Source organism: Aythya ferina (assembly GCF_964211825.1).
Source record: "Aythya ferina genome assembly, chromosome: 1".
In the NCBI taxonomy this organism is placed as follows: Eukaryota; Metazoa; Chordata; class Aves; order Anseriformes; family Anatidae; genus Aythya; species Aythya ferina.
The window spans coordinates 127,969,423-128,041,511 of NC_140296.1; the positions used below are offsets into that span (position 1 = coordinate 127,969,423).

Consider the following 72,089-nt stretch of genomic DNA (forward strand, 5'->3'; position numbering starts at 1 on the left):
CCACATGGAGCAGATCTCCATGCTGCAGCCCGTGGAGGAGCCCGCGGTGGAGCAGGTGGATGTGGCCTGGAGGAGGCTGCGGCCCATGGAGAGGCCCAGCATGAGCAGGTCCCCGTCCGGAGCTGCAGCCTGTGGAGAGGATCCCACGCAGGAGCTGCTGCCCACCCATGGGGGACCTGTGTTGGAGCACTTTGCTCCAGGGGGATGGATGGACCCCGTGGTACGGAGCCATGTGGGAGCAGTGCTTGAAGACCTGCTGCCTGTGGGCAGCGCCCGAAGGCTCAGTTCGGGAACGACGGCATCCCGTGGGAGGGACCCAACATGAAGCAGGGGCAGAGAGGGACCGTGAGGTAGCAGCAGAGACAAAGCGCTAGGGCCTGACCACAGCCCACATTCCCCTGTGCCGCTCGAGGGGAGGATGTAGAAGAGGGTGGTTGGGGGGAAGGTGTTTTGAGTTTGCTTTTAATTTCTCACTCCTTTAGTCTGTTAGTAATAGGCTATAAATTATATTACTCTCCCTATGATGAGCCTGTTTTGCCCACGACAATAATTGATGAGTGATCTCTCTGGCCTTACCTCAACCCTTGAGCCCTTTTCCATCATATTTTCTCCGCCTGTTGCAAAGAGAAGGGGGAGTGAGAGCACTTAGCTGTCCATCAGGGTGAAGCCACCGCTGTTGCATGTTGTAAATATAAGAGCATTGGAAACTACATAGCTTTTTGATATGCAATTACAACCGTAATCTTACAGGAAAAGTTCATTCAAATGTGCACGTGTGAATGCATGTATGTGTGCATGCATGTGTATTCATTGTGCTATGGCTGATGTAATATCCATATAACATATCCACTGAGTTTTCTGTTTTTATTTATTTATTTATTTATTTATTTATTTATTCATTATTTTTTCTTCATATGTGTAACTGCTGGGGGAAGGAGGGAACTTAAAAGGACAAATTAAAGGCGACAGCACCTCAGGGATCAGGGATAGATGCACTATCACAGAGTAGTTGAGGTTGCTTGCATTGTGGGAAAAACTGAAGTCTGATCACTGTCCATTGTGGCAGTTGTAGAAACAGCAACATGACTGATACATGATGAGGGTATTGTTAAACACCTGGACTCTCTGTTCACCTTGTTGCTTTCAGATACTTTGAGACCTGCAGATGTATGAACTGAGAATTCCTCATAATTTCTTCCAGTTCACAGTGTAATGTGGATACAAAAGCCAATGTTTCATTTCTTGTAGTCAGTGAAGTTGCTCATCTTTTGTAAGTGTACTTAGTGTTCTATCAGATGAAAAGAGTATCATTTTGGACTGATGCAGTTCTTCCCCCATCCTTGTTTATGTCCACAGAGCCAAACACTTGATAAACAATCCACCTCAAATATAAAGGTAAACAGTTGAACTCCTTGCTGGGGTAGTCTCTGGCCCACATTAACTTTCTTAACTGCTCTCAGGAAATTATGGATGGTTTTAGTAGTTCCAGGCTAATACCATGCTAGGGAACAGGCTAAACAACATTGCTGGCCATGAAATTTGCTGTTATGAACACCATTTTAAGGTCTGCATTATAGTGTTTCTAGAAGTAGGTTGTTATTCTTCTGGTCACTCAGTTCTTCTAGTGAGTCAGGCAGTCAGCCACCATCTATAGTGCTTACTGGGCAGGGTTCAGTTCCAGCAGGATTTTTGCAAAATGGATATGAAAATTATAAAATAAGTGAAAATATATAAATAAGTGAAGAAACTGGTAGGGTCAGAGGGAAGAGATACTTCATAACCAGGAAAAGTACATGAATGTGGGAAAAGATGACATTCAGGGAAGTCAGGGAGTCAGGGAAGCAGAAGATAGGGGTAGCACAGAAGCCATGGAAGAGAAAACCAGAAGGTTCAGGAGAAGGAATGACTGGGAAACACAGAAAGAAAAGAAATGGAGAAGTTCTGCATATGCGAGACACAAATCTAGATACCCATTTAGGATATCTCAGTTTTGGAGAACTTACCTTGAGGAGCTCTGAATTTGTCTTTGCTGAGAAAATGCTATGTACCCATAATTCTGTGGCAGCTACAGTGCTGAGGACTTCAAATCCACTGAAAGGGATCCAAAGGGATTTCAGAGGGTTACCCAAAATGCTGAACCATGTTCAGGGGTGTGTAAGACATCCAAGCAAACAATTTACTTGTTGAAGCTGTACTGCTGTGCCACAGAGCCAGTCTCCAGGCAGCAATGCCCTTCCAGCTTCTCGACTGTGATGAGGGCTCAGAATCAGGTGTCTTGCTATGCTAGAACCAGCAGCAATTTTTATTTTTCTCATGGATTTATGGAGATCTTTTTGTGCACTTTGGGATCACTGATTGATACATCCCGGGGGGGTTGCAATCATCCTTAACTCTTGAACTGTAGCAACCTATCATAGCTGAGCTAGGAGGGGTGAACATGGCCACCACCTCAGAGACATGTTTAGTGGCACCTTTAGCTGGCACTGATCTTGAGGTTTTGGCCCCAGACCTAGCAGCCAAATCATCCTTTGGAGTGTGTTATGGTATTGCTGTGTCGCATTCTGGAGTACTGTTGTGGGGTTTGCATCATGTCCTCCTCCTTGACATCGCTAGATCTCTCTTGCTGTACTTCTTCAGCAAATTGTATACCACTGCAAGATGCTGGCCCAGCAAGATCCCTCACAGAGGCTGAACAGTGGCAGCCGGCATAGGATCTTAATATAGAAGTGAGGGGTGTGGCTGCACAGGCTGTGTGGTGCTGATCAGTTCAGGAACAGGCTGTGTGCTAAAAAGAGTTTAGTTGCATGTTGCAAAGGCTTATGGGGCTGATACTGAGTCTGAGGGGCAGCCTAAGTTCTCAGAAGGAAGGGAATAGAGGGACTTCCTAAGGGCTTCCAGGAGCGAGTGCAGACAGGCTGGGTGCCTGCTCTAAGATGGACTGTGGTAGCAGCTGAGTAGACATGGCTGGACGGGACTGCAGCTCATGTGGAGGCACCTGAGCTATCTGCAACACCACTAGCTCAAGGTAGTGTGAAGACCAGAGCTGTGGCAGCATGAGATGTCTGCCTGGGCTGGCAAATTGTCCTGCAAACCATTGCAGAGCTCCACACTCTCTCTCCCGTGCTGCTTGAAGCTCTCTGGTTTAAACCTAGTATGTGGTGAGCTGAATCACAGCAGTGATTGCAATCTAGGCATGCCTTGTATCCTCTTATAAACCTCAGGATTTTTTTCCATCCCTCCCAAAAGCTGTTTAAAAAAACAATAGCTAACCACGTGAATGAATAAATCATAATAATTATTCAAATAATCCTATGAATGAATTATTCATTGTAATAATTGAAAAGGAATCCCAGCAAGAAGCATTTTACTATTATAAAGGTAAATATTGATTCATTTTTTTTAGAAAGTATATTCTCCATCAAAGTATTTTTCATCTGCTTGCTATACCCTAATTGTGTATAATATGAAAGAAAAATATGCTTCCTTGTGTGTCAGCCATTTTCATATAAATGAAAAAATATGCTTCCTTTTGCAACAGCCATCTTCAATGCTATTCAGAGGGAAAGGAAAAAGGATTAAGCAATGTTTAGATTATATTCACCTCCTTCTTGAGGACAGAGCCAAACAAGACACCTTCAGCTGGTCAAAATGTCCAAAGCCTGAAGTAACTGAATATTACCAGCTAGTTATAGAGGATTTGGGAGGAGGGGTAAAAAGGGAAATATTTTGCTTCTAGTTCTGTGCTGCTAAGATAGTGTAGGCTAAGCATATGGCTTGCAGCCAGCAAAGGCATCAGATACTATGATGAGAAAAGCCTCATTAATAATATTTAGCACTGACAAAAGGCTTTCAAGGGAAAGACAGACTTTTGTTCTGGGAATGATGGATGCAGCCTTACCTGTTAGCCCTATTTTCAGAAGGACAAAGAGGACTGTCATAAGTTTCTTTATGCTTTCAGATCCCACACATGACATGGATGGAGCAACAGGTTTCTGAAGGCAAAAGGACTGGAAGTCTAATTGCCTACAAAATGTAGTGTTGTCTCCCAGGGAGATTGGGTAATGTGTGGTGGTAAACAAACAAAGAGCAAGCTCAACTGTTTGATACCTGGAGAAGGGACAAATCCTACGCACTCCAAATCAGAAAGTGTATTTACCTGTGTTTTTCCCCAGCTGCAGTTCAGTGTGTGACAGGTTGCCTCCATCTGTGAGCAGCCAGATGCCATTGCCGTGCTTGCATCCTGGCAGTGGCATTTATAAACGGAAGTCTACGAGCCACAGGCACGGAGCGCCTCGCTCAAGGTCAGCTGGAGAGCCCGCAGCGGGAGCAGGCACAGCACCGAGGGCTCCTGGCTCCAGCATCGGGGCACTGGTCGGAGCTAGCGGTGTCCAGCCCTCGTCGGGGGTCTGCCTGCAGGGGCAGGGGCAGGTTTTGACGGTGGACGGGTGGGGAGGAAGAAGAGCCGGGGGGTGCCACCGCTTAGGCGAGCTGCTGCAAAGCGCCCGGCCGGGGAGCAGCCCCCTGCAGCTGGTTACACGCGGGGGGACCCCAGGGCCGCCCCCCTTCCCTCCCCCCCGGGCTGGGGCTGCAGCATGTCTCCGTACCTAGGCGTGTGGGTGCCGGCGTACGTGTCCCTGGGTGCCTCTGTCTGTCCCCGCGTGTCCGTCTGTCCCTCCATCGCCGTGTAACCGGCGGGGTCTGTGTGTGTATGTGCGCGCCTGCGTGTGCGCGCAGCGGGGAGGGCAGAGCCGGGCGTGCCGTGCAGCAGAGCACGCCGTGCCCGTGGCCGTGACCGGGGCCGTGACCGGGACCGTGACCGTGGCCGGGACCGTGGCCGGGACCGGAGAAGGAGCTGCGGCGCTCCGGCAGACCCGCGGAGCCGCCGTGCGAGCGCGCCGAGGCGCAACAGGCGGGGCGGCTCCTCCCGGGCGGTGAAGGGGAGGCGGTGGGGAGCGGGCACGGGCACGAGCACGAGCACGGGCACGGGCACGGGCACGGGCACGGGCACGGGCACGGGCACGGGCACGGGCAGGGGCAGGGAGCGGGCGGCATGCGGGCGGAGGAGCCGCTGGCGCTGGCGGCCCCGCGGGCGGGCGGCGGCGAGGCGGAGGCGGCGGGCGAGGAGCGGAGCGGCGGCGGCTGCTGCAGCAGCGAGCGGCTGGTGATCAACATCTCCGGGCTGCGCTTCGAGACCCAGCTGCGGACCCTCTCCATCTTCCCCGACACGCTGCTGGGGGACCCCAGCCGCAGGGTGCGCTACTTCGACCCGCTCCGCAACGAGTACTTCTTCGACCGCAACCGGCCCAGCTTCGATGCTATCCTCTACTACTACCAGTCCGGGGGAAGGCTCCGGAGGCCGGTCCACGTACCCCTCGACATCTTCCTGGAGGAGATCCGCTTTTACCAGCTGGGCCAGGAGGCCATCGAGACCTTCCGGGAGGACGAGGGCTTCATTCAGGAGGAGGAGAAGCCCCTGCCCCAGCACCACTTCCAGCGCCAGGTCTGGCTGCTCTTTGAGTACCCTGAGAGCTCTGGGCCAGCCCGGGCCATCGCCATCGTCTCTGTGCTGGTGATCCTCATTTCCATCGTCATCTTCTGCCTGGAGACCCTGCCTGAGTTCCGCCAGGAGCCCAAGGGCTCCCAGCCTGGCTTCGGGGAGGCAGCAGTGCCTGGGGACGACACGCTGCTGCTGCCACCACCGCCGCCACCGAGTGGGACCCCACAACCCCTGCGACCTGCCACCGGTGCGGGCCCTTTCTTCACTGACCCCTTCTTCCTCATCGAGACCCTGTGCATCATCTGGTTTTCCTTTGAGCTCCTCGTGCGCTTCTTTGCCTGCCCCAGCAAGCCCGAGTTCTCCCGTAACATCATGAACATCATAGACATCGTGGCCATCATCCCCTACTTCATCACTCTGGGCACGGAGCTGGCCCAGCAGCAGCAGCAGAAGCAGCAGCCTGGGAGTAGCAGCAACAACGGGGGCCAGCAGCAAGCCATGTCCTTGGCCATCCTCAGAGTCATCCGCCTGGTCAGAGTCTTTAGGATCTTCAAGCTCTCCAGGCACTCCAAGGGGCTGCAGATCCTGGGGAAGACTCTCCAGGCCAGCATGAGGGAGCTGGGCCTCCTCATCTTCTTCCTCTTCATTGGGGTGATCCTCTTCTCCAGTGCTGTCTACTTTGCAGAGACCGATGACCCCGATTCCCTGTTCACCAGCATTCCTGATGCTTTTTGGTGGGCAGTGGTGTCCATGACCACTGTGGGCTATGGGGACATGTATCCTATGACAATTGGTGGCAAGATTGTGGGCTCCTTGTGTGCCATTGCTGGTGTGCTCACCATTGCCCTGCCTGTCCCTGTCATCGTGTCCAACTTCAACTACTTCTACCACCGAGAGACTGATCATGAAGAGCAGTGCCAGTATACCCATGTCACCTGTGGCCAGCAGCAGTCACCCTTCTCTGAGCCCAAGAAGGGGGACAGTAATCAGTCTCTCAGCAAATCTGAATTCCTGGAAGCAGAAGACCTGGAGTCCATGAAATATTCCAACTTCATTCCCCCCAACAACCAGGGTTTTAAAGAGAAGAAAATGCTGACAGAGGTGTGATCGGTTTTGTTGTCATGGGTCCAGACAGAGCTGCAAGCTGCTGCACAGCCGTCTTCCCACTAGCAGCTGGATCTATTCAGCATTTACATACCAGACTGTGAATTGTGATACCGTAAACAGAGTGATTGTGATAATGGGCTCTTCTCTGCTGATTTGCTGTTTCTCATTACTGTGTGCAGTCAGAAATGTTCTTGCTTTATTCTGTGGAGTGCTAGCTGTCATCCCCACTCCCTCATGAATGTCTTTTCCTTTTTTTTTTTGGAGACCGCTGTAATCCAATATTAGCTCTGAAGCCTAACCTTTCTACTCTGCTAGCAAAGAAACCCTTGCCACAACTTCAGCTGAAGGATTCAACAGGGAGTAAATAGTTAAAGGGGCTACAAACATCTGGCTCAAGCTGTGCCCTTCGTTCCTGTGCCAGTGCAGTGCCCTTGGCTGTGGGATCAGTCACGCCTGCCATGCCATTGCCTTTGAATAATGGAAATGCTGTAGCCAGCATCACAGTGAGTTCTGTAGCTGTAAGGAAAAAGTCAACAAACAGATGCCTTTCTTCTTTGCAACACTTGGCATGCTGAAGACCCTCTTGGTTTATGTTTCGAAAAAGGTGCATAGATCTAAAAGCTCTTTGCCACTCCTGACCATATACCAATTATCAAAAATGGGCATAAAGAAATCAACAGGCTTGTTGAAGTATCTCTGTGTTGTGAGCTTATTTCAGCCTTATTTGTTCCAGTGCCCTGATGTTAATTGGCTTTTATAGTACCAAGTTAATCTTCATAGTGCTAAGTGTCTTTCGATGCTAGGCACATTTGAGAAAATTCATTTGTTATCTCCGCAGTTTATCTCCACACAATAGTGTTTAATGAGATGTACTTTATGCTTCAGATATCCAGTTCTGTATTCAGGCATGTGAAAGCAATTGACATCGCTGCATTTTTATTGAAGTGTTTCTATAGCTGAGGGAAGTTTGTATGTTGGTATTTTGTTGGCATTGCTGAAAAACCCCAACCACCTGTGCTATCTGAAGATTGCACTGATATAGTGGGTCACAGTCATAAATTACTGCAGGGTAAGTGTGTCAACATTAGAGATTTAGACTGGCACTGATGCAAGCTTGCCCAAGCCATCTGCACAAGCTCAGTACCCCAGATCTTTCAAATGAGAGGAAAAAGAGCTAACCTTGAAGAAATATTTTTGCTTTTTTTTTTTACTGATTCAGCCAGTTCTATATATTTTTTAAACAAAAGACAGAGAAATGTCTTTTGCATGCACTAGGTTTTATGAGAGCAACTTATAGTAAGTAGCATTGCAAAATGCATACCTTGGCCCGCAGTGCTGGGCTTGTCAAGGGACCAGAGATTTGCATCTTAAGATGCATGTTTTGCTTCCCAAGTAATTTCTTTTTCTTTTTTTCTCTCTCTCTTTCTTTCTTTCTTTCTTTCTTTCTTTCTTTCTTTCTTTCTTTCTTTCTTTCTTTCTTTCTTTCTTTCTTTCTCTCTTTCTCTCTTTCTCTCTTTCTCTCTTTCTCTCTTTCTCTCTTTCTCTCTTTCTCTCTTTCTCTCTTTCTCTCTTTCTCTCTTTCTCTCTTTCTCTCTTTCTCTCTTTCTCTCTTTCTCTCTTTCTCTCTTTCTCTCTTTCTCTCTTTCTCTCTTTCTCTCTTTCTCTCTTTCTCTCTTTCTCCCTTCCTTCCTTCCTTCCTTCCTTCCTTCCTTCCTTTCCTTCCTTCCTTCCTTCCTTCCTTCCTTCCTTCCTTCCTTCCTTCCTTCCGTCCGTCCGTCTTTCGGTCTTTTGGTCTTTCTTTCTTTCTCTTTCTGTCTTTCTTTTTATTTAATCAGCTGTGTCTTATACCCAACTTTAAAATGTTTCAAATGCTGCCAGTGCGTGAGAAGGGGAAATGGATGCTTTTAGATTCTATGGATGATTTTTTATGTGAGAAAATGTTTTTGTTTGTTTTTAAATGTAAATGTATATTCTGCATTCACATGTGTGCATGTGTATGAAAGCAAAGGCAGCCATTAATGCCTTGCATCATACCGTATGATTTACATATTAGAATGTACTACATATTGCATGTGACACGTGTAATACGTAAAACACGTAATATCAAGATGCAAAATCTATAGAGTACATTTTATGCAAATGTATATATTATGCTTTTCAATCATAAGGCTGAGAATGCTAAAGACATATCCTTTAATATAGTCAGAACTGTCAGGGTTGTGAGATGGTATCTATTTGCATCTTTGTTACTCTGCTTGTTTTTCATTGTCTTGAGATCTGGCTCCATGCTTAGAGAGCTTTTATTGTGGCCTCTCCTCATCTGGGTCCTGATCATATGGTAGCGGTTGTTTGTGTGAGACCTAACTGCTGCATTTCTCCAGAGTCCCATTGTCTTCTCAAAGGGTTTTAATGTACAGGGATCTCCCCTGGGGTCAGAGCACAGCCATTATATTGAAAACTATTCTCTCTCTTGCTGAAGTCAGTAGCAAAATGCTACTTGTCTCGGTTACTGCAGGTCAGTCTTGGAGATGCAAGTGTTGTGTGGTGAGGGCTCTGTAGCTCAGAGGAGCTTGCCTGAAAAAAAGAGCAGAATGTGTCTTTCAGGGCAGTCTCCACAAAGGTACGTAAGTGCCTAATTACTCTTTGGTTCTTTGGGACTGAGGCAAATGTCTGTGAAGGTCTGGGTCTTGGAAGTCATTCTGCATCCCCTGAAGCATGTAAGAGGTGGGTAAGTAATAAGTAGGACTGAGGAAGGGTCTGCAAGGTAGGATTTTGTGTAAAAAGTTGTCTTGGTCTCTGAGTTAATTCCATGAAATGGTGTTGTTCTTACCTGTATGTCAGGTTCACTATAATGAAATATTTTTCAGAGTAAAAGGGAGTAACTTCAAATTTTATGTTGCTGTAGCAGATGCACTAAACTAGCAGAGTAACCTGCTATTTAAGAGGGATGTGTCAAGGCTGTTGCAGTCTCCTAGTAGTCCATGTTTGGTGCTATTTTATGCCTGAGTGTATCAGCTGATATAAGTTTTCCCAAAGTAAGATATAAAAAACTCAGGTTAAGCACAAGCCACATTGAGCCTACGTCAGAAAATTCCTGTGCTCATTCTTTCCCTTGGGCCTGACCCCACTGGCCCTGCCAGGCAGGAGCCATCCCTCCTAAGAACAGGTTGTTCTCCTGGCCAGTGTGACAAATGGCTGGACATGGAGGCTCCAACAAAAAAAGATGTGAGGCAAATTACCAGTAACATAATCCCAGCATGTCTTGCAGAGAGCTCATGTTGAGAGGTGAAGAGAGTTTCTGCTTTGAGGTGAAATTCAGAAGTGAGTTTCTAGCTGGAGTGCTGTGGCTTTGGGCAGTCTCCACTGGTGCAAATTAAATTTGCTGCAAACACACAACTTTTTGTACAGCTTTTGCGTTACATATTTTCCAGTTCTGGAAAGCATGTGCAAATGAAAATTTGTGAAATAGGACTGGTGGTTGCTCCCTGGATGTTCTGTGTTAAAGCTAAGAGAAATGCAAAAGGAAACAGAAGCTTGGAAATGTAACCTAGGTGGTTTCATTCAGGCATGTAAATACTTTTCTAAGCATCTCCTAAAAGACAGTATAGTGTAGTCCCACAGTCATCAACAATACTATATATTATACTACTTCTGGCATTCATCATTTTTATTAAGCAGCTTTCAGAATTTCTTCAAGTGAGTTAAGTGACATAGTGGTGACATAATGGCACCCATGCCACTGACTTTATAGATGGCTCATGCTGTCAAATCACAGATGCTTTCAGAAATCTTACCTCAAGTCCTCAGCTGTTAACACTCACTCCTGGATGTTTGAAATGCAGTTCTGTCTGTCTGTCTAGATATTTTGTTCTTAAGGCAGAGCACATCCTTGCAAAGTAAAGTAGGCATCTCCAGGGACTTGTTTCCATAACAACCTCCCAGACTGTTTCTCTACCCTGTGCCTTTGGCTACAAGCAAAAGCACTCATTGAATACTTTCAGTTCTCAGATATTAGTGCACCATCTTTACAGCATTTTTCCTTGCTTACTGAAGATCCCGTCACTTTATATCATGTACAACTGCCCTGTCCAACTCCAAACTGGCAGACCATTATCAGCATTTGAAAACTGACAGTGCAAACCAGGAGATGGGAAAGGACTTTGTATATCCTTGCACACAGAGAGGAGATGAGTGTGTGAAGGACAATCTGAACAATCACGGACAAGGAGCATTGCATTAAAAACCACAGAAACATTTTTTTTTCAACAATCTCACTATGAAATAAAGATTTTGCTGTGGATGAGACTTGCTTTCTCCTGAACCCCTGGCTATTCTGTGACAATCAGTTCAACAGAGAATTTCAACAATTAAGAACAGGGCAGAAATCATCTTCTTGTTGGAAGTGAGGAAGGAAGGAAAGGAATAATTTTGTTTAGGTCACCATTTTTATCCCAAACTTATCCTTATGTGAAGGACTGTAAGAGTGAAACGTATGAAGAGTTGGAAGAGTTGTTTTGCAGAATTTCAGAGTCTACATTACTGAAGGATTCCTGCACTTTCCTCTAAGATGAAATTTTTATTCTGTTCCTGTTTGGAAAATGTCATATTTTGAGATTTCTGAGCAATTTTCTGTTTTGGCCCTGTTCCTTCTGACCCAGAGTACATGGATAAAAGTCACTGCTACAGCAGCTGTGGAGGTGAAGGTGCCTGGACTTGGTGTTCTCTGTTAGGCCCACTCATTCAGTGTACAGAGATCCCTATGGAGATACAGAAGAATGAATATAAAGGATATTCAGGACAATCAAAGGCAGGGTAAGGACTGAAGAGTCTTCCATACTGTGATGGAAAGAACAGCATCATCCCTAAAAGCAATGGAACAAACAGCTCCAGCTTCTGCTTTACCTGCAGAAGTAGGTAAGGTTTCTTTTTTATCTGTGAAATTAACAACTATGAGTTTCTTGCAACTAATGAGAAAGGGTTTCCTAATTAAGATTTGCAGCCTAAAGGGAGAATCTGGTTCTGGATGAAAAAAGAGAGAAAGATAATTATATACTACAAAATGTAGTATGAGCCAGATCCTTGCCATCTGCTGATACAAGTTGGCAAAATTCCATTTAGTACAACTACTTTTGTTTATATCTGTCTCCAACACTTCAATCATCTGCATAAAGTCAAAGCATGTGTAATATATGTTAAAATGCTTATCTTACTTTTTTTTTTTTTTTCCTTTTTTTTCTTTTTTTCTTCTCTTGAGGTCCTGTTTACACTGGGGAAAGATCTACAGATTACAGCAGGAGTTAACCACAGTTTACCTGAAAACTCTCATCTAACTTGAGTCCAAGTAAGTCTAGTGAACTCTGAAAAGTTAGGCTTCTCTTTAAATTTATAGTGGCAAAAATAAGAGGAGTGGCATTATTATTATTATTATTATTATTATTATTATTAATGCAGTAGTAGAAATATGCAGGCCAATTCACAGATAGGTTTGAGACTAAATGAGATTCTACCCTCAGCTGTGGCCATGTATGCATAAGATAGCTCTATTTACATTGTGGTAACTGAGATCACAGTCTGAGTTCTTCATTTTTGATTTTTGGAGCTTGCATTCTAGACAAATCCCATTCTGACAACATTTGTAGCCATATTACCAACATGCTCATAGTAGAATACCTGATTTGCTGCCATCTGCTTTACACATAATATTAAGGAGTGGAGCAAGTGTCTGTATGATCAGAAGATTTAATCTTCTGATGAAATGAACAATTGCCAGTGAATGCTGAGTGTCCTTAGCTGCCACAAGAGACAGTTGGTAGTGAAATTCAGTGATGTGCAGATCAGATCCTAAATAAGGCAAGATGCTGGCCAGGGACATAAACCCAGGAAAATGTTTGTTGGGGAAGCAGGCAGGGACAGCAGGCAGTAACATTGATTTCCAGTGTAGCATATGTTATTAGTACACATCAATTCTATATGTCTTGGCTAACTGTCTGAGTTTTAGCTTGCTCCAGGGCAGCCTGTTCAGGGCTTGCTGGGTGGCACAAGAGCTTGAATATTACAGCATGATTTTACACTTTGGAAACAAGTAACTGTGAGCAGTGTAGGTTTTACTTTCCTAAAGCACAAACATTGCTAAAAAATCTCTGTAGGAAATATCCATGATGTCTGTAGTGCAAATTTGCAGGTTAATCTTTCCAGTGTCGGATTTTTTCTTAGCATAAGAAAGGAAAAGATTTGCATGAGGGAAATTTTACAGAAAATGTTCATCAACTTCTATGGTCACCCTAAAATACTGAAGCTGTGTTGCCTCTTCATTAGACAAGACTTAAAGGAAACCTTGTCTTCATACAAAATATAATCAAAAGTTCAGTAAGTCCTTCGTTGGATTCACTAGCACTAAGTGGATATAAAAATGTTTACTCAGTGGTATAAAGGTGTGGAAGAAAATTTATCAAAAAGTGCAGTAAATCCCAAAGTATTTCACTGGGATTGTAGCCATTTTTGGTTTGAAGAAAACTGGGGTCTTGATTCAGCTCTCTAGCTGAGGTTGGGCAGATGTATCCTTAAGGTTATGAATGCTGTTCCTTCTAATTTAAGTGACTGCGAGAGAAGAATCAAGCCCAAAAAAGAGGGCTGTAAATGCAGCCATCTGCAGCCATGTCTTTAGGTGTTGTAGATACATCTAGGTTCATTCACCTAAAAGGTTGTAAAGAATTTTATACCAACAGAAGATTTAGCTTTTAGAGCACATATTGGTTTATTCTCATACATTCTCAGGAGAGTAATGAAATGTTATTTGACAAGAAAAGTGGAACATTACTGTCTCCTCTTGCTTTTCATTGATGCATCTGTTGTTTTCAATTAGCTTGATGGTATCCATTTTCAGGAAGCAGATGCTGCCCTCTTTTACACCGGTGCAATTCTGGAATAACTCCACTGACGTCAGTGAAGTGAAATTTATCCCAGTTGAAAGCAGAATTGGACCACAGTCTGATCATCTGCTTATATGCTATGGTGCTCTCAGGAAGGTGCACCATTACCATACCATAAGGTGAGTGCCTATCTGCTGTTCCCTACTCGGTTCTTTTATGCCCTTGACGGTCACATGTCTGGCAGAAGTTAGGCTGGTGTGGGGCTTGTGGGATCACCAGATTCCCCACATCAAATGGAGCAGATTTCCTTCCTAGATTCTTGTCCACTTCCCTATTTAATTTCCATCAGCTTCCTCTTGCTTAGATGTGATTTCCAAGGAGACAGAGTTTTTTATGGTAAGGAAATATAATTGCAAGTCTTAAATAATATAATAACAGAAGGGTAGCAGAGATAGACATGGAGACAAACTCTACCCTCCTACAGATTTTTGCTGTTATGGCCATCTGTTAAAATTGCTGCAGTCCTGGCAGGTTGGCTATAGATCTGATGGCTCTAGGGTCTCCATCTTCAGGATATACCAGGTTTAAACAAATTGGGTCACTTCTTTCTTGCTCCAGCTCTGCTGATCTTAATGATGCCTTCCCTGAAACTAGACAAAAAGCTTCATATAAAACCCATTAGCATGCTGTGTGGAAAAATACCACTTAAGATGGGACAGATGAGGGTCACTAGAGAAAATACAGAGTCAGTAAAAAAGAGATCAGTATGAGAAAGAAGGGAGGTTCATAAAAGAGATCTTCAGGGGTTAGTCCCTGGATTGCTTAAAATATTAGCTGTAGGGCTGAATTTATAAGACTTAGCAATGATGCAACCTAAACAATGCCATTAGACCTGTGGATTAGGACACAGGACTAGATGATTGAATTATGGACTTAAAGAAATGAAAAGATAGTAAATAGTATAAAAACTAAAGTTGTGATATGGATTTTGGTAGCAAGTTTATCACTTGGGGAAGATTGAAATGTATGATTGGGAGTGCTAAGATGAGTCAAAGCATCAATTTCACTTACTAAGCCACCAGAGTAATGAAGCTGCAAAATCGCTTCTTGAAAGTCTTAGAAAGAGAAATTTTTATACCACTTGGGAAATATTAATTCTATAAGGCCTCATCTGGAATTCCATGGGTCTTTTTGGTGATCTGAGTTTGGTTAAGTTTACCTTAGAGTGGGAAGAATGCATGGAAAAGCAGCAAGAATGATCAGGTAAATGGAAACTCATTTACAAGATGAATCTAGAAGAGCCTGCCTCTTCTAGCCCAGCAAAAGATTGGCAAGACCTATAGTTACAAAAATACTGGGAGCAGAGTAGCTAACAAGACATAAGAGCTATTTAAGTTGAAAGGCTGTGTTGGTATTTGAACAATAAGGCAGAAATTGTCAATGAATAAATTTATACTGGAAAGCAGAAGGTGATTTCTGCTATAACAGCTGAAAGAGGAATGAAAGTCTGCTCTAGATTGAATAGGAGAAATCAAGGCAAAAAGCAAATTCATTTTTTTTGGATGGACTTCGTTAAATTTTTGAAAGGCTTTACATGAAAGTAGTTACATGCAATAGAAGGAGCCTGGTTTCAGTGACTTCATCTACTAGAAATCAGTCTATCCTGAACCTTGGATATATTTTGGATGTCGAATATAAAAGCAATCGTATCTTTATTGCCTATGTTCTCTGAAAAATGCAGCCACACTATACCTGCTTAGCTAACAGACACCAAATCCCGTTGATTATATTATTTAATACTTGGGCTTTTGGTGTGTGTGTAGGAAAGAGAAGTGTGGGAAGAACTACATGTCTTTGGAGATGGTGTTTCTCCATGGGACTGGGTAAAGAGAAAAAAGTCCTTGGAGTGGGGTAGAATGGGGTGGGTGTACCAGATCAGTCTAGGAGGTAGTCTGGAGACAGATGGAGGGTGGGCCGTGCCTTAATATTTTCTTACCTTTTGCACTTTAAAGACTCAACAATCTCTGTCCACTGCTTTTCCTCTCAACCTGGAACCTCTGCTGACTGTGTCTGGTCCTTTCTTCCTGTCCAAAGCTTTCCAGCTGTCCACTGATCTTTCTACTTCCTGGGGCCTCTAGTAATTCCTCACTCCCATTAACTTGCCAGAGTCACTTCAGTAGTGCATTGTACCTAATTTTGAGGATAGCCTTGAGGTGGATCTGCTGCAGCTCAGCCCGGGTTTCTGGTTTGGATGCAGAAATCAACAATAACAGAAATGAAGTTGCCTGCAACAACTTTCATTGAACTGAAGGTCAGATAAGTTGATAACAATGGTCACTCTTGCCTGAAGAGGTTACCTGAATAATTTCCTATTGCAGGCATTGTTCTGACAAAGACAAAATAAAGCCATGGCTTCGTGTTTCCTCTTTCACCTCTTTGAGTTTTACCCTATGAGAAAGAGACCAAGTATGTCTGAACAGACATTGACCAAGGTGGGATCTTCATCCATCCATCCATCCATCCATCCATCCATCCATCCATCCATCCATCCATCCATCCATCCATCCATCCATCCATTCATCCCTGTGTCACAAAAGCATGTAGGAAAATCTAGACATACTTTGTTCTCAAGCCTTCTAGCTTGTTGCTGCTCTGTCCTCACTTATGTGATGAAGCCATTAACCTGTGATTTATATCTATATTAGCAAGTTCATTTTTTAAACTTTGGAATAGCTCTTTTTTCTTCTGTAAGTAGAAAAAAAAGAAAAAGCAAAGCAAAATTTTACCAATGACTATAACCATTATGAATGCATGTGAACATGAACATCATCTGAGCTTTAACACTGATGTTAGCAGAATGGTGCACACAAATGCCGTTGTACATAAGTTGTCCTAAGGGCTTGTCATCTTTTCTAGAGCTAAGGAAGTAAGGAAAATGAAAAAAGAATTTTCTTATGACATTTATAGAATGAGCCAACAAGTTTCATTAGAATGATGAACAGTGTTGCACCCGTTTCTGGGCTCAGTTGATTTTGACGTTGATAAAAGAAGCCACTATTAGTTCATGTGCATCTTAATTTACAGTTGTTATATCATGTGCACTGCAGTTGTGTATAGAAGCCTTAGTCTTGACACATACAACATATTAATGGTAAAGATCTTACTGCAGTAGTCACTACCAGCAAAAAGGTGGTCAAAGTGCTTGATTAAATTTATATTGATGAGTAAATGATTAAATTATTAAAATTATATATATCTCTATGGAACTCAAAGAACATTCCAGTGGTGAGAAAACATTATTACATTTTGATTTTATAGTAGGGATAGAATAAGGTGCAATTAGCTATGCAGAGTGGTGGAAAAATAAGAATCTAAATGAAGAAGAACCTATGTCTTCTTCATTTGTACAATAGAACAAATCTGCATATTCTTGGCCCTGGCAACCATGTCTTTTAGCAAGAAAATGTTGACTTCATAAAGGAATACTGGTGACAAATAGCACAGGAGCAAATCCTACAAGTAAATCATGTCAATTCATGATGATATGTAAAAAGCATGGGAAATGTATTTGTTGTGAATCTTCAAGCCAATCTGATTTATTTATGCATAAATAAATGAGGATGAGAGGCAATGGGCACAAACTGAAGCACAGCAGGTTCCGGCTGAATATGAGGGGGCACTGCCGTACTGTGAGGGTGACAGAGCACTGGAGCAGGTTGCCCAGAGAGGTTGTGGAGTCTCCGTCTCTGGAGATTCAAACCCCGCCTGGATGCCATCCTGCGCAAGGTGCTCTAGGTGATCCAGCTCAGCAGGGTCTGGACTAGATGATCTTCAGAGGTCCCTTCCAACCTTAGCCATTCTGTGATTCTGTGGAATAGTATTTACCCATACTCCTTTTTTTGGGGGGAGGGATATGACTTCACTGCAAATTGAACAGCTCAAGAACACTCTATCCAGTGTTTGAAACACTGACATGCTCTTAACTTGTGACCAAGTTTTGACTCTATTTGCTCCCTCAATGCTTCTGTTTTAAACCTTCCTCAGTCAAGAGCTTCGTTCTTAGAATGGGCTTATATCTTTAAGGGTAGAGCTGTAATTAACAGTGAGGAGTTCTATGCAAAAGCCCACTTATCAGTGATGGAAGGACAGACTGCCTTTGTGTTTGAATCCCACTTCATCGTCAGTACAAAACAAAGAGGTATGGGTAGATATTTATGCAAAGATATTTAAAAACACATCTACGTATTTAAAAAAATATGTAGATATTTTGGTCTTTTTTCTAATATGTTGCCTGATAGGCACAAAGTTAGAACATCTATTTTATCACTCTAACTTTTCTTTAGATAAGTACCAAAAAGACATTGTACATTTCTCAAGATCTGAATTGTGCTGCAGTTCTAATGTATCAGAAATAGTACTGTCAGGTACATTCTTTTTAGTGCTGTAGACTATGGGTTTTCATGCTTACGAAATGGTGCACACAAAGCAATTGATCTTTGTAGTCTGTCCTTGGAGATGTCACAGTGACTTTCAAAAACACTCTGGAGGGTATTCAGTATTGCTTATCCATTAGTCTATTATCTGATATCTATTTCAGTTTTCTATACTGGACTGCAAACATTTCTGCAGGATATATTTCCATCAAAAGATGCCTCTTTCTCAAGACCTGGCATGTTTGAGAGCAGTTTCATTTCACTTTCATGTTGGTGTTCTTTAGAAATTGAATGCTTGGAAAATTTTGTAATATGCACGAACATTTTTGTAATATTATGAATATTTTTGCTTTTTTTTATTTTTATTTTTTTGTACTAAGGACATCTATGTATACAAGGCAAAATGCAGAGTTTTGCATTCATGTCTTTTTTACTTTGATCTATAATGAAAGATAAAATTGTTATAATTATAAGCAACCACAACTTTTTTTTTTTTTTTTCCAAACAATATAGTAGTAGCCATTGACAGTTCCTGATTGCTGTCAGTGTGGCTCCCATGTCAGCTCCAATACTTCTTTGCATTCAGTTAAGTGCTATTCATATGCTCCAAACCAGATGAAATGACAGGTCAAATGGCATGAATACTGGAGCATGTGCTAGAAGTGACAAGATTTTAGGGAAAAAAAAAAAGAAAAAAGAAAAAAAAAAAAAAAGATTACAGTCCTGATAATTTTCTGGGTGCAGGGAGAGGAAGAATTGCAGAAGAAGGTGCCATCTGGAGTGTGCTGTAGCTCACCTCATTATTTACTTTTTTTCTTTGGCTCTTAAAAAAACAACAAACCCACAACAACAACAAAACACCTCTATGCAGATTTGTGAACTCTCAATAACACTTACTTGGACAAGTGGATTTCAGAGAAGATGAATAGTGAGCTCTCCTTTGCACAGTAACCCTTAATCAACATTTCCATAGAAGATGTCTGAATACATATTGATCAAGCCAGCTGCAGCTGTGATATAGCTGTGAGGAGTGTTGAAGAATGATGCAACTTTCCTTTCCATCATCCATCCCCCAGTCACGTAACACAAGTAGCCAAAAAACACCAGCTGGTACTTCTGATGCTAGCATTTCTGCTCATGAGAAAGTTGCATCAAAAAACAAAAAAGTGGAAAGTTTTCCATTAGTTAAGTGACCACTTAATAAGGCAAATCTTGTAATTAAATACTAGGCTTAAAGTCAAGGGGACAGTCTACAGCTCTGTCACATGAGCTTTGGGTGTCCTGTATTTCTCAGTGCCTCAGCAATAAAATGCTGACATATTAGTTGTTCCTCCATTTTGTTGCACCCTTTTCCTAAGCAAATTAGACAACAAGATCTTTCTGAGTGTGCCCCATCTCTTACCTAATACCTTTTCAATCTCAGGTACAGCTGAGAACCACTACTCCATAAGGACACTGTGTTGTATTACTGTCATAACAGTAATAACTAACATATGGATCAAACAAACACAAAAACTTTTGGACCTGTGCATGAGACTCTTGGAATACCCAAATGCTAAAAAATCCTGCTACTACCTAGCTTTATGTTGGCTTTGGGCCAATGCCATGGCCATGCTGATCCGATTTATATTTTTCAGTCTCAGACACAAAATATTCTGCCCAGCCCCCCTTATTTGTGACTCTCTGTTCCCTTTCAGTCTGCTTTATAATTAAAGGCGTGCAAAATATTTCTAGCTGACAAAGCCTGGAGCAACGTATTGCAACGTAAATTGAAATCCCACTGAATGCACTATAGAGATAAGAGGCTGACATCAACTTTTCACAGTTAGTCCAAAAGAAGTAAATTTATGCAGATTTTCTTTTTTCAACTCTTGAATTGCTATCGGGGACCAAGGTATTGAGGCAACAGAAGAAAATATGCTGAAGATGGAAGGAGTACATAACATCTCTCACCTAGATTTTTATTAGTTCTCCAAGCACGAAGGTGGTTTGGATGGTAGCAGCTCACTGGTACTGAGCAGTCAAATCTGCTCTTTGAATCTGTCAAGGTCATTTAAAAAAATATGTTTTCACTGGTACTGTTAACAACTGTGAATTTAATCCTTATTAAATGTTTTGCTATTTTTTGTTGCTTCATGGTCTTCCAGGGGAATATGAGGATACATAGATGGCAATTAAGGCTCCTCATGTTTTATATTTAGTCATATATTGGTGATTCAGATGCAAGCATATGTGAAAAGGCCCAGATGAAACCTCTTACAAATTCCTTCCTGTCCTATGAGACATATTTAGGTGCCTGAGTCAGTTACATTTCTGTTGAGGGCCATTGTCATGTTTTTCTGCCCACCGCAATGCATGAAGAGTTTTCTTGATGGCTGAAATATTTTTAACACCCCTACTGATGCAGAGGGTTGGTTACAGACAAGTGGAGCCAAATTCTCAGCTGGTATTTGTACATTAACACTTTTTTTTTTTTTTTCTTTTTCCTGATGCCAGCTAGGCAAGGTGGTGGTAGAGGGTGTTTTAGATGTGTTTCAGTTTTCAGCTGCTCTGTTTTCTGTACAGGTAGGAAATGAGACCTGTTATCTTCAAAATTCAGTGTCTTGAAGCAGCTAAAGCTCCCATCTGAATGTTTTTGAGTAGGCACTTACTGTCAGATCTGCCACAAGGATTTAACAATCTGTGGATAGACTGAGGCTTACAGGCATATGCAGGGTCTGAATCTGATGTTTTATTTCTTCATGCCTCAGCTGTAGAATGGAAATAATGTCTTTCTCTCTTCAGCATGCACTTGGCTGTTTATCAGCAATAAAGATCTATAGGAACAATCAACAATTCAGTTAAGCTCTTTTTTAAAGCAGATAAAGCAAATGATGCTTTTTCTTACAGGGAATCACAAGTAGTGTGAGGCACAGCTGGAAGATTAGACTGGGGTTTGCAGCTCCAACGGCTGGTTACAGTGGAACCTTCAGTCAGATCCTCTGTAAGCCTCTTTCTGATTTCACTGGGCTGTAACTTCCATAAAGGGCATCCTCATTTCCATGGCTGGAAGCAGGATAAGTGAGAAGATGATGAACCTCTTTACATGATCTTCAGTGATGTTGCTGCTGTCACTGCTTCAGTGACATTGCTGACACCACTTGGCTGCTGTGGTCATTGGAATTTTTTTTTTTTTTGGTGATGTTAATGAAACAGAACTGGACCAATAGCAAGCATGTTTGAAATTCCTGCTCTAGGTTGGATTATTATTTGCCAGTGAAAGAGCAGCAGGACCAAAAGTTCCTTTCTTCCAAGATTACCAGCTTAGGGACTGGTAAGGTCTAAATGCTTACTATCTGTATTTACTTACTAAATACAAACTATTACTGTCTGTATTTACTTACTATTTGTATTTACATTGCTCTTTGTGATCACACTCCATATCTTCAAGTGATTATTGCTCTGGTGATCCTTTGCACATACGGCGCTTATGAACTGCAGGATGCCACCTACAATCACACCTCCACATGTGGAACCAACTGAAGCAATGTCATGGTGCTTTCTTAAACTCCATGACTTCATTAAAGCTTAGCAATTTTTCCATGATGTGGTTGTTTTCAGTATTAATGTTTTACCATGCCAGCCTGATGTATATCAGCTGTGAAGGCAAAATTAAATATTGCTGCATATGTGGGGCCAGACTTACATGTACACCATGGGGAGGAAAAAGAGAGAGATAGAAAGGAGAGCTGAGACAGGGGCTGGAGAGCCTTGTTTGCCACTACTTGGGAGGAGGGGAGAGGTGAGGAATGGTGGCTGCTGCTGCTGCTGCCACAACTGTGGCAGCATTTTCCAGTTCCCCAGAAGCCTGGCTTCACAGGGTTATGGTGTGAACAAAGAAGACAGGAAGACCATGGCTATTTTGCTGTCCCCAGCAGGCTGTTGCCCTTAGCAACTGTTGCCTTTGCCTGTACTGTAAAACCAGCTCTAATATTTTGCCGTGATTTTGTTTGCTGGTTCCCTGGGTATATGCATCCTGCAAAAAAGCATTTAAAACAGTGATGAAGATGCAAGAGACAAGGTTTTAACAAGGGGTAGTAGTTGAAGTTTAAGCTGTTAAGGAAGGTTAGACTTAGGTTGCCAATCCAAGTAACACTCAATTTACTTAATCTTCTCAGCTACTTTAAGCTGAAAAATTGATCTTAGTGATCCTTTAAAAAAAATAGTAAGGAAGGACAGGTATATCTAGCAGAATTTTAATTTACAGTCATTGACACTGCAGTGATCCCAGAATATTTTCCTTAGGAGATGCTTAGGAGTTAAGGGAAATACTTAAACCCTGCATGAGATGATCCTCAACCACTGAGAATCAAAGAAGACTTTGAAATCTGATGCACTGTACAAATTAGGATGTCTGTGGGTTGGCCCCATCTTTGACCCATAAATAGGAGGGGATTGAGTAACTTCATGATGCTGTAACAATTGATCTGGAGTATATGTGCCTAGTGAGTAGCCATGCAAATGCATGTAAGCATTTGAGCTCTCTTCAGTCCTTGCTTGATAGCTGCAGTCTTCATGAGTTCCAAGAATGCAAGTGATGTGGTAATTATCAAGACTGTTACCTGAATTTGGTTTTCTACAGTATTTTGAACATACAAAGCATGTTGTAAGTAATAACTGTTATTAATTAGTTTCAGGCTGCTGAGAAAATACAGTTTCTCAGCAGCAAAAAGAAGCATTTGTTCTGGTGGCTGCTGTGTATGTACTGGGTTAAGCCTTTGGGGGCTTTATTCAAGCAAAATGCCCACAAGAAGCAGATGGTGATTTTTCTGAGCAAGGACACAGAGGATCAGCTGGTGTGTCGTCCTGAAAGAATTTGTAGAATTACTCTGAACTCCGGAAAGCCTGGAAATTCAGAGGAAAGACCTGTGATATGACAAAGTCCACCTCATACTGACAGTTGCCATCAGGAAACGCTACCAAAAGTCAGTTACCAGTTTGCGGAGTGGCACAGTGCCATCCTGTGGGCCGTGGAGGTACTCAGCAGGCAACGCGTGGATGTGCGATGTGCGCTTCAGTGTAAGGTGTAGGCAGTTTGCAGAGAGGAGGGTTAGGCCATGTAGGCTCAGTTTTTGTGGGGAGGGTTGTCTGCATCGGCAGTTAAGGTATTTGAGCAGTTTCCTTTGCTACTGAAGAGCTGTGTGTATACATATATCATATATATATATCGTATCATATATACATATATATACATTATATCTCTTTGACCCTTCTTTTCTGGCGAGAGTTTTTCCACCAGCAACTTGGGAGATTTGCCTTGCTCTGTCATTCTGCCAGTGCTTTTTGAAATTGTAACACTTTGCAAAGCACAGGTAAACAGGCAGCTCCAGGAGCACCTGGTGGCCAAATTGCTAAGACCTGGGGCTTTGGAGCTCTTGTGGGAGGCAGCTGCAATAAAGGAGAGCACAGAAGCAAGGTGTCTGGTATCCTGGGTGACTGCCCTCACCCCTGAATTGTTTGTAAAACAAGACAGCTAACCTACCACTGTCTCTTCCCCTTTAGGTATGATTTGAAAGAGGGTAGCAGTGGTCAGCATGCTCAGTGTGGAACATGTCTTGTCAGCCATGCTCAGAGCTGGACCTGTTGTGTGGGGTTTCAAGCAACATGTGCAGTGAGGTATGGACTGCTGGTATGTGCTGAGGAGGCCCAAGACAGCCTGGGGGAAGCTGTCATTTGCTGTACACACACAGACAAATTCAGTGTTTTCTACGTTTTGTGAGTCTCTATTGCTTGGTGGCAGCATGATCACAAGTACTTGGCCTTGTTATGTTGGGTTTAGGCATACAACAAGAGAACAAAAATGGAACTTGACCATGTGAGCCACTTTTAGGAAAGTTTGCATATTTTCATAAAGGACATTAAATCCAACAATGCTATTTTAACTGTTAATGCTAGAATTACACACATTTTCTTTAAAGTTGAGATTCCTCAAGGATTTTCACCTGGCTTCCAGGGAGAGTATACAGGTACGAGACACACATCACCAGCACTATGTGGGGTTAAAATGGGTATTCAGTTTGAAGAAGGATGGTGGTATACTGGGATTTTCCCTGAATATTTTGATTCACTCAGTGCTGCAGGGGCAGTACTGCCACCTTTCACCTGAACCGTACATCAGATGAATGTGTATTACCTCTGTTTTCCTTCGCTGTGGCAGAACACTGAGAGCATTTTGCAGTTTTATCCTCCCATTTGAAATACAATTGCTTGCTTTACGATTCCATTGCTCTTTCTTTGCTGCCAAAGGTTTCATTAGTCAGTCTTGTTTGGGGATGGGCACTATAAATATATTGGATCTGAACTGTTTAATTGCCTCTCCCTTATCCATGCACAGTGTAATAGCCTGGTTGCCACATTTGTCTATCATAACAGAGGCAAGTAAAAATTGCTTCAGTGGAGTTACACCCACTGTTACTCCGTGTAACTTTCCCTTTATTTTTACTATCCCCAATCTTTTTGAATGACAGAGATACTCAAGGCCTTAAATTCATCTCAGCTAGCTCCCAATTAGTTGTTTATTTGTAGTTGTTGAGAGTTTGTTCATTCTCATCATTGAGAAGGATTCAAGGATCTTTCATGACAGCAGTTTCATTTATTATATTTGTATATGTATATATGTGAAGATTATTGCATTATTTTAAAACATAAAGGCACTAAGTGTCTGCATGTGTGTGCAAAATTGCACAGAGGAGTTTCCAGAGCATCATCAATTTTTTCATGTCGCTGTTTTCAGAAAGCCTCTCTGAGGATTAGGAGCTATTTACTATGAACTTAAGCATCAATATCTGACTCCCCAAAATAAGAGTAATAAGGGATATAGAAACGGGTCCCTAAAATTAATCATTTGCCTCCCACCAAACTTATATATGCCCTTTCACATAACCTAAAATGAGAATGTTCCCATCTATTTTGCTATGGAGGCTCCTTTCTCTTCTTTACCTTCCTGAACAATATGATTCTCTGCATGTGTAGCTATATAACATTATGCAATTTAGTTTTTAAGTGCATTATCTGACATTAGAGTTACGATTTGAGATTATCTTGCATTTTAGTTCCTCAATGAAAAAAGATTATATGTACAGAACATCACAATTTTTCACCTGACATAGACTCCTGAATATGGTTTGGAGGTTCTGGAGAACTTATCCCAAATTCGTTTTTGAAAATTTGAGGCCCACGTTTTCAAAAATGGTGACAATGTAGTAAATCATGTTTCTGGATGCCCATACAAGACCTGTATTCTCCTTTCTGAAATTTAGTTTGTAAAGCTGAGCATCTCATGTCACTGGCCAGTCTGGAAATTCTTGGTCTCTTCATCTACTTCATATTGAAGTGTAATTTAAAAGTAAGTGATCAGTAACTGAGTAATGAATAAGGCTGACATAGCCTTAGTATTTCATTTATCTTGTGCCTCAACAATTGCCTTGCTTCACTTCTGTTCCTTTTAGATATTTTATTACTTTTACAATAGTGGGATTATAGGCATAGAAAAGTCTGTCTTAAGTCCGTCTGCCATTCTTCTGGCCCAGTCAAAATCTTTTCTATCACTTCCTTTGTGTGAGTGATTGTAATCTTTATTTAAATGGTGCTTTCAAACACCATTATAAACTTGGATCTGTCCCCTGGTTTCATGTCAGTCCCTTCACTGCTGTATTATACTAGCTAATCCCTTGCTTACTTGAAAGATTTAAAATGACAGTTTTGCTATCCTGTTGCCATAGTGTTTGAGTTTTTCAGAATATTTTCAATGTTGAATGACTATGCATTAATTAGTTATACTTTCTGAGATGTTTTCACACATCTGCTTAATGTTGTAGTGTTTGATCCTTGCAGTTACTTCGTTTTTTAGAATATTTGATGAAAAATATTCCAGAAATAGTTAGATTTGGGCTTTTGGATTTGCCAACACTACAAGAAAACATATCGTGCTAAACTCATAACCAACCATTTATGACATGTCTGTTTTTAATTACTGGGACCATTTCTACAGCTATTGAATTTAAGTTTTACATAATTGTCAATTTAAGCAGGCAGATGACATTACATGCCTTAACCATGCAATACATTCAGTGCAAGTAGAGCCTTGTTTGCTGCTAAGGAGTCTTACTAAGTAAATTTAGAAACATAGAAGAACATGTTTTTGTTTTGTTTTGCTTGTAGATCACAGAAACAAGCTATAAGGAAGAATATTTTACGATTTCTAAGTATTTGTTGGCCTATTAATGTACACAATGGAAAAAAGGAGGTCTGAGATCTCAGGTATTGAGTATGTAAACTCTATTCTCTACACTCCATCCACTGACTGAGCAGCATCCATGTCAAGTACATCAATATAAAACTAAAAGTAGAATAGAACAGTAAGTCCCACCGTGATTGTTGATTGCGCAGTAAAATACAATAATTTGTCATAATTTAGTGCAACTCTGCAAATATCTGTCTCTTCCTGTAAACAGTCTGATGGGGTCTCTGACTTACCAAACTTCAAGAAATCACTCTATCCAGTTGTTGTTGCTCTGCATTTTTGGAAAACCATGAGCCAGCCTTCTAGCTTGTTCAGTATTGGTAATCCCTGGATTGAAAGCTTCCATCTCCAACATATAAATCTGCAGGAAAAAGCTTACATACAAGGAAGTTCACTGAGGGACTTCTGCTTTGAAGCTCAGCACAGATTTAGTCTGCAAATCAGATATTTCTCACAGTCTTGGTGAGCTCATAGCAACTGGACAAGTTGTTATATTGATGTACATTACTAACAGTTGAAGAACTGGATTTTTCCTAAAAAAACATTTTGGAAGGTAAATTAATTTTACAAATTCTTCCTTGTAATATTTTACATATCAATATCCCTATCTATCTATAGTCCTTGATTATATATGTAGCTTATACCTGAGAGTAAGAGCATTTATATATATATTCAAGTTTCTATATGCATGCATTAATATTTACATAGTTTATGTATCACTGCCAATTTCTCTTTTCTGAATCTATGCAGAGCTCTTGACAAATTTTGTTTACTTTGAAGGCTTCTTCTGTCTCTGATATTTCTCTCTATCTTTGTTCTCCTGTGGGCTGTAGCACTGCTTTGACCATCCTTGGGGCCCAAGTCTTTCTCACTGGTACACTCTCTTTATAGCCTTTTCTTGTTTTTCTGGTCATTGTTGAGCAGTAGCAAGAGTTGTGGGAGCATGAGGACTAGGAATATATGGTCTTCATGGTGGAAGAAGCTGCTTTCACACTCCTGTACAAGCAAATGGAATTGTCATGGGAAAATGCTGGATGAAAATATAAATGCTGTAACTTCCTTGCAATGCAAGGCTTGAGCTGCTTGTGGCATTTCAGCACATGCTTAACATCCCTAAGTTTAGGTCTAGCCATGTCCACCACTCATACAATTAAATCAAGTATGGGTCTCAAGCTTTTGGTTTTTGGAACTCAAAAGCCCACATACATGTATTATTACTTTAATACATATCCTAACCATGTGTCGCAGGAATATGGAAGCCATCCTGTATATAGAAAAAATGCAACTGGAAACTTTTAGGGGCATGTTAGACTAGCAGAATAAAGCTGTTGTACTGTTGACATACAAAGAGGAAAGAAACAGGAGTATTGCTTGCTTTATGAGAAACTATTATTTGACCTTTCAGGTTTAAATAGATTTTGACCAATTTAGGAAGGCCCTAGTGCCACATTTATTCCAGTCACTTCATCTTCCCTTTTAATCTCTCCCACTCTGGAGGACTGCAGATATTTTTAATAATTCATAATTTTTAAGAATAGCTCTTTAGGTTCAATTTGTCACCAGCACAGATGGACTTGTGCAGCTAGAAGTGACTGTATCAAAATATGACAAAATTTGTACATGAAGAAAAGTCCTTACAGGCCAAACATGTTTATTGCTTCTTTGCTTCAATAAATGGTTTCATATCATATTAAATGGTTTAAATTAAATTAATTAAATGGTTTCAGATCTGTTTTGTTGTTGTTGTTGTTTGTTTGTTTGTTTTTTAAATTATCTTTCTGTTGCTCTAATAGACTTTCCTGACCCTGGCATGGGGGAAGAGGTTTACAGGCCAAATTGTAAAGAACATAACATTGTCTTAAGAGGACTTAAAATTAGACAAGAAAATGACTATGGGAATGTAGTAAAGTCCCAGTTACAGTAATGGTCAGACTTTGGGTCTCCATCCTTGGAGCAGCACAGTACTGCAAAGCATCCTACCAGACTCTGGAGCATTCCAATATATATAATTCATCTCATGCAAGAAAAAATGTATATAGTTCCCAGCAGATGGAAGGAAAGACCCCATCAAACCAATACCAGTAGGTGGCATGGTAAAGCAAAGTAAGCTGGGTACAGTAATATTGAGAAGATGCTCTAAACTGACTTCCTTCAAACATTCTCATTAAAAAATTAACCATTAGGTTGTCATATCCTAGCTGTGATCTATTCAGAATAAGGCATTTCTCTTGGCCAATTTTTTAACATTTAACACTTTTTTTTTTTTTTTTTTTTTTTTCTGTGTCACTAGGCTGGATTCCGGATGATGCAAGGCTGTTGTGTCAGAATGCTGCAAAAGACGTTGCATCTCCTCCTCATGGTGTTGGTGAAGTTTCCCTCTGTGCAGGGAATACAGCATTTATGGACAGGAAACTGCTTTCCTTGCTTAGAGGTTTTCTTATTTTCTTTAAAGGGGTTAGCATGCTTAGTTACAGGAAACTGAAATTAGATGTGAACAGGGGTTGGAGGAAGGAGGCAGGGAGAATCTTCTACAAGATTCAAATGTGTATGATTTCTGGGAAAACTAAATAAAACAGAATTTAATTCCCAGTGTCTAAATAGCAGCAATTTTTCATCTATTAATCAAAAGACCCAGACAAGCACTGAGTAGTGTGGGAAGCTGGAAATGGACATAGGACACCTACAAACCATTCTGTTACTGACACCTATTTTAAATCTTTTTTCAAGTGGAGGACCCAGTCCTGGCAAATGCGTAAAGTCAGCCCTTAGAAGAGCACAAAGCTTTCTCTAGAGAACTGAATAGCTGGTGAAAGCATGCCCATTTGTCTGCCTGTCTTTTGCCCCTGGATTACTGTGCTTTTATAGACTGTTTTCATAGCTCAGATAAATGGTAGAAGCTTAACATAGCTCTACAAATAATAATCATCCTGATCATGCATAATATGCGCTATGTAAGAGGTGGGCCCAAACTAGAGATATTTCTCATTTCCCTATGAAGTGTCTTGTTTGAGTGTATTTGGAGTTAGTTCTTGTGAACATGTGAGTCTATTGCCTGCTTTAAAGGAGGTAGTGACTTAGTTTCAGTGGCTGTAGAGAGTTTCACTGAAATAACACTGTTTATAGTCTTTCATGTGATTTAGAAGGCACAATTGCCATATAGTTCTGAAAATGTAATATAATTGTATACAGTGTTCCTGGGAAATGTTCTGAAGTTTTTTCCCACTGCACCATTGTGATGAAAACCTCTGTTGCTCTTCACGCTCTGTGAGCCCATGCTGTACTATGCTGAAGCTGATGGGAAACCCACTTAGTAATGGGAAGTGATGGACAGAGAGGGATGCTCTGGCCTGGAATCTCCTCTCTTTGGCAATGGCACAGGTCAGCCCTGCAGCCAAAAGTCCAGAACAAAAGGCAGATCTACCCTTGGTGTGTTGCCAGTTCTGCATGTAGGTGAATAGGAGGATGAGAAATAGAGAAGTGATTCTGGAAGGAGAGAGATTGAGAGGAAGAGTGGAGTAAAAGGGTTCTGATCATTACAACTGGGATTTTCAAAGGTACTCTATTGATGCTGGGCATCCAGCTCCTCCAGACTATTTATCAATAACACCCTCTAAATTTTCATGTATGACTTTTAGCTTGTGTGGCAGTCCTTACAGTCAGCGCATGAGGGAAAAGAGGTAGAAAGCATCTCCTAATGTGACAGTTCTTGGCACCTGTAACAAGCAAGGATTGTAATATCTCCTCTTGGTGCTGACTGAGGGTCTGGTCCTCTGATAAGATCTGACCTCCTGTCTACATGTCACTCAAAAAGATAATCAGTGTCTTATAGGACTGGGCTTAAAGCAACTATGACATGGGAAATCCAAAGATACTTATGGAACAAGTCTGCAGAGTAGTCTTGAGCATGGATGTAAAACCACAGTTGCTAGGAGGCAACATTCACTCTGTGTTGATATTATTTGGGTGCAAACAATGCAGAGACCTACTCTGACTGTCAGTGCAGGCCAGCTTGCAGTGTGAGGCTTCTTTAGACCTGTGCGACAAGGCAACATGGCTGGCGCCGGGCAGCCAGAGCTGCCACAAACCCTTCTTGCATGGGCAGTTGTCTTCAGAGGTAGACAAAGTGTAGGCTGCCTGCTGCAGAAGTCTGTGAGCCTTCAGATGCATGGCATGCAGATCAGAGACTTTAGGTGATACTGTGTGCCACTACAAACAGAGTGGATATTGGTTGCAGGACCCTTTTGCTTTTGCTGTGAAATCTAACTCCTAGACGTTATTTAAAGGAAAACAGTTGGGATTTGCAGGCCAGGTCATGTGGTGACAAAAGTATTTCCAGTGCCCTCATTGGAGCCAGGCTGATTTATACAAGTCTAATCCAACATTTCTGAGAAATTGTGGATGATAGTTTTTTTTTGTTGTTGTTGTTGGCTGCACTGAAAACCTGAAGCCTTTCAAATAAAGTATGTGAAGGAAACAGAATTTTTAGATGGAATAGTGAAAATGCTGTTTTCTGGACTCAGACTTTGAGACAAATTTTTTGCAGAACCCACATGTTGTGAGAGAAGAGGGTATTGGGCTTGAAAGCTGACCAATGAAATGGGACTCAACTGAGCTTTGAAAAGCAATTATTGTCCTTATTGGTGTTGCCATAATATATGCTTAACTCAAACCCAATCTTGCACAGGCCAGAACCCAATGAAACCATGTAACTAGGTATTTGTGATTGTTCCTATCAGTGTGATCCACTGTTGAATAGGCTGGACATATGAATAAAACCAATATTTTTTAAAGTGTTGTGTGTTTTTCATGTCAAAAAGACTGGTTGCACTCTGGTACTTTACTATGTCCATATGAAGTATTTTATGTGGGATTAATACAACTGTACAGCTTTCTTAGGACAATTGGCAGCCACTTGCTGAAGAGCACTTTTTCTTCCTCGGAGGTGATTGTTGCAGTACTGCACTGAACACCAGTAAACTGGGTCTGACTGGGATGGAGTTAACTCTCCCTGCAGTGGCCCGTACAGTGCTATGCTCTGAACTTGTAGCTAGAACAGCATTGCAATCACACTAGAGTTTTGTCTATTGCCGATATTGCCGAGCAGTGCTGGCACACCATCAAGACTCCCTCTAACCCAGAACCAGCAGGCTGGGGGTAACAAGAGGTGAGGAGGGGACATCACCAGGTCAGCTGACCTAAACCGACCAAAGGGATATTCCAGGTGGGAAAGGGGAAAGAGAAGGAAGTGCTTTTTTTATGAAAACATTTGTCCTCCCAAACAACCACTATGCATATTGAGGCCTTGCTTCCCAAGACGTGGATAAACATGGCCTGCTGATGGAAAGTAGAGAATAATTGCTTTCCCTCTTTTTGCTTCCACATGGCCTTTGCTTGTCTTTTTTTTTTTTTTTTAATGTGTCTTTTCCTTTAGTTAAATAACCCTTATAACCCTTATCTCAAACTGTGAGCCTTTTTTTTTTTTTTTCCTCTTCATCATATTTCCCCACACACACTTCGAGGAAGGGGAGTGAGAGAGAGAGGTGTGCTGGAGTTTGGTTGACCATTCATGTGAAAACACCACATCCTGTCACATGTAAAGATGTAAAGATAACTTGGTATGTCTTCCTCCTAGTCCTGTAACGGTCGTCCCTTTATTCTTTGACAGAGCAGTCAAGGCCACTCAATGTTCCATCAAAGTATGGGTAAGGGGAAGAGTGTGTGTCTCACACCTGCTGCTGCTGCCTGTGTCCCTCCCTTTGTCTTATGGCTTTAAAAATACCAAACAACAGATGTATTTTGAAAGATTTTCTCTATTTCTATTTGATGTCTGGCTGCATTCCAGCCCTCATCCAAGAAAAGATGTTTTCAAAAGTATCTCTGAGGTACCTTTGCATCTCATAGATTCTGGGTCTTGTTGGAAACCTGGGCAAACTTGAAGCTGACTCAGACACTTCTTTGAGTGTTGCTGCTTCCCGGGAGAGCTAGCTTGCCTCATCAACCTGACAGAAGCTGGGAATGCTCTTTGTTAATCTCCAAATTATTCCTGACATATGGTGCTTGCTCCTTGACTTGGCAGCCACAAAGGTAAGTCCCTTTACACAGAATGTATCCACAGGGAATGCATTCTGCCTGCTTCACAACCCCACTGAAATAGAGCAATGAGACAAAGTTTAGGAAAAAGGCCAGACCCTGCTCCCTTACTAGCTGCAGTGGTATGTCTCTTGCTGAATGAAGAAAGTACAGTAATTTAACACACAGCATTAGTTTTTGTCTATTGACAATGTGACAGTGCTGTTAACAGTGGTTATATGAGCTTGTCTGTTCCCTATCACTCATCCTAAGATCTCTAATCACAGCCTCAAATACCATTACATAATTAGAATAATTAAGATTGGAAAAGATCTCCAAGATCCATCCTCCTACTACCAATGTCACCCACTAAACCATGTCCCTAAGCATTGTGTCCAAACTTTCCTTGAACACCCCCAGGAACACTGACTCTATCACCTCCCCAGGCAACCAGTTCCAGTGCCTGACTGATCTTTCTGAGGAGAAATGTCTCCTAATTTCCAACCTGAACCTCCCCTGGCACAACTTGATGCCATTCCCACTAGTCCTATCACTAGTTACCTGTGAGAAGAGGCTGACCCCCAGCTCTCCACACCTTCCTTTCAGGCAGCTGTATAGAGTAGTAAGGTCTCCCCTGAGCCTCTTCTTCTCCAGACTAAATAACCCCAATTCCCTCAGCCGCTCCTCACAGGACTTGTGCTTCATGCCCTTCACCAGCTTTGTAGCCCTTCTCTGGACACACTCCAGGGCCTTGATGTCCTTCTTGTAGTGAGGGGCCCAAAGCTGAACACAGTACTTAAAGGGCGGCCTCACCAGAGCAGAATACAGGGGGACGATCACCTCCCTGGTCCTGCTGGCTACACTATTCCTGATACAAGCCAGGATGCTGTTGGCCTTCTTGGCCACCTGGGCACACTGCTGGCTCAGGTTCAGGTGCTCCTTTTGTTTATCTTACAAAGTGTTCTCTAAGGTGCCTTATTTCAAACTGCAGTCTGAACCTGACCCCACTTGCCTGTTTGGTTCATCTCTCTTTCTTCTTCTTTCATTCCAGGTGATCTTTGAATATCTTCTATTTGGAGGAAAGCAAGGATAAGAAAAATTACCCAGCCATAAGCTTCATACTAACGTGAACAGCAGAAACACCATTGAGGAACCAAACAATGTATCAACATTGGTTCCCACTGTCACAGAGACTGTCACAGCAAGCTCTGCATCAGCGGTGGTCAAAGCATGCACAAACGCAGTGAAATGAGAGGTATCACAACAGGCAGTAGTGTCAGATAAGTGATTTTCTTTTTTTTAACGTTTCTTAAGTAAAACTCAAAAATGCTCATAGAAACAAAACAGCAACAACAAAAACATGCCTATTTTATCTATCAGGCAAAAAAAAGATCTAAAGTATTGCCAGGGGGGAGTGGTTATCACATCTTTTTAAAGATGCGGGTAGGTGGTATCTCATTAGCTGTAAATGGATGATGGAGAGGAAAGCATTCCCAGTCAAGCTGTAATTTTATCCCTGACCTCTACTCTTATAAATGCTTACAGAATAAAAATGTCTTCTCATAGAAAAAACAACATTTTGCATAGAACCATAATGCTTTTATGTGTGGTGGTGCTGTATTATCAAACATCATGATTTCCTGCATGATTCAATTCATGTCTATGTGATCCTCTAGCCATTTTATTCCTGCAGGCCAACTCCATTCATATGATGATGTGCTTCCATATGTTCTTGCCTATTTGTACAATCTGTCTTCTCTTAGCAGGACAACATGAAATAGAACCTGGATGCACTGATACATGCTGGGGACTACCCAGCTGGAAAGCAGCCTGACAGAAAAGGACCTGAGAGTCCTTGTGCACATCAGGTTGAACGTGTAAGTGTCTGTGTGTGTGTGTGTGTGTGTGTGTGTGTGTGTGGTGCCCCAGAGAGGTGATAGTGTCTCCCTCCTTGGAGATCTTCAAAAGCCACTTGGACATGGTCCTGGGCCAGTGGCTCTAGGTATCTCTGTCCTAGCAGGGGATTTGGATCAGATGGCCTTCTGAAGTCCTTTCCAACCTAAATCATTCTGTTATTCTGTGACACAATCAGATTTTTACTGCTCCATCAAGCGAAGCAGCCAGAAATTGAGGTTATTGAGCTAGTTGCACAAAAGGAAATGCATTTTCATTTTCTGTGTTGTTGAAGGGAAAACAAATTACTATATGGCTTCCTCCTGAAATCTGGGATTCAGAGAATCCTGATAAAAGATTCTAACAACTACTCCAGGACAGGGTCTGTAATCCTCAGAAATCTGTCCTCTTTATTTTCCTCAGACACATTGGTAAATTCATTGACACCCTCTTAATCTGACCTACTGTAATGTAACTGTATGATGGATAGCCAAAGAGTTTTTTGATCCCAGTCAGGTTTAGGGTAAGTTTGAGAGCTTTGATTTGGAGAAATGATTGAAGAAGGCCTAAGCTTTGTGAGGTTAATCCTGGAGCTGATCAATTGAGCTACATTTGCCATAAAGGCCCATGGAGCCTGTACAGTATGCAATCATAAATACATTCATGGGTAATATAGATATAAAAGAAAGAACAGGAAGAAGCAGAAGCAGTAAGAAGTATAAATCTATTAATTATGAGTATGGCATTTATATTTGCTATCATAATTGGTCTATTACAATGATTCTCCTAGAAGTGAATTAACAATCCCAATAGAGAATACAATTTGGAAAGTCATTTAATTAGGAGAAATGAAATCAAAGAAAGACTAGCATCTCTCCTATTAAATAACCATGACAGAAATTGTGTTGCAGACATCCAGAATGAATACTAACGAATCACCAGAACTGAGTGACATTCACTCATGGCTTTCAAGAGAAACAGCAGAATTACTCATGGCACTATATAATTCATTTAAACTTCCATTAGTGCCTGAAGCCTGGAAGCTAACAAGCATGATGCCATTATTTGCAACAATTTCCACAAGGTTATCTAAGGAACTGCACTCTTGCAAATTTGATGTCTGTACTAGGCAAATTAATAGACAATGTAATAGGGAACTGAATCAATGAATGCCTGATAAATGTGAAAGATTTCCATGGGAAAAGTCAACATGGTTTCTATTAACAGAGATTTTGCCTCAGAAAACTCATTTCTTTGAAGGGGTAAATAAACACTGTGATAATTGTGATTCTATTTGGTTAGATTACATTTCCAAAGGCTTCAGAGGAAACTGTACAGCCATGGGATAAGAACGAAGATCCTAGCATGGTTAAAAATAGGAAACAGAGGGCAAAGTCTCTGACCTACTCATAGAATGAAGAGAAGTCACTACTGGATGGAATCCATGCTAAGACTTGTGCTGTCCCACGCTTTAAAAGATGATCTGGCAAAGGGGATGAGCAGTGAGGTGATCAGTTTTGCTTATGATAAGCTCTTCAGAGTAGTAAGGAAGAGGATTGACTGTTTCTGGGCAGGAATGGGCAGGTGAAATTCTGTGTAGACAAATGTAAAGTGATGGGTATGGGGAAAAATAATCCTAGCTTCACAGTGATAGGCACTTGTTGATCAGCAATGAGACTATGGGGTTATTATAAAGCCATCAAAAATTATCTCAGTGCCCAGTAGCAGTCTAAAAAGTAACCCAAACATAAGGCTCTGTTAGGAAAGACATAGATGCATAAGAAAATGTCATCACAGATCTTGAGGATCAGTTCTGGTTCCCCATCTTTATACTATAACTGGAAAAGATTCAAAGAAGGCAACGAGGATCATCAATGTAAGTGACAGCCCTATATGACAAAAGACTGAGTGAACTGACACTTTTCAACTTGGAAATGGGACTATGGGTGGTGGTGAAAGTACGACAGAGGTCTGATTTTAAATGGCATGGAGAGCTTGAGTACGAATTTAGAGTTTCCTATTTCCCTTGGGGTAACTCGGCCAGGAGTAATCAAATGAGGCTGCTTGGATCCAGATTCAAAAGATATTGAAGGAAGTGATCTTTCATGCAAAGCAAAGCAGTACTGGGGAGGTCATTGACAAAGGATGGTGCAAATGCAAAAATTTTATATTGAAATAAAGGGAGAACTGATAAGCATGAGTACAAGGCAGTGACTGTGAATCGCTAAATAAACAAAACACATCAGATTCAGTAGAACCTGAGAGACAGAAATGGAGAGAAGCTGGAAGAGAGTGAGGCAAAGTGTCATATATGTTTGCTCTCTTCTTATTTTTCTTTAGGTGTTTGGTTAGCATCATTTCTGGAGGCAGGTGTGGAGCTATATGGTCCCTTGATTCGAGCCAGTGTAGGCATTCTTAGGGTTACTACCAAAAAGACTGCATGTCATGTGGACCTCACAGTCACATATCATCAAATCTTAAAGCTAAGTGCAAATTAGGATAAAGTCAACAGTCTAACAGACACTGAAAAAAAAACAGATCACAGATATTGTAACCACATCCATTATACCAGCAAAACATTTCAGCTACAATGCAACAGCAAGATCATTAAGAATAGGGTCAGGTCTTCAGCTGGTGTAACTTGACCCCACTAACACGCAATAATCTTGAGAAGAGATAAAGCGACAATCAGCCCCATATATTTAGTAGTTACTGCAAAATACTTATTCATCAGATGTGCTAAAACACACACAGAAGATAGGCAGAAAATATAGATCTAGACCAAATTCAAATCAATTTTAATGGTAAATAATATTAAATGGGGTTCTACAGCTTTGGACCTCTGGAGAAACCTAGATCTGAGTGTTTTTGTTTTTGTTTTTGGTTTTGTTTTTTTTTTTAATTTTTAATTTTATTATTTTTTTCCAAGTCCCAGTTAAACAAATGTTTTCAAATATTTTATTTATTTATTTATATTTGTAGCTATTCTGAATATTGATGGTAGAGGTGAGAATAGCAGTATAGTAAATAGCAGTTTACAGACAAGTATATATTTTTTCATTGTGACCTTTGTGGTCTTTTTAAAACCTGTTTGCAGACCTTCAGAGAGACTTGAGCAGTAGCTTGGTGGATGCTTGCTCTACTGTGTAGAGCTCATCCTTGCTTTTACAATTTATTATAGGCAGCAGATGCCCAGTCCTGGGGAACTAGCAACTCAGTAGACACAACAGGGAGAGTCTGAAGTACATATAAGAAGAGATGAGAAGTGATCATCAGAGAAAGATGGGAGTTCTACATCCATTTATCTTTTTGACTTGGCCACATTTGTTTTCGTTAATTATCATACACGAAGTGTTGAATTGAAGTAATGATGATCTTGGTGGCATTATCAGCTAAGACAAGGTCTGCATAGCAGTCTCTTGCTCCTTTAAAAGGGAAGAAATGATATTGTATCCCCCAGACCAAGTTGAGCCAGTGTAACATGAGTGTTTGCCTCTGAACAGAGTAGGCAATCTGCCTGTATATTGATTTTGTGCGCATTAATAGCTCCTAATAACCCAGGCCATTTCCTGGGTAGCAATTTGCATACGCAAGGGAATCATTTCCTTGTTTATTAATATAAGAATTCATCCTTTACAGTATGCCTTGATGCCAACAATTTCAAGTCACTTTGTAGGGGTCAAGGATGTGTCACATAACCACAATCTTTATTATGCTTGCCATCAACAAGTCTAGAGTGGACTCTGAGCCCAGCCCAGTGTCCCTATGGTTATCAAGGTCAGAAAGCCCCGTAGAAGAAGCAAATGCTCAGATAAAACTTGTTTTGCTATGAATACTTAATCTTTCTCTCGTGGTATGTAATTGTGGGGGATGAAGAACAGCAGGATCCCTTCCCCAGTGGTTTTTAGGAAGCAGTCTGGAGATAGTCAGAATCCAAGCCTAAGTGCTCAATAGAGCAAAATAACCCTGTGCATTTGAACCTGATTGCTGTTTGGGAGCTGGAAGTGTCTGTGGAGCCTTGATGTGTACGCTTGGTCAGGCAAGGCCTGAAGGTGGAGTAGGTTGGGAGATGTTTTTTGTGGAGGTGTTAAGGATATACTGTGTTTCAGGAAGTCGCTTTCGTACACCTTCACTGTACTGGGATGAGTAGTTGTAGCTTCTTCAGTATCAGTCAGGTCCTGCTTGCCTACTGCTCACTTTCTGCCTTCTGTTTACTCTGTACTCCCAATATAGCCCTTTTCCTGCTTTATACAGCAATATGAGAATCAAACCTGAGCATCACATAAGGAGGCAAGGAAGTGTATAGAATTCCCACTAAGTTGCAGTACTCCCTGACTTCCAGAAGAAAAACAGAATACATATGAGGAGTCAGTGGATAACTCCCTAAAATGGGTTCTCCCTTGACACATTTCCTAGTGGGCCCAAGGTCCAGGTCCTCACTGGCTGTAAATGGGTTTGGTTTCACTTATAGAAGGAGCTTACTTTGATTTCCATCACTCGAGTATCTTGTGTCAGATGTACTGTTGCATCAAATGAGGAGAACCCAGACAGCTCACTGAGCTCTGCTTTGACTCAGTTATTATTACTGGGGAGAGAGGGCAGGGTGGTGAGTAGCAGCAGACAGGAGGGTGTGTATTGATCTCAGCTGCATTAGAAACAAGGCAAGCTCATCAAACTATCAAAGACTTTACTCCTGGCTAGGGGGTGGTGATAGTCACACAGCCTGAAGCATTAATCTGTAACACAGATGAAGAAAGGAAGCTTAGATTAGTACTCTGGCATCTGCAAAATACTTTTATTGTCACAAAAAATGAAGGAAGTGCTCTGTACGTCCTCTGCCAATTTTGATGAACTCTTTGGAGGTCAGTGATGACAGGCCTTTAGAATAGCAGTGTGAGAGTGCACCCTGCAGTCCAACGCAGCAATGATGGTTGTTGGTGAATGTATATGATGAGTATGGACTGTCACATACTGTACTCAAGGGGCAACTCCTCTGAAACTGTAGCAATGGTTGGGCAGAAGAAGGGCTGACATTCATTTTCACTTTTAGCTCAGTTAGATCACATATGATCCCATTTAAGCCTAATGCAAATGAGATTTATGCCTTGGTATTTGAGAGGTACTGAGGGGAAATCCTCTCCCTTTCTCTTTGTCTTGCTCCTTCCGTTTGAGCCCTGCTGGTGCCTGGAGAGCTTTTGAGGAGCCAGCTGAGCACAACCCTTTCCTTTGTTCATACCACTGTTTTGAGTTGTGTTTGGATAACAGATTGGCACAATTCTGCTTGATGCCTAAAAATTATGTTCAATTTTTTTTTTTTTTTTTTTTTTTTTTTTTTTTTTTTTTTAGTAAACCTGCAATTCTGCCGTGCATCTCCACTTCCCCACTTTCCTGCTCCATTGTGGCATCCAAATTTTGGAGCCTACTACCTTAACTCTTCTGTGGAGTGAGTTAAGATAGCCCCAACTACTTTTGTCCTACCCTACCCTTCCCCTCAAGGCACCATGTAGGGAACAATTTCACCCCCTTCAGTGGTTGCATAGTGCTTCACTTTCCTCTCATATTATCGTTACAAACCTTGAGCTTTCTCCCCGCAGACGACCCCTGCCTATTTCTAGCTCTAATCCTTTTCATGGTACACCTCTGCTTCCCTTTCTCTCCCGCTCTGAAGCGGCCGGAATGAACGTAGCGCTCCAGGAGAGGGCGCAGGATGCCTTTAGAGACGATCTGAAGAAAGTTTGAGTGCCTGATTTTAATTTTTTACTTTTCCTTTTTTCTCTCCAGCGCTATTTCAGGAGCACAAATACTGCCTCTAAGACATTCCCTTTTCGAGCACAGTCTAAGTGGCGGTTTGTTTGTTTATTTTATACTGTTCTTGTATTAAGCAGCGTTTTATGGACTGGAGCCACTCATCTTCATGGGGCACAGCTGTTTTAGAATTCCCCAGAATTAAAGCTCCTCTGGGAAAAAGCTTTTTTTTTTTTTTTTTTTTTTTTTTTTTTTTTTTTTCGACAAGAAATACTCTTTCTCTCATATTGCATTTTTAATTCATTATTTATTTATTATTATTAATCATGGGTGATTTTATTAGCACTTGCAATATATTATTACTGTAATGTCGTCAACTTTTAAAATTATTAAAAATTATGTCATCTTATAGACAGATTAGTAGCCCAGAGATTTTGCAGCAGGTGCTCTCCTGCTGCTTTGACACTGAAGTCTATACTGCTGTTAACTATGGAGAATGACTCCATGGACCAAAGCCCTGCTCTGATGTCAGCCACAGAGGTGGACCTGCATCTTTCCTCCAGGGCAGTGTCAGCAGGTATCTTTGTTACGGGCATCTGTTCTGGTATTTGACAATCAGAGAACATTTTGAAGACAAATGTTTTTGATAAAAGCCACAAACATGTAGCTCAGGCTCTTACTCAGCAAGAGAGGACAGAATAACCAGACCTTTCATTTGCAAATGTATCTGGTGTCAAGAGTGACTCCTTTTCCCGTGGAAGCCATAAGTGAAGAATTAGTCAGCATTTGGTACTGTGGCCCATGGCTGGGGATCCTAGGGTCCACAGCAAAGCAGATAATGAATAGTCAGGGAAGGGTGTGATCTATCAGAGAGACACAAGTTTTAGTAACTGGAATTCTATTTTGTGCCACTAGGGGATACCCAAACTGTTGCCAGCTTTTAAAAAACACCTGCTTAATCTCAGCTTCTTTGGAAATCAATTGCTAGGAGAAGGAAATGTATTTCGACTGCATAGAGGGAATAGATATTTAAGCACATCTAAAATCTTTCCTTCGTGTTGCAATAGGAGTTGATACATAGATAAGCTTCCTGTACCTAAAAGCTGTTGCTTTCTCAGAGTCAGGAACTAGCTGTTTCCAATGAGATATGACTGACTTCACACTGATAGAGCAGATTGTTTAATTCCTCCAGAAAGAGCAAAAACCAGTTCAGACAGGGAAAAGTCTAATGATGTAATGAAGTTCTCAGGGAACTAACAAGAAATTGGTACTATATTGCTCCAGAAGTCATGCCAGGTAGGGATCAAAGTATTTTCTTACCTTGGCCAAACTAGGTTATGACAAATATACCAGCAATGCTGCTGCTGAATCTGACAATCTCACCACAAATCTTTCTATTGGAGTGGAGGCAGGAAATAAATTCCCCTCTGTCCTCTGATAACATTCCTTGCAGGGTAGTGTCTCATTTGTGCCAGGATTGTGATGAGGATGATTATCCTGTTGTCTGAGTTGCATATATTTAGGATGGTTAAACTGGCATATGTTGTTAATCTGGCAGTCTGAGCAACAAAAAGTTCTTTGCTACAAATCACAGAGGTTTTTAAAGGTGCATGAAACACCTCCTCTTAATACTCATGGCAGAGATTTATCTTGGTAAAGTTACTCTTTAGTGGCCTCAACCAAGACATGCAGGATTCATGCCCAGCATTCATTCAGGGACTGTCTTTTCAGTCTGTGCCTTCCATTTAAATACTGCAATGGTTTGAATGGGATATATGCCAGATGAAGGGCCTTCAAACTATTTTCTCTAGAAATCAGAGATAACTTCTTTCATAGGGCTGGTCAGGGATGCGCCTGGGAGACTCCACGTAGAAAGGCTATGCACTGGGATGTTAACACGACCTTTCTTCCCAATCAAGGTCAGGCAGACAATCCCTTTCCCTTGCTTTTGCTGACACAGATTTCTTGAGTGATTGCTTATCTGTTTCTTGGTGTCATAGTACCTGCCCATCTGAATATTGTCAGTATGCTGTTGGCATTAGGACTTGTTTCTTTTCTTCCAAGGGCTGTATATCAATGCTGAATAATGCAGCCAGAAGTCTCTAGAGCTTGTGTACTGCAAGTCATTAAACTGGAGTGACTTTGGCTCCATGTGTGGTGAACAAGCTGTTCTTTTTAAAACAGAGATTTAGTGTCTTTGATTGTAGTAAATGCTTCCCTATAGAACAGGAGTAACTTCCATTTGTAGTGAGACAGTTAGTTTAGCCAAGAGAGTAATTAAAGTGTCTTCAAATACCTTTAAACAATGTTATTTCCCCTCTCTGCCTTCTTGATATCAAAGAAGGATATAACACCTCTGAACATTTTCATTTATTTATTTATTTATTCATTTTTGTGACCGATCATGGTCCTTTTTTACCCACAGGAGGTTTCTCCAGCTGTGCCTTTGTAATCTTCAAAATGTCTTCCGTCTTTCCCTCTCCTTCCCCACATGCTTGATCATGTCTTTTTGGCTCAAAAAACTATGCCAAATCCTTCCTTGAGTTCAAAATACAGGCTTTCTTTCATTCTTCCCTGAGCAAACAAAAATGATCATATTTTCTTGTCCAAGGGCCTTTGTAGTAAGTTTGCCCTCCCAGAATGGAAGGCATCATAGTAATGCAATTTATTGCTATAGTTGTTGGAGGAAATATTTTTCATTTGCTCACTACATAGAGTTTCCAAGAGGTCCTAGGGATGTGAACTTTTGCAGACCACCTTATGTTAACATTCAGGTTTTGTAGCATCAGGAAAATACCTGAGAACTGATGTATCTGTGGAGTGAAGAAAAGAATGGACAAGTGACTCTTCTTACCAACCCTTTTACAGTTTGGAGTTTCACCTGTAAAAATCCATGCCAAGCTTATAAACTCAGAAAAACTACTTTTTTTTTTTTTTTTTTTTTTTTTTTTCCCTCTCATTATTTATGCCTATGATTTCCAGTGGGAACTAGGATAAAAAGATCATCAGTTTGGATGAGTTTGATAAGTCTTAAGACTTCTCTAGAATGTCCAGCTACTGGGTACAAAATTTGCCTAAGCCACTGTAGAAATGCAATTTAATAGAAAAACCTGCATAATCTGAACCTAGAAAAGACATGAAATGGAAGGTGGAAAACTGAAGAGGGGAGTGCAAAGAGAGAACTCTGCAAGAAAATGCGTAAGCAGCACAGTCAAGAAAAATGAGTTTCTACTTCAGCTACTGTATATTTGTAAGATTCTCAAAAGTCCGTTCCTCTCCATGCTGTGTTTCATCATCTGTAAAAGAGAGGTAGTTTTGCTTATTGCCTCTGCTTTATCTTTACCTGATTGATATTGGTATACAGTAGTATTTTAGGTATTGATGTGTGCCTGTTATTAGTAGCAGTATATGCCTGATGGTTTAAATAGAGCTATTGTAGCTAAGAATTTACTTGCTTAAAGAAAACTTACAGTTGAGTTATAACTGGGCTATAACCAAAAGTTTGTAACTTTGACCTTACTGTCTGGCATTTGTAGGAAAAGGGAAGAAAAAGTATTGAAGACATTTAAATCAAAGTATTTTTAACGGGCAAAGAAAATCCTTTTAGGCATCAAAATACAATGGAATGGAATAGAATAGGTTTAGTTGGAAGGCATCTACAAAGGTCATCTAGTCCAACTGCCTGATGACTTCAGGGCTAACTAAAAGTTACAGCATATTAATGAAAGTGTTATTCAAATGCCTCTTGAACACCAATAGGCATGGGGCACCAATGACCTCTCTAGGAAGCATGTTTCAGTGTCTGACCATCCTCAGTGTAAATAAATTTTTCCAGTCTGATCTTTCCCTCCTGCATCTTTGTGCCATTTCCACACATCTCATCATCTGTGACCAGACAGAAGACATCAGCACCTCCCTCTGCACTTTCCCTCCTCAGGAAGTGGTGGGGTCACCTCTCAGCATCCTTTTCTCCAAGCCAAGTTGTCCGCAGCCTCTCCTTAAGGGACATGCCTCCAAGCCTTTTTACCAGCTTTGTTGCCCTTCTCTGGATGCATTCAAGTATGTTAATATCCTTTTTGGATATAAAAGCCCAGAAATGCATACAATATTCATGGTGAGGCATCACCAATGCTAAATACAGTGGAAGAATCACCACTTTTGACTGGCTGGCTATGCTGTGTTTAATGCATTTCAAAATGCAGTTTGCTCTCTTGGCTGCTGGGGCACACTGCTGCCTCATGTGGAGCCTGCTGTCAAGCAGCACCCCCAGATCCCTTCTGAGCTGCTATCCAGCCACTCACCTCCCAGCCAGTGCCTGTGTCCAGCATTACTCCATCTCAGACATTTCCCTTTGAATATCTGCCATTGATGATTGTCCAATGCAGCAATGTACCTAGATCCCTCTGCAAGGCCTCTCATTCACCAGGGAGTCAGCAGCACCTCCTAGTTTAGTGTCATCAGCAGACTTGCCAAGGATGAATTCCACTCCTGCTTCCAGATGAGCGGTAGAAACATTGAACTGGACTGACTTTGAATTGAGCCCTGGAGAGCACTGCTAGTGACTGGCTGCCAGCCAGATGCAGCCCCATTCACTGCAGCCCCTTGAGCTCTACCATTCAGCCAGTTCATCAAATGTTATAGCACGAACCTGTTCATTTCACAGTTGGACAATTTGTCCAGAAGGATGCTATGAGAGATGGTATCAAAGGCCCTACTAAAATCCACAAAGATTACATCCACTGCCTTCTCTTTGTCCGCTAAACAGGTGATCTTATCATAGGAGGATATCAAATTAGTAAGACAGGATTTTCCCTTTGTGAACCCATGTTAACTATGCCTGAAAAGAGCTTTGTTCTTTAAATGCCTTTCAATAGCACCTAGGATAATCTTCTCCATAAATTTTCCAGGTGCCTTCAGGTGGAAATGGAAGGCTACAAGGTAACATGATTGCTAAAAATCTGTGGCTATGTGAAGTAGGTATCTGAAGAAGTTCCTCAAGTATGTCATTCCAAAGAAGTAAACATACTAATGACTTTGATTAGGAGAGGAATGTAAATCAGCCATTATAGTACAAGCTGCAGAAGGGAAGACTGTAGAGCAGCACACAGCCAGGCTGTCAGGGAATGCTGACTACAGCTGTGGTATCTCTGCGTGCTGTGCTCATGAAAGAGTCAGCTTAGTCTGTGAGGCAGAAAGGCCCCTCGTGCTCCTATTCAGCATGTCAGGTGTGAAGGAGATTCTGGGATCAAGTTATAAGAACACATAAACATAAGAACACATAAGCATCTATTTTAGCCAAAAGCAATAATACCTCTTTGGGTCAGGCACAGCACTGTCGTCTTCTGTCCTGTCCTGATGTATTAAGGTACCGACTGTTGCCAGAGTCAAAGGAAGAGATTCTATCAGCCATTGGTGTCTCTTAATTGGCTTCTCTTATATTTTATATGCTGTGTTTTTGCAATCTTCTGGCTTTGTTCCGTGTCTTAGACCATTTTTTCTCTTTGGTTACATGCCATTTTAAAGTGTGATAAAGTTTCTGGAAAATAAGTCAGCTCATGTTTTACATTCAGTTTTCGTATCTGTGCATTCAGCTTGACTTTGAAGACCCATGAGAGAAGGCCTAATATGGACTGGAAGCTTGATCTTCTCTCTGGAGCCCAAGAGTGCTAGTCCATTGCATCCTCACAGCTCAAAACAGAGTATTCCTTCCCTATCTGCACCTATTGATGGGCAGGAATACAGTAGGCCAGAGATATGTTGGAGAAACACAGATGCCCATGAATCTATAGGATCACTCTGCCGCTGTCTCTGGAGAGCAAGGTAAAACAAGTGAATAGTGAAATTCTTTATGTAGCACTACAGGGCCTTGCTGTGACTCTGTGGAGGAGCAGCCTGTTAAAGAGGACCCTGTGCTAATCTTCTTCAGCTGGGGCACCCCAGAACAGCCTGGATCTGATGCTCAAAGCCTGCTACCCTGTGAGGGGGTACAGATAACCATGGGAGGTCAGACTGCAAATCACTTCTCCTCCATATCCCCCGAGCTAATCTGATTTTTTTTTTTTTTTTTTTTGAAAGAAAAAGATGAAAAATCAAAACTAGGGGTATAAAAGTTCAGGAAAGGAAACCCTAGGCAAGCAAACCTGCTGCCTTTTGCTTTTGATAGCAATGCTTTTACTTCTGATGGCAATGAGAGACACAGGCTTAAGGTAATCCCCAAAAGAAACTGCAAGGAGCTACCATTAGGAGAACCTGTGACCTGGAGTGGCACACATGAGAGACTCAGCTTCTACTGAGTCTGCTCTTCGGTAAATATTGCACAGTATCTGAGAAAAGAAAAGTACATTTAACTAAGTGCTCAAGTAAACAAAGCAGCTAGGGTGAGCAGTTGTTTGCAAAGCAGCTGCCAAAAACACAGGCACAACCTCATTTGGCTGAGTTCTGTGGCTACCTTAAGGGAAAATGGTTCCCTGGAGGCTCACTATAATTCTCTGAGGTGACAGAGTGGTTTTCTGGGCATGTCTGACCTCAGCTTTACTGGTGGCTTGCCTTTCTATTGAGCTCCTGCTGAGAAATCAGAATAAGAGTTTCTTCCCCTGCAGCTCTCTTATTGGGAGATAGTAATTTCTAACACACCACCATGGCCATCTGAAATGGCTCCCCCTTCCATCAGTATCTTCTTATCTAGTGATGAAAGTGAAACCCGGCCCATGGTAATCTGTGGGTAAATCATAGGTTTAGCAGAAGTGCAAGGATTTTAACATGTGGGAGCCTGCAATCCATGTGTGTCTGTTCTGACTGCTCCAAGCCCCACGATATTCCACCAACTTCAGGTGCTCAGCCTCTTCCATACTCTTTGCTGGCCAGTGCCAGGGTAAAATAGGTCAGGTAACTCCAAGTCCATCTCTGGTTAGCCTCCAGGAAGTGTACAGGTGCAGTTTTGGCTAACATAGGGCTTCAGTTTTATTAAAAAAAATCGGACAGAATTATACTAAAAATTACAATTGTAGTGGTACAAAAGGGAGTTCTAAAATCCTGCAGAAACCTCATGCTTTAGTCTAATGTTTGGGCATGCAAAATAAAGTGGGCTTGATGTCCAGCTTCTTGCATCATGAGCATCCCCCTCATGATCAAGAATCTGGGGCAATTGTTTAAAATAATTAATTACAATGATTTTCTCAGCCTCCCCAGGTCTGTCTCTATGCCAGTGCAGCAAAGATGTGCTCATTAAATTCCTTTTTGTGTTAAGGAGCATTGGCACTGGAGAACAGAGGCAGGGGTGTGCGTGGAGGGAGGGGACTGTGGGAGAAGAGAGATGGATCCATGCCACTTCAATGAGTTGCTTATATCAGGGGTTGGGCAGGGGTGGAAAGTGAAGGAATTTCCAGATGGTATCTGCTTATATTTGTCAAAATTCTGCCATTTACTATCTTCTCTCTTCACTGAGGTACCAGTGCAAGACAGGAGGGAATCAGAGAGGAAGCTTGAAAAATTGCAGAATACTGCAAAGAATTTGCCGTGTGTCCTTGAAGGAACCCCACATTTGGTAGCTGACCCTGAGCTTCTTTAGAATCAGAAAAGCTTTTTATTCTTCTCTCTCTCTCTCTTTTTTTTTTTTTTTTTTTTTTCTTTCTCCTTAGCTCTAGTCCTATATTTAGAGCTTGCTGTTTTCTCAGGGGCTTCACGGTCTATTTTTAAAACACTTTGCAGGCTGCCAAACCATTGTTACATTCTCTAGGGTGAGATCTACATGATGCCTGTAGTAAACCTGTCCAGAATTCGCAATAGGTATTTTTTTAAAAAGCAGGAAAAGCATTACTAACTGTGAAAAATGTTTTTGCAAATACAGTCCCACTATGAGCTGGTTTATTTTCACAAAGCATCCTTTTGCTTGTCTTATGACTTTCCCCTTTTCTGAAACAACCATTGGTCTGACCGTCAAATTGCTCACTGCTGCATGAACCTGATCTGTACATTATTAGATCATCCAGAGTGACGGTAAATCAGGTTTGGTCCAAGTATTGCAGCATGTTTAATGTTTTTATAAAGCTATTTTTCTTGCCTTCTATATTGATAATGGGTTAAAAAAAAAAAAAAAAAAAAAAAAAGCTTTGTTTTTGGAAGAATTTGAAGGACTTAATAAAAACTAAAAAAAAAGTATCAAATATTAGCAATAATCATAAAAATATCGTCCTCTTTTGGGGGGGGAGGGGGGAGGAGCATTTCTCAAATGAATCCAGGATAATTACAGATTATTTTTACCTTGGGGGGGGGGAAGGAAGGGAAAGAAAGAAAGAAAGAAAGAAAGAAAGAAAGAAAGAAAGAAAGAAAGAAAGAAAGAAAGAAAGAAAGAAAGAAAGAAAGAAAGAAAGAAAGAAAGAAAGAAAGAAAGAAAGAAAGAAAGAAAGAAAGAAAGAAAGAAAGAAAGAAAGAAAGAAAGAAAGAAAGAAAGAAAGAAAGAAAGAAAGAAAGAAAGAAAGAAAGAAAGAAAGAAAGAAAGAAAGAAAGAAAAAGTCAGGAACAGTTATGTAAAGATGAGGGAGCAGATGTACTGCTGGTGTAAGCTGGCACTGCTACACCAATGTCAGTCAAAATAGTTGATATAAGGGAACGTTTGTCTGCAAGGGAAGCTGGTGTCAGAGTTACCAGTGAGTTACTGTGGCTTCATACGCCACAACATGTGAGCTTAACACAGTGTCTGCTCATGTCATGCTCTGACCCACTCACAAATATGAGGGGCAGTGTCTATAGTAAATCCCTTTCATGGATGCTTAAGCCAAACTCTCTTCTACATTGCCTACAGTGGACTATTATTGCCAAAGAGGACAGTTCCTGCTCTTCAACCCATGTGCGTGTGTTCCTTGAGCTGTAATAGCTCAGCAGTGCCTTTGAGCCCTGAGCTTACAGGCCACAAATATGTTAAGATATGTCAGTAACATTTAATATCATAAACTTGAACCCGCAGTACATACAGTGGGTTCTGGACACAGAAATAATATACAGCACACAAGAATGGCTTTACTATTTGGACAGTCCTGGTAGCCCTGAGTCTGTTCCTTGAACCATGAACCATTCAGGAGCTTCACAAGCTAGTGGTTTTCATTTCAGTTATTAACCACCAATTAATTCATCTTTCATGAGTTTGTTCAGCTGCCTGCTGAACACTCATAAGATTACTTATCCACAAGATTCTGCAGCAAGGAGTCCCACAACTCAGCTCTCCTATGTGAAGAGTCACCTCATGTCAGAACCTGCCTCTCAGTTTGTTGCCTCCTCACTCATAATTTAACTTCACTGGATTGATTGAAGGCTCTGAATTGCTTAGCATTCAGGCTTTGTTCATGAAAGGCTTACCTCAACTTTAACAGGAACCTATCATCTTTTGTGAACATAACCTGAGACTTTTGTTTGTAACCAAACCAGATGAGTTTTGCTTTAGGTTTGGAATTTGTTACAGATGTCTTACACTTCTCATAATCCCACTGGACAAATAATTATTTGGAACCCCCCAAGACAACTGCCTGAAATGGTAAGTAAGCCCCTGCTCCTGCCTGACTTCAAGTTATTTTGGCACTGGACCCGAACATGCAGAGAAGCTACCAATTCTGGTTAATGGTCTTGGCAGCTGAGTTGATTGCCTGGTTTTCAGAGTACACCTGCCATACCAGATGGCTATGAGGTTAGCAGGGAATGTATTCAGCTGCACATGAACCAGGCTGTCTTTCCTCTGAGAGAACAGCAATCAAGAGCACACTTGTATGCCCGCCCACATCTGCATGCTGATGTCCCAGCACTATGTGGTGACCAAGGAGCGAAGGAGCCAGCCTGTCTGTCACACTTCAACTGCTCTGCGCTGCATTACCCCTCAGTCTGCACTAGCTCAGCAGGCCTGTTGGCTCCATCTGCACTACTGAACAGCAGAGGTTGTTTGATGAATAGATGAACCTACTCTGCTCTTACCAGAACAGAGCTTAAATGGTGCAGAGCCTCAGGAGTCCTTTTTGGTACCCTTCATGACCTGTGTCTATTCAGCAGCCCTAGATTGCTGTTGCACTTACACAGCAAGCCACGTATTAGCAGTTTGTAGCATTGCTTTTCTAAGTAGTGGTTTGTTGGGGGCTTAAAGTCTCATGGAATTTGATGGATTGGGGCAAGATGGAGAGGAATAATTAACTCTTTCCTGGAAAACAATATTATGTTAGAAGTTGGTGTTGCAGTGAGGATGGCTGAACAGAGAACAGGCTGTAAACTTGCAGTTTCCTCTGAAGTATCTATGTGTCAGAGCCAAGCATCTCCGCCACATCCAGAAGCAGATGTGAAGGATGCTTTGTCAGAGCCTGTGATAACTTGGCAAAGACACCAGCAGGTAATGGGATGTGAGCTGCCAGCTCCTTGACTTCTTTGCTCCTAAAGTAGCTACATCAATTTTTATCTCTAAACATTCCTGCTACATGAAAGAAAACCACAACAATGGTACCAGCTCTGAGTCATGCCAGTGTATTTACATGCTCCTGTATTTAGGAGTAAAGCTGTTGGAGTTTGGTACACATAATGCAGCAGCTGATAAGAGAAGTAGTGGTAGTAGTAAGCTATTTAGATAAGGGAAAGGGAAGTAGTATATGCTGTCAGTAAGTACTTGGCACCTTGCAGTACTTGGCACCTTGTAACCCCAAATGAGGTTGGCCCGGCTGTTCTTAAGCTACTGGATTTCCTGCAAGTTAAATCCCTTTCCTAAGACTTGTAGGACTTATCAGCATTATCTGCCCAATTGGAGACAAACAAAGTTTAGATAATGAGTGCTCTTTTCTGTGGATCTTTTCTTATCACTACCACATCCGTTAAGCAATATGACTCATATCTCACCTCTGTTTGTCCTTTTCACCTCAGTGTGGTTGCACAGTTAATGATGGCTGACATGGATCCATGCAGTATTGGATTACCAACAGGACTAGCAGGGTCTTGAACAAGATATGGGTATTTATCATGTTTCTGCTGAACTCTTGGTAGCACATATGGCTAGCTGGTAGATGGTAGTTGCAGGAAGAAGGACAGTACCATGCTCTGACACAAGACTTATTGGGAGCAAGTTAATCTCCTGCACTTCAGGGAGAATTTGAATGTACATAGTGAGTTAATATGCTTTTGATGTGTGTCCGTGACATTTTTGGTCTAGCATCAGGAATCCTAAAAACAAAGTTGCATTGTCTCCACACAGGACCTAGCCTCTTCTGATATACTTCCCTTACACGTGTAGTGTAACAGCTATGTACCAGAGGTGTGTTTGAAGTGCAGGTGGAAACCTGTGAGGCATCTCTTGGTTTGTAATGCCCTGGGGTTTGAGAGTCTCTTGCTGGATCATGCAGATGTGCCAGCACTGGGAGTACATGTAGAGGCCATCGTTAAGACAGGGCACTGGCATGGATATTTCTGCTCAGGTGTTACTTTCTCCCCCCAAAGAAACCATCCCTGTCACACTACTAGCACTCTGCTTGATTAGTTCCAGTTTCTAGTCTCTCTTTGGCAGACATCTGCTGAAAGCCCAGAAACTCATTTTCTCCCCTGAAGTAAGGGAGAGAAATCTGTCATTCAGCTTTTAACCAAGCTCTTTGTTCAGGGCTGCATGCAGAAAACCTCTGCTTGTCAGACTGCAGTTTCTGTGTTACTGCTCTGCAGAGCCCTTGCAGGTGTTTCAGGGGAATTGGCTAGCTTCTAGGTAATGGGTTACCTCTTTGCTTCCAGCTGCTAGAGAGCACAGAAGGAAGCTAAAAATACATTTCAGTGGACACCTAATGTCATTTTTCCACATGAAAGGTTTGTATGCCACAGGGGTGTTATGCAATTGCACTGGGGAGGAGACATAGGCTTTAGCTTTATGAATAGAAGGGGAGGTGCCCAAGAGAAAATCTCTCTATGAAAATGCTGTGGAGCCCCAGTGCTTTGATGTCTGTGTTGCAAATGCATGCAGCAGAACACTCACAGATTTAGACCAACCAATCATGTGTGGATGTTATTTTTGGAAAGCACAGCACAGAAATATGGCACATGCAGCACATGTGAATTGGCAAAGTGCAATCTATTTTTGGAGTCTGTTTGCATATGTGCTGAGTCAAGGTTTGCACACAGAGCAAGCCTGCACCTAACATCTCTTAAATCTGTTTTAGTGAGGTTGTTGGCTTTCAAGAAATTTGTGGGTCCCACAAAATCCTTTCTCCCTCTGATTTATTACTATCTCAGCATTGCAGGGGGATTAATTAGAAAATTAAAAGAAATAAATTAGTGAAGAATGGGAGGTAGAGAAAAAGTGAAACAACCCTGAGTTAATGAGGGATGTTTTCTGCAAAACTAATAGCTATGTATGTGCCAAAATGCCATAAAACCATTAAAAATATGGAAAGGGAATAAATAGATCTGAAAATGCAGGAAATTCACATCTTACGCTATCTTTGCTAAAGCAAACCCGTATTTAGGGAGCAACCCCTAGAGAAAACAGTAATCAGAGAAAGAAACTGGAACATCATTGCATGAATTGCAGCCAACCCTAGCTTTATTGGCATGGAAGAAAATCCTCTAGGTTATCAGAACTCTCAGGCTGCAGGGCAAAGGAATGCTGCTGGAGGATAAAGGACTATCTAGCTGGTGTTGGTTTCAGTGGATGGACTCTAGTCTGCAGGACACTACCTTTTGCAGACTGCATGCCAGAGCAGAGCAGCTGTCCTCACAAATAGTTTAAACTAAAATACAGGTACCTATATATATATATATATATTATATAATGTCACTTATATCACATATATATATATATATATATATATATATTTTTTTTCCCAGCAAAGGATTATTTTTTTTTATCCATTATTTCCTAGAGGCAAACATTTCAAATAGTGGAGACAATTAGGCTGTCCCAGATGGCTGTTGTCATTGGGGAGGACTTTAATATCTTGTCTTCTGTCCTGCCACACCTTTGAGATCACTGTACTCCAGCCCTACAGTCTGCTGGTAGGAAGCAGTAGCACAAGTCTGCAAGGGAAATAGGAGTTGTGCTGAGGGGGAGGCTCTGTCTGATTGTGTTTGGCACTGGAGAACCTTCTTCACATTGGCAGATAGTGATAGGACAAAGGGGAATGGTTTTAAATGGAAAGAGGGGAGATTTAGATTAGAGGTTAGGGGGAAATTCTTCACTCAGAGGGCAATGAGGCACTGGAACAGGTTGTCCAGAGAAGCTGTGGATGTTCCATCCCTGGAGGTGTTCAAGATCAGGTTGGATGGGGCCCTGGGCAACCTGGTCTAGTGGTAAGTGTCACTGCTGATGGCTTGCTGGAGCTAAATGGTCTTTAAGGTCCTTTCCAACCCAAGCCACTCTATGATTCTGTGGCTTTATGATTCTTGGTCCTGTGTGCATGGAAATGGGGTTGCAGGCATGGACAACATGGTACTGGCACACCAGCAAGCACACCAGTAAGACTGGAGAGCTGCCATGTGGCTGGGAAGAGTCCAGAGAAGGAAATACTCTGCAACAGCAGTTAATCATAGTCCACAAAGTTCAGGCTGAATCATCACAGTCACTGAGACCTGGGTAAAGCACAACATAGTGAGGCTGAGTGAGTACATCATGCTGGGGCTGTCCCCTTGGGCATCCTGCCTTACAGCATGCAGGTGAGTTCAAAGTGAGGGAAAGGGCATTGAACAACCAGAGGTGGACTTTATTTGCCCATTTCTGCTTTCCAGCTAGTCTCCTAGCTTGGAGTGTAGCTGTGGTATGAGACCACAAGGCAACCCTCTGGAGACCTGCTCTGCTCTGTGGAGGTGCACATGACATATTTGTAGCTCACTGGAGTTGTTCTTACTGTTCAAGGAAAAGCAGATTGGCTTGTGGAGAAGAAACAAGATGGGTTTCAGGTCAAATGAAAATTGGAAGGTAAGTGGAATCAGACAGCATTCACAACTTCCACTCATACAACTCTGAGGGGGAAGAGAATGTGTTCTTATACTAAACAAGATGGGAAGGACAGCAAGAGTGATCTGAGGATTGGCTTTTTGGTGCAGGTCCAGATGAGGTCCAAAGAAGAAACATCCTATATCCTTCATGTCAAAAGCAGCCCTTCAGATTATGTACGGATGTTATAAAGCCCTTGTCCTTGTGAGGTCAGCTGCAGAGATTGACCTGAGTGCCATCTAGTGATCTAAAAGAATAAATTACTGTTAAATTCTAGCCAAATGACCATGTCACACTGCAGCAGATGCTCTGCTCAGTTCAGTCAGGAAAAGCAGAGAAGGAACCCATGTTGATAAGGTAGATCTCCGTTGCCTAGATGTTAGTTTCCTGAAGTCCAAGTCTAGGGATGTGTAGATGCATGGTCTGACATCAGACATGAACAACTCAGCTGAGCTCAGCTAAGCCCAACTGCAATCTACACCATTGCAGATTCTGAAGAGTTCTTGTGTTCCCAAAATGAGGGCAGAAAATGTAAATGCTTCTGCTGCCTTCTACATGAAAGGTGACAATCTCTATCTGCCAGAAGCAGGTAGAAGCATGGTTTTATACATTCCCCAAAACACCATCTGAGGTTGCAGGTGTAAACAGGTTTGACTAATATCCTGTTGTGTTTTCTTCTAGTGATGCTGAATCACACTGCAGGCTGCCTTTCAGAGGTTAACAGTGTTTTCTGAAGCCTAGTGATTCCAGTACAGGTTCAGCTTTAAGACTGCTGCTTAATATATGCCCAACATATTGTCTCTAGAACTGTCTATCCAGACACTGCAGTAGATGTGGGGAAAGACATCAGCTCTGGTTTCCTACTCCTGTAGCAGTGCAAATGTGCATCTTCTTACAGGCTGCTGGAAGTTCATGAGGAGCTTTGGCAGAGTAGTGAGGAAGAGGCTTGAATTGCAGGCTATGGTAGAAAAAGGAGCAGCAGTAACTTGCCGGAGAGCTAGCATCCCTCTCACACTGATAATACCATGCCATGCAACAGGATACAAAGAAAAGGTGGGATTGACATAAATCTCTCCAGGGGTTAAAGGCCAAGACACCATTGACTCAATTTTTAAATTTATTTCCTATGTCAACATAAAAGCTACAAATACCTATAAAAAGGGTAAGACAGCAAGAAGCATGCCTAGCAGGACACCTCCTACGTGTGCTCTGGTGGTGTCTTTAATCCTGATGGAGCTAGACCCACAAAGTATTTTCTGTTCACTTTTCTGCCTAGGAATATGTGGTTAGGAAGTTATTTAAAATGACATGCATTGCATTATTCTTCTTGTTATCAGAGAAAATAAAAAGTCACCCACTTCATAGAGGCAGGAAAAGAACTGTTTAAAATACACATTAGATTGAGGATCTCAAGCTCTAGTTTTGAAGGCAAACCTGGGTTTAAAAGCAGAATGTCTTAAAGCAAGAATAAAAAATGCAAATGTTGATGTAATTTCCAAATTTGGAAGATGCATGCCAGATAAACAGATGTCAACATAACAATGCCCATAAAACAAAACAAATCAGAACTCCCCTCCATTTCTCATTGTGCACTAATAAAAGCTTGAACACACATCTGAATTCTGTGGAAAGGCAGAAGAAAATTATGCAGGTCTCCGCTTTCAAGCAGTTCTACTAGTAAACCTTTTTCATTTTTGCTCCCCATTTTTAGTGACTTTGACACCATATTGTCCTTCATGTAACTAAGCAGCACTTTTCCAGATCTTACTGTTTGACTGGTTTCTGATTAAAACCACTGAGGTTCCAAATCTTCCTTTTTGCAACCCTAGATCCTCAGCTCCACAGCCTAGGTTGACTCTCAGTGTAATTTGGAACTGCTGGAAATCTGAGTGGTCGTTTCATTCAATACTCAGCTCATGTCCAGGAACTCTGATGAACCTAACCTGAGGTTCATGCTTGTAATCAGATCTAAACAGGGATCAGTTTTGCCAGGGTTTTACTTTTGCATAAGAAGGTTCCCACCTTCCTTCCTGTCTTCACCTTGACTAGGCAGTGGAACATCCAACTATATCCTCATGTATCATCAGTAACTTCTCAGGTTGTATACCCAGCCTACATGTCTTGATAAGAGCAACCTAGCCATTTGTGCTTCATTCTTATAAAACTTGGTTATTCTGGTTAGTGTTCCCTGCAGCTGACGTGGTCGGCTCTGTTTGAGGAATGACTCTCTGCCCAGATGGTAGCAAGCCTAACAAGGAATCTTTTCAGAGCTATGTACAAATTATGCCATCTCCTCTTGGACGGATTAGAGTCAACAGCTCCATAACTGCAAACCCACACACCCACCTCTGCAAACTAGCATTCCAGAACTATGCAGGAAAACAGAATGCCTGCCTGACCCACACAAATCTGCTGTGCTAACAAGCCTCATCAGCTGTAAGCAGAATTAGAAATAGTAGATTATTAGCTTAATTCACATAACTTTTCTTGTTCATAGCAAAAGTGGCCATTTTTCACTGGAGAAACTGAGTTACAGCAAATTGAAATGCTTTTTAGAAATCAGGAATAAAGCCAGGAACAGAACATTGGACAGTGAATGCACCGTGTTACAGAAGTGATGATTTTAGTGTTAATTCAGTATTTTACATATTACTTTGCAAAACTAATGTGCACAAATACTTGTGTTTGCATCCTCTCTATTCCCACATTGTCTTAACTGCCTGACCGCTTGTGTCTGAATAAGTATGCCATATTCTCCTCACACTCACAAATAGGTGACTATTAATAAATTGCTATTTAAAATCACAGTTAGGTTAGCTTGCATAGATCAGATAAATAAATTGCATAGGCTGTTCTGTTTCTGGATTGCTGAATGTCTCAGACACTAGATGGTCTGGAGGAAATAGTCTCATCAATATATATAAAATGGACTTCCTTAAGATACTGTGAAAAACAATATCCTATAACTTTGGGTGGCAGAACTTGTGTGAGACTACTTTCACTGTGTGGCACTTGTGTCTGTGGGTGGCCCATTAAATACCTCTATGGTTAAGGGCAATAGAGCTGAGTCTTTGTATAGGCATGGACCAGGCAAATAGAGAGCATTTGAAGCACATCAGGAGCACTGTCGACTTCATTAAGTCTACGTGCATGTTTAAACAGCTGCTTGAGAGGCCTGTTGGATCAAGCTTTATATATCTAATAAAGAGCCCTAAAGGTTGAGGTTCATCTCTGAACATAACTTTATTTGGTTTAAGCCATCCATCACGTTGAAATAATGCTGCTGTTGAGCAGGAGATATGACTATTTTTATGGCTATGTGTAATTTTTTCCCCTCTCAAGAAAGTGCCTTCTGAATGATAAATGTGCATGTAACCTCCTTCCCTGGGTCTGAAGGAGCTGAGCAGCCTGGCCCCATGTGATGCCTTTTCCCTGTTTATACAAGTAGTATTGATGGAGTGGTGGAAACAGCAGGGCTGTAAAGTGGTAATGATCAGCCTGCAGATGCCCTTTTGCAAGCAGCACACCAGCAGGCTGATGCAGAACAGGAACTTCTTGTTTACACAGCTCACCATCTGCATCGCAGTGGCACAGTCCTCCCATCCCTATGTACAAACTGGAATGCTGCCCCCATGAGCAGCACAGCACACCCGGTTAACTCGTTGTAGCCTTGTAAGGATCTAGTCTTCTAATTCTAATACTAATTTTTCTCCCCTGGGAGAGCTGCTGTTATCTGGACTTGTGCAATACGGTTGAAACCATTTAATGCTAGAAAGATCAAGGAAATGAAGCAATAAATGGAAATGCAGCCCTCATTACATTTGGTAATTGAGTTTCATTATTAAATGTTTTATGCATCCTGTTGGTCTTTGTTAGACCCTACCTGAGGAGTAGCCATTATTTAAAACAAAAATAAAATATTTTTTCCTTAGGTAGTGTGTGCAGGAATGAGTCATGGCCACTTGTAGTCAAATATGCAATCATCAGAGGATTAAACCTTGCCACAAACAATAACAGGGCTCAATTAAACACTACAGCCTCCACAGACTTAATCATAGCCAGGTGCTATATTAAACATGGCTTGCCCCCCTCTGCAGTTACAAAAGTGATGTTTGTAATTGTTTCAGTGAAGATATCTTCATAAGGTAGTATGCTAACGCTGCAGACTTCCTAGCAAAGGCTAATGTGATCCTTCAATGGTTTTGCACTGAAACTTCATCTACAGGATGGAAAGGAGCATGAAGCAGTATCTCTGGATGATGCCATGATTTCTCTAGATGCTGATTTCTTTTAAGTCTGCAGTGAAAGAAAGTTTTGCAAAGGAGTACAAGCATGATGCCTAATAGGTTAGCTGTACAGGAATTTCTTCAGCTTGGGCTCACATATTTGTTTACTAGGTGGGAGTTCTGAAGTTTGTCTGCTATTAGACTAGATGAAACAAAACATTATTTATTCATTTTAGGCAGAGACAGATCTAAAGTATCCACAAACATCTACTCGGAGGCAAGTATGGCATCTGATAGTTCCCTCAGCATAACTACTCCCACTTCTTGTACTCATCCTACACTCATATGATGCTGGAAAGCAGGGGGATAGTCAAGTCACCGGGTCTTCCCTGATATGTTGGTGATTGTCTCTTTGGTCACCCAGTTGCTCTCCCATCCTTAAAAGAATCCCAAGGCTTAGCCTCTGCTCAGGCGAGGCTTGCTAAATCCTTTTGTTCTCCTCATGACCCATCCATTGTTATCTCCGTTCCTTTGTGAAGTTGGGCCCGACCAAAACAAAAACAAAACAAAACAAAACAAAACAAAACAAAACAAATTTTTTTTTCTGCTTTGTTTTCATAATTTTTTCCTCCTTGAAAAACAGATATTTTTTTCTGCCTCCTTATCTAGATGAAATATTTTTCCCTTACACCTGCTTTTGAAGACCAAAAATGCTCCAGTATTCCCCAGTGTCCTTAAATGAAGCAAATATATGTATTCTTTTTGAAATATTCTACCCTTTCAACTCTCCTCTGACAAATGAAGTTGTCAGTTCTTTTTCTCTGTACTGATAACTGGTTTTATACCAGGATTCCTCCCAGAGAGGATTGCCAAAATCTTCGGGAGAGTGGCCCCACTTTCTAGAGGTTTACATATTCCTTTTAGAGGCAGTGATTTTCTGTATCTTGTCCTTAGCTTGACAGTTTGTTGGAGAAAACAAGGCACTAGCGCCAAAGAGTACCTTTGTCAGCACTCATTGTGCCAGGCACCAGCAATCTATATTTGCAACCAGCTTTCACAAAAGCGATGACTCTTTCTTTCTCTTTAGACTTCTGCTGCTATGTAGGTCTGAGAAGTTCATGCAGACTGACTACCTTTGGATCCTTCATTTACACCTACCAAGACCATGTGCAAATACTTGCACATGTAGTACATGTGCATGTAGTACATGCTAGTACAAGTACTACCAGCAGTAGTAGTGATGTGTGTGGACCTGCCATGGTGGTTCTGTCTACAGTTCTGATATTCTGAATAGCAGAGGGGAAACAATGACTTTTTGACACAAGTGGTGTTTCTGTGTGTATTTTTTCACATTGCCCTTCATGCCTCCTCAACACAGAATTAGCCTGAGCTGCATATGTAGAACTTTCTTGGAGTTTTAAGAAATCTTTTTTCCTCTTTTCTATTCCAGCTGCAAGGCTGATATACTTTCTTATGGCAACAGTTTCTCTGCCACTTTTTGGTAAATACATTGACCTTGAATGTGTGACCCTTATTTCTGACCATTTCATGACCTAATTACCACTGAGCATTAGCACTCAGAAAGATTGTGAAGATCAGGAGGAAAATTAAAGTGCATGTTGTCTGCCAAGGACTCTCAGCATTTCAGTTCCTGGAAACATACGGTTTTTGGAGATTCTGTTTTTTGCTTGGTGACAGAGGGAATGTGGTATATTTCATTGCATGTTACTGTTTAAGGAAGATACAATTTTAAATGATGAAAAAAATCAGTGTAAAATTTGAATTATTTCACCTCCCCCCCCCCCCCCCCCACACACACACACACATTTAACTGTTTTACTCTAGGATGACTGCAAATGAATAAAAAGAGCAATGGGATTTGCTCCAGCCTTTAGATATACCATTGTAACCACTAAATCTCAACATGTTCCTAAAAGTTGTTATCTAAGTGTCCATTAATTTTGCAAGTAGAACATGATCACTTTGGCCCATTTTAGAGCAAATTCTGGTGATGAAAAGATGTTTCACTTCGAAGGGAATAAAACTAATACTTTGAAAGAGACTTGTGGGAAACCTGTGGAAAGACAGGATAAGTCTAGTGAAGGATGGGAGCAGGTTTAAAAAGTTCTTATACAGTTAAATAAGCCAGCACAAACTTTTTGCACTTTTTTCTCAGCTTAAGAAAACCTGCCTGAGGTTTCTTACACTGGCAGAGTTTTTTTAATCTACAGTGGGAGTTTGTTTACTGTTACACATTTGTAGAAGGTGTGAAAGAGCTTTTGTAGAAAAGATGCTAGTAGCGAGGTAATTAAAAGCAGGGTGATGAACGTGACAGGCCTGCCATGCTAGCTGTCAGCACTGGATTCACGGCTGTGCAGTGCATGTGCTTCCTACACCTACGCCGAAGGCCTTCTGTCCCTAAGCTTTCTGCTTCCCAACTACTTCTAGCTCCTGACACTCACCATGCCCAGCTCTCTGCTCCCCAGGCTGAGTAAGAACCAGGAACCACAGGCTGAGATTTCTGCAGCCATTCTGCTATGCTTCTCACTAGCCAGCTCCCTCCTTTGAGCCTGAAAACAAGGGGTGAGCTTAGCTCTGCTGGCAGTTGACATGCTCCTTGTCATATGCCTAGAGGGCAGAAATGGGGTTCTTTTTCATCCGGGGGTGGTAACTCTCCATCCCACTGTCTACAAAATACTGATCAGATCGTGCAATTTGGAGAATATGATTTGGGGGCTAATGTAAGTGTTTTGTCACCCTGGAACTAACCTCAGGAGAGAAGCAAGCAATGGACCCATCTTGGTGAGGGTGTCATATTTGTCAGCCAGGGCTGACAGGTTGCTGTTTCATCCATTGTGGCCTGAGAGTCTCATACTCTCTGCAGAGTGTTTGCACTGGGAAGCCAACCTACACATGTTGTTTACTTCCTTTGCATGGTCTAACAGACCAAAAAAATAATGTTTAGGAATGAATCAAGATGTTGCATGTGCTTGGGAGGACTGACCGATCTTCTTCAGATGGGACAAAATATTTCCACAGGTAGCATCTGCAATCCGTGGCTGAAATGCAAGGGACAAGGTTCGTTGCTGCAAGTCTTGAGATTAACTGAAGGTGTGATGTTCCTCTCAAATACAGTTATAGTCTTCTGACTGCTGCAGTCCCTCACTGAACTTCTACTTCCAGCGCTGCTCCCTTACTTCTTCCCTACTTCTGGTATTCAGGCTGCCTTGCCAACCAGTACAGCCTGAGCTGGTGGAGGCAGGGCTAGGAAAACATTACATAATTTCCTCAATAATGACTTAACACCTGTTCTCAACTTTTTTTTTTTTTTTTTTTTTTTTTTAATAATCACCAGCTAACTTCTAACTCAGAGCTTCCATGAGCATATTAGCTAAATGCAAGAAGTTTCTGGTACTTGACTTGAAGCCTCACAACACAGCATTAACTATAGCTGTCCTAATGCTGGAGTCTTAGATTTTGGCCTTGGTCAGTGAAATTCAGTAACACTAGAATAGAATTTTCCTATTAGGTCATCTGAGCTTGCATGAAAACTATGTTGCTGATTGCCAAATATTCCCTAGAAATTTGGTGGTACTGTAATTCTAGCCCCATAATATTACATTAGCTCTTCTTTTTCTCTCTGTGAAATCATTTTACTCTAGCTCTTATCCATTTCTGTCAAAATTCTGAAACTCCCCTTAAAAAATCACATTTTTTTTAGTACTACAATACAAGGCAGATGGGGAAGGGTGTTATTTGGTGTCGTCAGCTGCCAGGACCTTTCTCTTCCTTCCTCCACCGCAGGGGGTAGCACAGCTAGATGGTGCTCCATGCACATACTGGTGTGTGTCTAGTACAGCCACTAGGTTATCCTGAGATCCCATGCAAAGGTAAGAGACCAGTTTAAATGCTGGGGTATGCCCACAGAAACAATAGAGCAGGTGGTGACTGCAGTGGTCTTTGCATGTATCAAGTCAGTCTGAACTGTATATATACATATATATATGTGTGTGTATATATATATATATATACAGACATAGACACACACCTTTTTGTCTGCAATGCCTGTCTCTGCAATATGACTGTAATGCTATGAACCTCCTTTGTTAAAGGCTGAGTTGCTGGCTTTGTTTTGACAGGATTCATCTTGAAAGTAGGTCTACACAGGACCTTGTTTTGGAAATTAATCAGTGCAGGTCTCAGATACAAGACACACAGGCCTAAGTAGGCTTCTAGAAAAATGGTGAAGTACAAAGAACCAGGTAGATATGGGTTTTCCTCCCCTCTGAGAATCAGATGGCAGTGCAGGCTGTAGGAAGCAAGGCAATTCACAGCTCCTTGGGAATCAGGTATCTATGTATTTTGCCACTATATCAGGATTTATTTATCAAATAGCACAACTTCAAACTGCTAGGTACGCATCTTGCTGATGAAGTCATTGGGTGCTTTTGCTGGTAATTTTTCTCTTGTGTTGCCAGCAGTTAATGACCTCTCCCCCTTGGAAGTACACACTTCACACATCATTGTTGCTTGTCCTATCAGAAATGAGTCCCATTTATTTATCCTACCAAGAGTCTGCTACCAGAAATTTAAAGAGTATGCTCTTCCAGATGATGACATCCAGTGGATTTCTTATTTTCCCAGCAAGAATTTTTGTGCTTCTCATTCCCTGAGTGCAGATAGGTCATATGGCCAAATTGACATTTTTCTGCTTCAGACTAAAGACTGCTTTCTAAGCTTTTCTTTGTAAAGGTGTTGTTATTACATCTTTTCATTCTAAGCTTTCCTGTGTCTCCTGTCTACACAATAGCTGTTTTTTCACCCTGATTTGTTTTAAAAAGCCTTATGATAAGCCAGTATAGCAGCTGTCAAAGGGTTAATGTTTTTCCTTCTGCAGCATGTAACAGAAGAACAAGAGAAAACAAGAAACCCACAGGAGAACCTTTGTGTTCAGCACATAACCAAGAAAACAAATAGAGAAGTAAATGGCAGTGCGAAAATTTCAGCCAAGCTTCCACTGTTCTCCAGGGCAGTTACAACTCAGCTGGAAAAATACAGGCAAACATTCTCATGCAGAGCAGCCCTATTGGTGACAGATATGTGGAGCATTGGACTAGTCATTTACAAATCTACCTTCATTTATGGTTCTTTGGGGGCTTTGCTGAATTGATTTTAATTACTTGCTATTTTTTGCTTGAGATACCTACCAGCAGTAATTCACAAATACATTTCAATTCAGAGGACAAAGAGAGTAGGTCACTTACATATTTTTTTTCTACCAACACTCTGCTTGGACTGATAGCCTCAAGAACTGTATGGAGAAGTGATAGCTTAGATTAGGCCTACTGATACAGCTGGAAAAATCAAGCAAGCTTTCTGCCTTATAATCCCTTCATCAAACTGAATGCTATGTTTATTATTGCATTACTGCAATGTAATACTACTGTAAGTCTACAGAAATCAATAGAGTTCCACTGGTGTAATATTAGGGTACCCTAGCAGTAAATCAATCCATGAATTGTTGTGGTTGATGAGTGCTGAAGTTGAGCTTCATTTCCTGCAAAGGTCAGAGTGATGGATTTGTCATCAAATTTCACCTCCCCTGCTGCATGTTTATTTATAAATGGCCTTTCATAAAACAGCAAAATAAGGCATATTTTATCATTCCACATAAGCTAGAGCTTTTCTGAATTGAGACAAGATGACAAATGAGGTCCTTGAACCTCCTGGGTTTGACAAAAAGGCTGTGTCTGTTCTGGTAAACCAATGTGTGACTGGGAACATCCTGGGTGCTGGAATGTGACTATCTGTGCTAGCAAAGCCCTGGAAGGGTCCAGTCATGAATTTGACATGTCCTAACTAACACTTTGTTTTGCATGCAGCCATCTTGTTTCATTGGACATACTTGTTTACAAGCACAGATATAGGCCTTTCCATGCCAGTTGGCATCTGCTCCCAGGAGTGATGCTGAGCATGTTTGGTTGGGTGCAGTGCAGATATAACCAAATTATCTGAGGACAAAAGTGTAGTGAAATAGTCAAATTTTCAGATCAGTTCAGAAATTGAGGAAGGGTTTTGTTCAGCTTCTGTCCAATCCCTACCATTTAAAAAACATAACTTTTATCACGCATTTGCTCTAACTTGCTGGGGGACGAGAACCAGAACAAGGATGGTGTCTACATGAAGAGCCAACATCACTTTTCCATGCTGTCTAGGTGGACTGGGCATGGGTGAGGCTCTGCTATTGGTATCTACTCTACCAGCAAGTAGCCTACCTAATCTTGGCCCTTCTTTAACACTGGGAAGATACACTGAGCAAGAGCTGCCCCTCTGCTACACTCACTGATCTGGATGTGATGTGCCTGGGTTGTAGGTCCCCATACCCGGTCTCATGTCATTTCCATAACAAAGGATACAATTATCCTTGTCTCCCAAATGTCCTTTATGGATATGCAACATATTCAGTTTTACATTTCTTACCAAGTATTAAATAAGTTTTCAGCAGCTAAGAAGATGAGGCCCCAGTGAACATGTATATATTCCTGGGGTGATGGTGAGAGGAAGATCTACAGACAAAATGAATGGGGGAAAAAGAGAATTCAGGGAGAAAGGTGATGGCAGAATTGAATGTGAGCTCCAAGTCAGTGAGGAAAAATGGGGGAACCAGAACAATCTATTTGTTCTAAGGAGAATTTTCTGTTTTGAAGGCATTTAGCTGGTGGAAGCTTTGTAGAAGGACATTTACTGTAGTCAGGCAGCGACAGCAATATTTGAGAGGAGCTTGCATGTGTGCAATCAAATTAGAGCTAAGAGTCTTAAGCTCCACTGCTGAGGACTACAGATACCAGGCAAAAGGGACTCGGGATTACTGGGTAAAGAAAAGTAAGGATAAAGCTGTTGGATTTCACATCTTTAGACACTATCAATGGAAGGAATTCTTTGCCATGATGTAAACATCAAGAATAGTAAGTGAGTGATTAAAACAGAAGGAGAGAGTAAAGACTAGGATAGGATGGACTTCCAGAGATGACATGAAATGTAAAGTTTCATCTCACTTGCAAAACAATGCTGAGATACTCCTTCCCATGTATATTGACTTCATGCTGAATGCTGAGACCATGCTCCTAGGCTTTGTGAATAGTGACTGTAGTTGGTTAGCCTGCATCTTTGGAACGAGGTCTGAGAATATACATTCACGTTTCTTCAGTAGGTATTTTATTTTTATTACCTCCTTTCATGATCTTTAAAGGCATTATAAGATGTAGTTTAGGAGTGTTAGTCTATGGAAATTGTTCCTTCAAGCCTTAAATTGTTCCTCAAGACTTAAGACTGTCCAAACCAAACACACACACACACACACAAAAACCACATTTTATAATTTATTTATTTTTTATTATGTTTAAAATTATATTTGGCCACTAACAGGAGCCTGAATTAGTAAGCCTTGAAACTCAAGCTTACTGAAAATATAGCAAACAATTCACACTACTTCCTTGACAGGTCTCAGAGGAAGCAGGGATCTTTTATTTTGTGTTTTAATAATTTCTTCAGTGTAAAAGGAAGCTAAAGAAGATTAACGCTGAAAAATAAGATATAAAATGTTAAGAAATGCCAAAATTGGAGTTGTTTGTAATACACAGAGGCTTCAAAATCTCTGTACTGGGAGAGAAGCAGGCTCTAAAGATGTTCCCTGAAGTAGCAGAGCAAGTGAGACAGACACTCATGCAGTGATGGGACAGTCACCAGGGATGTGGGAGACCTGGGACTGAGGCCCGCATTCTGTGCAAGAGCCCCAGAGCCATTACTATCTCTTACTCCTTACTACTGCAGCTGCTACACTTTCCATAAATAATTAAATATTAATTGAAGCAGGGATCTGAACCTCAGTTTCCCACATCCTGTGTGAACATCTGAACTACAGCACTGTCAAATCAATCTCCTGCGGAACACTCTCCTCTCTCAGCAAGTATTTAAGTATTTATGCAGGTTAGAACTGCTCTAGCAGGGAAAACTGTGAAAGATCTGCTGCAGGATAGAAAGCCGCCTTCAGATGGGGAGAGGGGTTTTGGTCATGCACAAGAGACCCAAGAGATCCAGGAGCTCCCTTCCTCATACAGATGTTCAGAAATAATCCTAATTGTCATGTACGTGGTTAATCAAGGAAGATACATTCTTCCCACCCCAGTTTTCCTCCTGGATCCAAGAGCTCTGTCTCCCCAGAGCTTCCACTGAATGATGGTACTCCCATGAAAGGTTTCTTTTTGTTGTAGCCACACTTTGTAACAGCAAGCCCTTCACTGATAACTTCTAACAAGCAGTGCAAACTAGGGCTTGCTGCAGTCCAACACTCCAGATAAATGAACAGCAAGCAACACATATGAGCTTAATCATCCTCTGGTTAAGCCTTCTCTGGTTAAGCCTTCTATGGAGAACAGAAATATCATCCTTTATTGGGGAATACAGAGAGCGAATCCCAGTTTTTAATCTTCTGGATTTCATAATGGTGTCTGGAAGGAGAGTACAGCTTAAGGGCTAGAGCTTTGGTTGCAGACAGAATGTCTAAACACAGACCTGGTGTATCCTGAGAAACAAAACAGATGAGAGTCCGGCCATAGTATCAGTGACTGGGTTAAATTTCCAGCTTTGCCTGTAATGACCTCATTTACGAGGCAGGGTGCTGCCTCCCTCACCCCTTCAAGTGAGGGCAGAGGTTTTGAGCTGTAACAAAGGTGGTGAATTGCATCAGGGGCTTAAAGCTACTTAGAAGAAGAGATGAAAGAGGACCCAAAGTTGTTCATCTCAATGCATCTGTTTAAAGACAACCAGTGCTTCATTTATGGCTTCTGACTGGCTGTAGATCTGTGTCTGTCATTTTTAAACTGAGAGACACAGAGATTCTGTCATGGCTGTTAGGTTTGCAAATTGGCTAGAAGGAAGAGAGGAAAGCAAGAAAAGGAAAAGGAGATATCAGAAAGAACAGATATTAAGAGGATACATAAAATGAAATAAAATTCAGACAGAAAATAAAATAAAAGTTTTAGCAGACAGATCTGCCACTAAACAGAGAAACTCTTAAAGCTTTTTCCTTAGAAAGACACTGGAGATGAAACCCATGTTTTACAACAGCATGAAGCACATCCCAATCCACCTTTTGGCCATGCCTCAGAAAGAACAACATCTAGACTCCTTAGCATCCATCCTCTCTCAGCATGGTACTCAGGGATCCCATGGCACATTTATGTTTGAGCTCCTCTGCACCTTGTGCATCCTGGGGCCAGCATATATTAGGATCACTGCAGTGGGAGTCCAGGTGTGAGGCAGAAGCACACACACCATATGTGTCCCCGGACACAAGGGGAGGCACAGCAGCAGGCAGCAGTGTGGCTTTTGGTGGATTTGTTGAAAGGAACAGCAGATCTGGGGCAGGAATGGGTGAAGAGGAGGTGGCAGCAGCAGATCTCCTGGTGTGCAAGGCCAGGAGAGTGGAGGGAGTGACAATTGTCAGGACTTGAGCATGAATACTTACTATGTCGCTTATTACGGATGTTTTTTAATAGTGGTTAGCCGTTTTATTGGCATTATCTACCTCGTGTAAACAAGATGTACAAACCAGGGACGAGAACAAATGTCTTCCTAATTCAGCCTAAGCGTAGAACTGCCACATGTAGTCCCATTCCCACCGATTCCAGTGATAATTTTGTCATTGATTTCAGTGGAAGCAGGCCTTCTAACAGTAACCTCCAGAAACAACATCTTTAAAGAATATTTTTCTCTTCCCTTCAGCTTTAAATCTGCTGTTGGTCTTCAAGGACAGTCATTAGGTAAAATGCTGTAAAAGTGCTTCAAAGGTTAACTCTCCAGGAGAGTGAGTAAAGTGCATTTCCTCTGAATCTCAGGCTACATGTTGCCTTTAAAGAAAGCTGCAGACATGGGAACAGCTCTCCCAGGACCTGTCGGCAGCTGATTTATAGGATGTGCTTTAACTGTCCTCAGAGCTTTGAACTTCAAAGGTGCCTTTGAGCCCCTGCTCTGAAATTGCCCTGCAGGTGGAACAAACTGATAATCTCAGCAGGTAGATGGCACCTGGTCAGACGTCATCTGGGCCATGCAGTTATATGGCTGTGGGTCAGAGGACCATCTGGCAGCTGGTTCAGAACATCATTTTTCAAGTGGGCTGTAAGCAGCAAAGTAAATTATGGTTGAAAGGGCAACACTTAATTCAGCAGTGAAGCTTTGTGCATGTTTTTATGATGCTAATAATCTTATAAGATCTTAAACCTCTGAGGTTCTACTGCTGTCAGGATCTACACCCACTTTTGCCAAAAGACAAATTCATTACAGCATTTTTGTTGAACTCGAATTCTCACAAATCAACACACCAACTCCCCTTCCCCCAGGAGTTTTCTACTGTTCAAAACCTAATTTCTCTGTGACAGAGTTTGCCAGACCAGCATAGATTTTGAATTCTTGTGTGTTTTCAACTTCTAATAAGCCTTTTTGATGGTAGAAATTGTGTATCTTTGGGTGTTAGAAGCTGTTGTGGGGCAGATGGTCACTTTCCATTCTCATGAAAGACCTGAGTTATGATCCCTCCTCATCAATGGTTATACAGTTGTCCTTCTGAGACATAAAAAACATATCTCTGAAGAACCAAAGCACTCAAGGGGGTAAATAGTGAAGGAGAATCATCTGCATATATCAGTTTGGGCACAGAAGGGGCAGAATGGTGGTAGCAGCATAGATGCACCTGTACCCTAGTTCTTTATATTACAATGCATACTGCATTAGATAGGAATACTGTGGAGAGGAAATGGAATCATCATTCCTCCCCTCTCCTAGTACACCTAACAGTGCACGAGAAAGTCAGATCTTTCCATGAGGCACTGCAGAAAAAAATAGAATATGATAGAACATGATTTTGGTTCATAGGACAAAGCTGCCCCTAGGCAGTGTTAACTTGTCATACTGACATTTAAATGGCCTAAATCAAGGTGACAGAGATATTAGTGGCATTATGTGAAGAACTGTTCTGTAGGAATGAGTTGTTCTTCAGAACAATTAATTCTCAGCACAGAGAATTAAGCATAAGTGGGTTTAACGTGAGGCTCACATGTCATCATTTTTCCAGGTCTTATTATCTGTGGTGTGACTAATGCAGGATTACTCTTCATCTCTGCTCATGACTAACTTAATTTCTGTCCTGTGTCCCACTGCAGAGCCTTGTTCCAAATTGCCACATAGAGCCTTAATTGCTGCTCTATTTCCCAGAAAAATTGTGCGCATGTAACAGTGTTCACTCTCTCCTTTCCTACCTTGGGACAGCATCTGCATCTGCAGGCACACCTCATACACATTTCTCAGAGGTGGGTAGGTCAGAGATTCCCCTGCTGGGGAAAACCAGATCTCAAGGAGTTCTGCATACTGGCTTGCTTTTCCCTGCAATTCACTCTACTCCTCTGGTAAAAAGAGGAGTATCCACACTATTTAGGGCTTTCCAGTTTACTACCGCTACCTCTGAAAATAGTCCCTCAGGTTCAGCATCCATGCCTTCTCTGCTGAAAAGAGGCTCAGGCAGAATTTCATCCATCACTGGTGCTGACGGCAGGGGTGAAGTTTCTCCCTGGCAGTGGTACATGCACCAGGGCTGAAAGAGTGTGGGCAGAAGGTACAGCCCACTCTACTCCCTCCTAAACCAGTCTGCAGCCCACCCTGGAGTCCCAGCTCTTGTTCAACTTCAATGGGATTGAGGGCCACCTCTTTCAAAAATTTCCAGCAGCTTTGGTTCAGTCCCTACACACTGATTATTGTTTGAATGGCTTTAGAGGCCTCAAACGAGTCTGGATGATGTACACAATTGTTCATGCATTTAATATGTTGAATAAGAAAGCAGTTGATGTGAGTGAAATTAATCTACAGAAAAACAATGAAGAGATAAAATGATTGATTTAGCTGACTTTTTTTCCCCTTCTACTGTGAGTTTTATTCTCCCCATAGATGCTGCAGAAGCTCTGTTATTAGATGCCAGACTGGTCAAAATTAATAACAAATATGTTATAAGAATCGTCTTTACAACTTTGGGACAGAAGTACCACATGGCTGCTGGACCACTTTCATAAAAATATATTCAGAAGGTATATTTAGAAGAAAGTTTTTGCTTTTTATTAATTTTTTGATAACCTTTGTCTTACTCAGAGTACCTTAAGGATTAAAAAGTATTAACTATGTATATTCCAACACATAAACTCCTGGGTCAAAAAGGAAAAAAAAAAAGGAAAAAAAAAAAGTTTTTTAAAAAAAGATTAGAAACATTTCTGCTGCAAAAATATTTGGAGCCCTGATTCAGTCAAATGCTTATTATGCAAGTTTTTAACTTAAACTACTTGAGCAGATATAACATAAATTAATTAAGCTGCCCCAGTATTTACAATCAGGTATGTTAGAAAGCATCTTGGTCATCAGAAGCCTTAGTCAGTCCCTGTTAGCATGTCTGCACTTTCAGAGCATTTTTTTTTTTTTACAGAAATGCTTTTTAGTTAACTCTATAATATTCAATTCAAAGGGTTCATACCAGATGATGAAATGTACTGATTGTTATTTAATCCCATAATTTCTTGATCAAAGTGCATGTAGAGCTTTTGAAATTCTATCTGAAATATAAGAAAGTTTTTTTTTTCCATCTCAAAATAAATAAATACAATTTTTGCCTGACAAATCACAATTTAAAGGGAGGAAAGGGAAGAAATGGAAAGTGGAACTATTCATGTTACCATTATCTTCTAATTTCAAACAGAAATAACAAATGAATAAATAAATCAACAAAAACAACAATAACAAAAATCAGGCAAACCTTAGTAGGATTTCTCCCTTTTTGTTTGAAAATTAAAATAATTATCTCTTTATCTTGGAAGATTTAGTTTTGTCACTGAATCATATGAGACAATATTCATGCCTAAGGTTAAATCCAAATATCAAGACGTGCAGTACTGAGCTTTTCTGGGCAAAGTAAAGGCAACAGACATAGACAGAGTCTAATGAAATGTTAAAAATGGCAGAAGGCAAAGATGATGAGAAAAGAGGTGAAAAATCACATACTGATAGGGACTGTGAGTAGGCAGGTGGTTGAGCTCAGCCTCCAAGTGAGCATGAGTAGAAAGGAGGCTAATTACTTTGATTTGTCTGGCACAGTGCCTGTCTAAGATATTACAGGGTACAAATAAAAGTTGTGATTTGTCCAATCTCCATGAAAATCACACATTTCTAAGTACCAGAGGACTCTGGTTCAGTCGCCAATAGAATAGCTACAAGTTTCAAAAAGGCCATATTTTTTTTAAGGTTGAATTTAACATGGTACAATCTTATAGATTCATAGAATGGTTTGTGTTGGAAAGGACCTTAAACATTGTCTAATTCCAGTCCCTCTGCCGTGGGCAGGAACACCTCCCACCAGACCAGGTTGCTCAAAGCCCCACCCAACCTGGAAGTGAAAACTTCCAGGGATGGGGCATCCACAGCTTCTCTGGGCAACCTCTTCCTTTGCCATAGTATCTTCGTAAGACAAAATTTCTTCCGAATACCTTATCTAAACCTACTCTCTTTTAGTTTAAAGCCATTATCCCTTGTCTTATTGCTACACTCCCTGATGAAGAGTCCCACTTGTGCTTTCCTATAGGTCCCCTTTAGGTACTGGAAGGCTGCTATAAGGTGTCCCTGAAGCCTTCTCTTCACCAGGCTGAACAACACCAACTAATTCAACCTGCCTTCATAGGAGAGGTTCTCCAGCCCTCTGATAATCCTTGTGGTCCTCCTCTGGACCTGGTCCTTCCTATGCTGAGGACTACAGAGCTGAACATATTACTCCAGGTAGGATCTGACAGGAGTAGAATAGAAGGGGATAATCACCTTCCTCAAATTACTGGTCATGGTTCTTTTGATGCAGCACAGGATACTGATGGTGTTCTGGTTGCAAGAGCACATTGCCAGCTCAGTTTGAATTTTTCATCAACCAAAACCCCCAAGTACTTCTCCTCAGTGCTGCTCTC

The 72,089-nt window shown here is 41.5% G+C and overlaps 1 protein-coding gene across 9 annotated transcripts; it reads left to right on the top strand.

The window, feature by feature from the left end:
• Nucleotides 1–5,028: 5,028 nt before the first annotated feature.
• On the top strand, nt 5,029–30,977 carry LOC311431271 (potassium voltage-gated channel subfamily A member 6-like). 9 transcript variants are annotated; one of them, XM_084508595.1, is made up of 7 exons: nt 5,029–11,518; nt 11,859–11,945; nt 13,488–13,652; nt 15,852–15,965; nt 21,143–21,219; nt 23,448–23,561; nt 28,478–30,977. In XM_084508595.1, exon 1 carries the CDS (start codon nt 5,051–5,053, stop codon nt 6,602–6,604), a length of 1,554 nt encoding a protein of 517 aa, XP_084364721.1. In that variant the 5' UTR covers nt 5,029–5,050; the 3' UTR covers nt 6,605–11,518; nt 11,859–11,945; nt 13,488–13,652; nt 15,852–15,965; nt 21,143–21,219; nt 23,448–23,561; nt 28,478–30,977. The 9 variants fall into 9 exon arrangements, with proteins under 9 accessions (XP_084364721.1, XP_084364723.1, XP_084364722.1 ...); XM_084508597.1 differs by lacking the exon at nt 21,143–21,219 and adding an exon at nt 26,106–26,204 and having other exon boundaries at nt 23,448–23,574; XM_084508596.1 differs by lacking the exon at nt 21,143–21,219 and adding an exon at nt 26,106–26,204.
• Nucleotides 30,978–72,089: the final 41,112 nt, after the last annotated feature.

What these genes read in the sequence shown, in the direction of transcription:
- LOC311431271 (XM_084508595.1), top strand. Translation starts at nt 5,051, where the DNA reads ATGCGGGCGGAGGAGCCGCTGGCGCTGGCGGCCCCGCGGGCGGGCGGC.